Source organism: Rhipicephalus microplus, chromosome 3 (genome assembly GCF_043290135.1).
Source record: "Rhipicephalus microplus isolate Deutch F79 chromosome 3, USDA_Rmic, whole genome shotgun sequence".
Lineage (NCBI taxonomy): Eukaryota > Metazoa > Arthropoda > Arachnida > Ixodida > Ixodidae > Rhipicephalus > Rhipicephalus microplus.
In genome coordinates this window covers 187,725,692-187,797,780 of record NC_134702.1, presented here as the reverse complement: position 1 = coordinate 187,797,780, position 72,089 = coordinate 187,725,692, and the positions used below count along the sequence as shown (strand labels likewise).

Sequence of the window (72,089 nt, the reverse complement as noted above, 5' to 3'; positions counted from 1 at the left end):
TCATTATTTGGTTTTGTTGAACCATCTGTTCCTGTTGCAGCTGAAAAGCTTTTAAAACGAGGCTCACCTCTTCCGTCGAAGATCGTGATCCTGAGTGTTGTCGACGTACTGGTTCAAGAACTAGGTCGTTGAAGGTTGCCACACGCAAGTTCACTTTCACAGCACCTTTCCGTCGTAGTTCAGTAGTGTCTACGGCTGCCTTTTCCACAACCAGGTTCACGAGTTCTTCCGAGCTGAGCTCACGAGGTAGGTCTACCGCTGCTTCGTCTTGAACTTGGTACTTCGAAAAGATGATCTCCTCGGAGGTCTCGTCTATGAAGAACGTCACCCACATGATGGCTTCGATGTCGGCTGCGCCAAAATAATGTAGTGTTCCTACTTAAAATAACGGAACAGCATTAAAGCTTCAGTATGGAACTGGCGTCCATCTTAATCTGCTTTATTTTTCACTTCCTCCCTTTTTCTTTCCTGCCGCGGCTCTCGTGCTTCTTCATCTTCTGTCCAAAGGCTCATACCGCTTCATGCCTATGTCTAAGCGCTGTTTTCTTTCGAGGTTGTTGTACATTACTTTCATTTTCTGCAGAATAATTTTAAAACCTACCTTTGTGCTCCCCTGGACTCATTTAGTAATCATGAATTGCAGTTCGTATCCTGAGTTACTTAGCAATGCAAAGACAACGGCTATAGGCGCAGATTAATTACTAAGGTACTCTCCATTAACTCTCGTATCCCTAACTCTTCCAATCTAGGCTTCTGAAAGCCTCCTGTAGGCACGCGGTAAATAGCATTGGGTAGATCATATCTCTTTGTCTTACGCTCTTATGTATTGATATTCTGTCGCTTTCTTTATGGAGCACTATGGTGGCAGTTGATCCGCTCTAGATTTCTTTCAGGATATTTATATATGGTTCGTCGACACCCTGATTTCATAGTGCCTGCATAACTGCTTATATCTTTAACGAAATGCCTTCTCGTAATCTATCTAGTGTATAGCGATTTCTAGTGTATAGTGATTGGGTTGGGTATTCTGAGAATCTCTCTATTACCTGATTGATAGTCTGAATATGGTCGATTGTTGAGTAGCCTGTATGAAATCCTGCTTGATTCTGTGGTTGATTAAATTCTAATGCCTTAATTATATTAGCAATTACCTTCATAAATAGTTTGTAATACAACGAACAGCAAGCTGATCGGCCTGTAAATCTTCTAGTCATTGTCATCCCCTTTCTTATGCATCAAGATGATGTTAGCATTCTTCCAAAATTTTGATACCCTTCCCGTCAGGAGACACTTCAAATGAGGGTGGCCAGTTTTTCTACCACAATCTGTCCTGCGTCTTTCAGCAGATCTGATGTTACCTGATCCTCACCATCAGCTTGGCCTTTTTGCATTTCATCCAAGGCTTTTCTGACTTCTTCTGTCATTACTGGTGGGAGGTCATCTGGGGTACTGCTAGTTCTTATGTTATGATCGTGGTTGTCTCAGCTATTGTACAGATTTCTGCAAAACTTTTCCACTACTTTAACAATCCTATCCATATTGGTAGCTACTTTTCCTCCCTTGTATCTCAGTGGATACTTCTGGTTCTTGCCTAATCCAAGTTTCCTCTTCACTGCTTTGATGCTTCCTCCTTCCTTTAGAGCATATTCAATTCCCTCTATGTGATACCTTAAATCAAATACCCTACACTTATTAATCGATTTCGAAAGCTCTGCCAGTTTTATTTGGTCTGTTGTGTTTGAAGCTTTCATGCTTTGTTGTTTTTTAATGAGGTTCTCTGTATACTGGGACAGCTTGCTAGTGTTGTAAATACCATACCTCGTACTTGCACTGCAGACTGCGTAATACTCGTAAACTTATGATTTATTTTAACAATGCATAACACCGATTTTCTCGGTAAGAGCTGAGTATCTGTTCTGAAGCGAGACTCTGAACTGCTGTACTTTCCCTCTCAGTGCTAGCTCATTGATGGGCTTCTTGTTTATCAGTTTCTGTCATTCCTTCTTCAAGCCTGGGCGAATTAGAGACCTCACTATTTTATGGTCACAGCGTCGTATTTTGCCAAGCACTTCCACATCCTGCACGATGTCTGGTTGGGCACTCAGTATAAAGTCTATTTCATTCCTCCTTTCGTCATTAGAACACCTTCCTCCATGTGCACTTACGGTTTACTCATTTTTGGTAGAAAGTATTCAAGATATATAAAGTATAGTGTTCTGCAAATTCCACTAATAACTTCTCTCTGGCATTTCTAGTGCCACTGCCATGGTCCCCTCTGACTGGTGTCCAGCCTGCTTCTTCCCTACCTTGACATTGAAGTCGCCCATCAGTATAGTATACTGTGTTTTTACCTTACTCATTGCAGATTCTACATCTTCATAGAAGCTCTCACCTGATACGTCATCATGGCTGGATGTAGGCACGTGGGCCCGTCCCCCCTTCATCTTGTATCTCTTATTAAATTTAATTAGAATATCTGACACCCTTTCATTGATGCTATAATACTCCTCTATGTTACCAGCTATATTTTTGTGTATAAGGAACACCACCTCACCCCCATTCTCTTCTGTCAGCTAAGCCAGGATAGCAAAGGACATGCACATTCTGTAGCACTAGCACTGTATAGGCCTCATTTGTTCTAAACTCACTGAGCCTTATTATATCCAATTTAACACCATCTAGTTCATCAAATATCACAGCTGGACTTGCCTCAATAGATGAGATTCTAGCATTAAACGTTGCCAATTTGAGGTTCCAATGGCAGCCTGTCCGGACTCGAAGATTCCTAGCACCCTGTGCTGCATCGCAGATCTGACCGCTGTCATGGTCAGTTGCGCAGCCACTGTGAATTGAGGGCTGAGGGTTAATTGACATATCTGTGTGGAAGATAGCGGCCAGATACTGCACCAGGGTGGCCAGTCCTTCTCTGGTGAGGGAGTGCGTTACCGGTGGTGGTCACCGCAGTGAGCCCGCACCCCAGGCCTTTCTTTTAATGCAATTCCATCACCACGTGGATAACTTTTATTTAAATCTGGTGGGTAATTGCGCAGCACCAGGACGATGGCTCTAAAGACATCATTTAAGAAAGTGATTAATTTAAATAAATTAACTTTTTGATTAGTAAAGTAGGGCAGCTATGTCAAATGAGATAATTGAAGTTATTCACGCGAAGAACTCATTAGAGCTTTGAAATTTTGAAAATGTAGCTACTAGTAGGCTTGTTCAAATATTCAAAGGCTTCAAATATTCTAACGATAATTGATAATATTCGAACTAGCTTCGATGCAAATTTAAATTATTGAAAATTTTGAAGTACATTCGAAATAATTTGTGGACCCAAAGGCTGCACACCTAAAAATGATCAAAGTGGGTTGTTTAGAAAATACAATGAGAGGGATCCGACGTCCCGTACATAAGTGAAACAGGCAGGAAAAGATCAGCGAGGCTCAAAGAACACAAAGGAGAACACAAAGCCACCAATGCCACGTATTCCAATACATAGCTCGTTGAACACTGCTGGGTGACAGGGCATGCCTTTGACTTCAACAATGCAACAACGATGGCTCGGTAACAAAAGTGGATGAAAAGAAAAATCGTAGAACCTTTTGGCTCATCTGTCGCAACAAATTTGCATGCAACACCAACCACGGCCCCCTACCGGACAACAGAGGCATACGTGGCTAGCAGTGGACCGGGCAAACTCCGCTCATTTGAAGCCAGTGCATACTGAGGATGCCACCCGCATACGTGGCAAAACGTTTATTTGTTAAAGGGACCCTGCAACACTTTTTGAGCATGGTCAGAAAACACTGCGGATCGGTAGTAGAGGCTCCCGACAACACGCGAACCAAGTAATATAGCGTAGCACAAGGCCTAGAATTCACAATAAATTATCAAAGTCAGCTGAAAATTGCTTACTCTTCTCTCGACAAATCACGGAATAAGCTCAAAAATTACTCGTAGTAGGCCCATCTATCAGCCATTGACTGATCTGAACATGGCGCACTCAGTTGTTAGAGATCACCCAGAAAAGCCACTTGTTGTCCACGTGTGCACGTGCGATCACACTAAAAACCCGCGCATTGGAAGAAGAAAAGGGGGAGAGTGTTCAAGGTGAGGAGGTGCGCGTGACATTTTCGTTTGCCCCTCCCATCTCTGCCTACTTCCAGCTCTTTCGTCGAGACGAGAGAAGAGAGAATGCGATTGCAGCGTGTGAGAAATCTTTGAAGCTCTACTCATGCTAGACAGACTCTTAAAAATTTTGCGGCGTTGATTTTTTGAGGCAATACGCTTTTCGAGCGAACTAATTCCATGGTAACTCAAAAAAGTGTTTTAGAGCCCCTTTAAGCCTGAGTGAATCGTTTATAATCACAAATTTATATTCGTCCACATGTAAGTCCCTGTAAAGAAAGTTTCACTGCAGTAGAGGATGCTAAGCCCTGAAAGCACCTATCCAAATATAGATCGGCATGTAAAGATTTCACTACAAAACAAGGTGCTAAAAAACAAAAAAAAACACTCAGGGTAATTTCGCACTGCCGCAAAGTCCCAGTCTAAGGTGGTGGTTCTTCTTACTGATCTCCGCACATCACACACACCCTTGGAGGAGACAGGCCGAGTGGAAAGTGAATTCTGGCCAAAATTTCTGTATTATGTAATTATTAAATCCACTACATAAAAAATTGCAATTATTTTCTGATTTTACGTGCCAATTACTAGTCATGACATATGTAATGCATGCCAAATTTAGCTAGAGATTCTTTTAGTTGCAGTGATATAGTCCTGAAGGGCTAAGAAAACATCAATTTTTTTTCTGATTTTAAGTGTCAATTACTAGTAATGGCATATGTAATGCACGCCAAATTTAGCTATAAATTCTTTTTTGGTCGCAGTGATGTAGCCCTGAAGGGCAAAGAAAACACCCCTGTGGCTGTACTCCGGAGTAGTGGCCTCGAACGAAGGAAGAACATGTTCTGATAGTATCAAGCCCAGTTTTCGAAGAGGTGGTGTATTGGTAAGCTCTACCTAAATACATTGAAGCGGCGACAAGCTCAAATGAACACATTACCCTCACATCGATTTATCCTTTAAGTGTAAAAGCCTATTATAACGACTTAGTGCACATTCTGAAACACAACATGCAGGATTCCACCTTTAAGTTCTTATTTACACAGACCTGGCTTTGCTTCCCTCGACGTTACTATTGTACACAGGTAGAAACTATAGAGCACTTTTTGACAAAAAGCCGCAGGTATCGAAATGGAAGGTAAATATTTCTAACACCAGCTTTCCGAAAACATGGGCTTGAACTCTCTGAAATGATATTACTCTCCCTGGGGGCTTCGTCACTAGGTCATTGCACCAGGGACATATATGAAGTGGCATATAACTATACACAAGAATCAAAACGGCTACCATGCTAATCCAATGATGGAAGCGACATTTTGCTTTTTGGAGCAGAAAAAATGGTGCTTTGGAGCAGACTTAACTGCCTTCGGAGCAGAAAAGAATGCTATAGCTAAGGGTTGCTATTGGTGTATTTGGAGCAGATGCGTGTTCCCAACGATTCCTGAAGTCTGAAACATCACTTAAGCATCTAATAAGTATTCATATTTATTACTACACATGCCGTATGCTAGTATGCAGCTAGTATACAAGCCGTATAGTAGCATCACTGGCATAAATCGTGGGGGGGGGGGGGGGGTCAAAGGAGTCCGGACTTTTCTTGTGATCAAGCTAAGGAGGACAGCCTTTATAAGTGTCCCCTTTGATATTTAGCTTTAGTATGTGACACGATTAAGTTAATAGCTAGTTAAGTATAGCACAATCAACTTTTTAAAAGGCTTTTTATCTGTTACTGCATAGCTGTGTTAAATGCTCCTGAGCTATGTAAACTATGGAAATCGAAAAAAGGTGAATAAGAAGAGACTGAATAGAACAATGCAATCGCTCGAGCTCGGAACTGACGCTAGCTTTTTTTTAGTTCTATTTGAAAGAATGTATAAATTCTTATATAAATAAAATACAAAACCCATATTAAGAATATGAATTGGTCAGCGTGGCCTGATATGTGTCACCCCTTGTGATTTTCTCTGTATTTATGCCACTGAGTAGCATACTAGTATGATAGCATACAGCTTGCTTTTGGTTTCCCTTAGGCTCAAGAGATGGTTCCCATGGTTCAACTTCATTCTCTTTAGTTTGCCAACACCATTTCGGAGCAGGCTTGGAGCAGTTACTAGCAGATATTGCACTTTGGAGCAGCACTTCTTTTTTGGAGCAATTGCATGATTTTACATTCTTGTCCTAGCCTTGTACGAATGCTTTAGAATAAAGATATTACGTATGCAAACCATCTAGTACTTTCATTTCTGAATGCACGGTTCTTTACGTGTTGACAATAAACTTCTCGAAGTCGTTTACTATTCAAGTTAAGCCAATTCATTCAACACGTGCGTCGAGATACTTTAACCTCACGTCAAATACATTCAAAATACGGTTATAAACTAACGAGGATGGCAAAGTTCTGCTTAACAGGTTACATGATGCAATAATGACTTGTACCTGAATTCTATGGTTCGGTTCATCGGACCCGGAGCGTTCACGTGCAGTGCGTCACTTAGTTATTTAAAATACCCATGAAAATCTATTTGATTATCGTTTGGTCCCTATTTTTTGTTACATGATGAGTCACATTTAATAAACAACAATAAATGTTAGCTTATTCACAGGAGGCATACCTTTAATTGCTTTTAAATTACTCGCATGTTCCAATATGGTTGTTTTGGCTCAAGCTTTTCTAAAATTAGCCTACGTTTTGTGTATTTTCTATCTGTTCTCTGCCATGTTATAACCACGTTGTGCTGTTTTTGTGTTAAATTTTCTTTCTTGTAACATGAATTGACATAACACCGCAGTTTTCGTTTCAACTCACCAGTAAAAGTATTTGGTTTCCATACAGTCGAGGTTACAACAGGCACGCAGAGTTGCAATGTGTGTACTTGGGAATCTAATGCTTGGAGCAATGCAGAGAACGTTAGAAACCCAAATTAGTGCATTATTTTTGTCCCTGAATGGAGAAAGTACGAGGGGCGTCAAAATCACTCCTCTATTCAGGCTGTGAATTTATGCAGTTAAAAAACTGCCGGACATTCAAGTGTTTGAGATTTGACAATTCCTTCTTAAAGTGCAACAAAATGCATGTTTCAGTGCTCAGGGAATTGTCATCGCATATATTTGACCGTTGTAGGGAAATTTACTTCAATCTTTCTGCCCAGAATACCCATTCTTTTAATTTTCTTGCAGTTCCTGGCCTGCCAGAATGGATAAGTATCTCATAAAGCAACCTCGACTGTCTGCTGAATTTCCCGGAAATCCTCCCAGCCTCTGCGATGCAACCGATGACTATCCAACCCACCATGGCAGAACCTCTGCGCCCTCCAAAGACACTTTGGGTGCCATAAGTGCTGCTACTGCCGACACACCCAAGTCTGTGAGTTTGTTAGCTACGAATGAAGAAAAGGTTTTGGAATCAGCTTCGAAGAATTGGGGTGCCACAACTGGAAAACCAAGCACTCATGGGCGTCATGAACAAATTCAGCCGAGGCCCACTAACGGCAACGGTAGATGAGGGTTTCAAAAGAGTTGGCAATCAACCTACACCTGGTTTTCCTACAATGCACCAACCAGTAATGTGTATTGTGACATCTGCGTACGGCCTACTGACAAAAAGCTTCCACTACCGCTTACATCCCCAGACAAGGACTCGCTGATTGCTTTTGTTGAAACTGGTTTCCAGAACTGGAGAAAAGCTTTGCAAAGGTTTAAAAGCGACGAAAATTCGGCATTGCATTGCGCAGCTTCCACAGCTCTGACAGCTTTAAACGTGGGGCTGAATGTGGCAGCTGCTCTCTTGGAGTCTAAGCGAAACCAAATGAAGGAAAACCATAAACCTCTGACAGCTATATTGTCATCCATTCGCTTTTTGGCTATCCAAGGTCTGGGGCTGCGAGGACACGATGATGACAAGGGGAACTTGAAGCAACTGTCACTGCTGCGTGAAGCTGATGTGCCGGGACTAGCAGAATGGCTAAATAGAACAGGCTAGAATAGAATAACTCGTCTGTGACATCCAGAACGAGATGCTCGAGTGAATAACACACCACATGCTTCGCTCCCTGATGAAAGAAGTGCACAAGGCAGGGTTTTATGCGGTTATTGCTAATAAAACTTCAAACATAACTACGCAAAAGCAAGTACCTTTCTGCTTTCGGTATGCTAAGGAAAACTTGGAAGTGAAAGAGGTATTCGTTAGACTTTATGCAACTGCGGACACCGCAGCCCGTACTCTTTATTTTCTATTTTGAAATATGTGCTTTGTCGATTCAATCTTCGGATTGAGAGCTGCTGTGGGCAGTGTTATGATGGGGCTGCAAATATTTCTGGCAAGAACGGTGGGCTTTAGGCCCTTGTTCAAGAGATAGAACAAAGAGCTTTGTGTGTGCACTGCCTTGCGCATACACTGAATCTGTCTTTGCAAGATTTGTGCACGAAATTTGATGTCTGTCGGGATTTTCTTGGCTTGTTTCCGGACCTCGTCAATTTTGTTAGAACTTCCCCAAAGCGTATCAGCTGGTTCTAGCAGTTTCAGAAAGAGGAAAATCTTGCACTCAAACAGTTTTGCAAAACTGGGTGGACGTTAAAGGTGTGCTCTCTCCGATCAGTCTCGGCTAACTATTCCAAAATAACCAGATTCCTTTTTACTCTTTCTTTGGAAGAGAAAAATGACACGGGTGCCAAAGCAAGCGCTTATGCAAAAATGCTTCTAAAGTTAGACACCTATTTTCTACTGAGGCTCATGCTTCTTGTCTTTAAAAGGTTGGAAAGTGTCAATTTCGCTCTCCAAAAGAAAAGCCCACAGTTCACCCACGCATAGCATTTAGTTAAGGCTGTTGAAGAGAGCATCGGTCAACCACGCAATGACTTTTCCAGTTTTTGGGCAGATGTGTCTGATAAAGCGTGTAAAATAGACATCGGGACCCGAAGAGTTTCTAAAAGACTAATGCAGGCACCACGTGGGTAGGATAAGGGTAGCACGCACATTACTTTAATTCCCCCGAAGCTCTGCACCGGCAGTGTTTTTATCTAGTTATTAACATGTTGCATGCATCACTGCGCACGCGGTCTCCGTCAGAAATGTGGTATCGCATGAAGCAAGTCGAGCAGTTCATAACAGGCGATGCTGACTACACATATCTATGCGAGTGCTACAAAGGAGATTTCAATACTGTGCATCTTCAGCTTCACCGCAATATGTTACTTGACATAGCAAAGCAACGTGCATCGAGTCTTGTCACATTTCAAGATGTGGTCGACTTTCTCTTGACAAAAGCAAGTGAACCCTTGAGGGTGCTCCTTACAGAAGTTGTCAAGCTTCTACAAATCTCCATGACGATTCCTGTGACTTCCTGTTTGTTAGAAAGATCTTTCTCGTGTCTCCAGAGAGTTAAAGCCTACCTGTGCTAAACAATGGTACAGGCCAGACTTAACCATACCACCTTGTTCCACTGCCACAAAGAGCAGGTTAGACAAGTGGATCTGAATCTTGTGGCCAACGAGTTCGTTCATCTAACAGTAGTTGGAGAAAATACGTTTCATGTTGAAATCTAAGACTACCATTTTTACGAATACGCTCTAAAATGTCGTCTGTTGTCAAAGTTTGCTATTTTTTCAGCCATGTGCATCTGTTTTTATATTTATTTTTATATGATGACTAGTATATGAAAAAACTTTAACAGTTTTCTTATGTATACAGAATTACAGGTACACAAAAAACTGTAATAATTCTCTTATTTTTGTATTCTCAGAGTGTATACAACCACTGCGAAGACTGAATTGTAAAATGTTCTTGGATTGCTATCCCCAGTTCTCTGTTGTAGGCTACAAATTCAACTATTTATACGTACACAATATGTAATTTACATCTCTTTTTGCAGCATTGACATATTCGTAGGAATTCTTAGTTAAATATCTTCACGAAAGGCTGAAATTCTCTGTTGATATTATGCACGCGTTTGCATTGATAAGACATATTCATTGTTTCCTTCTCTTTTTTTGTGAATGATTTTGTGAGTGGTCATGTTAGGGAAATGTAAAAAAAAAGAAAAACAGCAGGGTACGATGAAATGACCGAGCAGATACGTCATGAGTGCTTGTATGTTCACTCTGCTTTTTCGTGTAAGCTTTTTGTAACAGTTGCATTGACAATTGCTGAAATTGCGATGCAATTGCATATCCAGTCCAGAAGTTTCGTAGTAAATAGAATACTTCAAGATACATTTTATTCGCTGAAATGGCCAGCAAAACTTGGCTCCTTCGCAAAACAAGTAGGAGTATTTCTTGAACATCCCTTGCTTTTAAATGTTTTACTGGTCACATTTATGCAACGAATTTTTACTTCCGAACTGCCTGTTAAAAAAATATCAAGTTGACTTTTTTTTTTGTGCTGATGATACAGTCATGCAATATTTTTGGAAAAATGCTACCATTGAAACACATATTCAAGGAAACTTCTACTGCATGAGTCAAACCGCAGAAGTTCACTGTTCATAGATTCGCGGGACGTCTTATTTGGAGACACCCCGTAGTTAGCCGACACAATGTAAAAGGCCTTCACTGGTGCAGGTGCCCCTTATGATGATGACGATTAGTGGTGTCCCCTTCATAGTGGGGTGGTGACGTGTCATCTCATAAGGACCCCCCCTCGATTTTTCCCCCTCTTTTTGCAGCTTCCTGCCGCACTCCAGGCCTGCCCCCCCCCCCCACGAAGTCTATGTCACTACACTGCGCCCCTTTAAGACTCGCCATAGAGAGAACGGGCTTTTGTATTGTGAAACTGGGATTTCGTCTATTTCCTTCTAGCTTAATTGTCACCGCAGGGTCCACACTTATGCTGCTGCTTGATGAGTAAATGTGCTACAAAGTGGAATAAGATGAAGAAAGATAACCAAGAAAATTATAGTAGATATGTACGTAATAAATGGCTAGCCAGTGCTAACATTTTTGCGCTCTACATATCTTTTCTTTTATTCCATGCGTTCAACTTATTATACAAGAACGCACCTCTGCCCACCTGACTACTGTTTTCCCATTAAGCCTAACCTTATATGGCTCATATGAGACGGGACGTGGTCGTGGTACGAAAGAAGTCACAGTTTCCCCGCAAGAGCGAAGCAATGAATGCGATAGCAATAGCCTAAAATGTAACGGTGAAAACGGCAAGCAGATCAAAACGTGCAGCGTGCTGCTCACGCACAAATAAAGCACAAAAACAACACACACGAGACGAGAGCTAACAAAGAATGTTTACAGCTCAACGCTTAATGCACTGTTTAAATAAAAACGATGCACGGAACGTAATCACAGGTACAGATGTGAGTGCGAACTAAAGAGCGTCCCAGAGGTTCCTTCGCTCTGTTTGAAAAGCGCACTCTTTTCACAAACGGGGCCTGCTCAGAGAGTGAAGTGACCTTTGTGGCCTAGAACTAACGCAATTGTTCCGGTGAAAGGTCAAGGCACACGATTCTCCCCACCGAAAAATAAGCGCCTGACCTCCCGCTTCCATCCGCAGGGCAAAGTACGTGTGGGAGCTAGATAAGGGCGCATTGGCGCATCACGAGCTGGGTGCCGAGCGCGGGCGGTTTTTTCTTTCTTCTGTTTTTATATGTGTGTGTGTGTGTGTGTGTGTGTGTGTGTGTGTGTGTGTATATATATATATATATATATATATATATATATATATATATATATATATATATATATATATATATATATATATATATATACATACATACATATACTGTGCGTGACGGCAAAAAGCAGCCAGCCGAGACAGTCCATAAAAATTGCAATAAAACAAAAATAAGCTCTTGTAACTCTCGCGTCTCATTTAGTTGATATATATCAAAAATGGCACGCAAGGGGACCCCTGCATGAATAACGTGACTGACAAATAGGTCAGCTGGGACATCGAAGTTATCCTTGGCTTGCAGCGACTGAACATTGTAAACACCAGTGAGGGTCACTGACATAACGGCGCGAAGGTTGAGAACATTATCACTAAAGTCACGTAACCAACGCTCGGCATTGGCTTGGCACGGCTGCATAGTGCCCCTCCCGTGCCAGACTCTGTCCTAGGTGCCGCTGCTCGTCTCCGCTTCAACACCTGCACGCATCCAACCTCCAACTAGCCAGCTTCCTCCCCTCGTCTCCACAATACAATGCTATTATACTCTTCCTTTTCCCTTGTGTTGCTAAACTTTGCCCTCTCGATTCATTTTCTAGTCCTTTCTTTCTTTCTGTCTCTTTATTTCCCAGAATAAAAAAAAACATTACATTCTGGATGGTCTCCTGGGCTAAAAGCTGTAATCACTTGCATCACTCCTCCTGACGTGACCGTCTCTTGCCGCCCACTCCTTTATGCTATCTGGGGGCCATGCCCGCTATTTTTGTATTATGTGAACCGGAGGTGAACAGCGGTGTTTGATCACATACAGGGCACATACCCACAGGTGTCAGCAGGGGGTTGCAAAGGGGGCATAGGGGGCACACCAGCTCACACCTTCACTCAAGCAGTGCTCTCACCATCCACGAAGCAACAGTGGTTACCACCTACCCCCCAAAAGAAGATACTGCCGATGACCATGCTCATAGCCACTTCGCTATGCTCCAAACAAAGAGAATAAAGGTTTATGTGCGGCTCACTCTAATGACCTTACATGCCTGCCAAGCAGTTGGATAGAACCTGCGGAAGATTCTCAGGAGAGGAAGACAGACACACCGCTGGACCCAGTGTTGAGTTGACGAGGTTGAGTTCCCATTGACATAACAAACAAAATTATATGTAAGGCTGAAAATTGTGTGACTTGTCACGCACACCTGCATTTTTCGGCTGGAAAGAACTGGTCGATTTGTGGGGTTTAACGTCCCAAAACCACCATATGATTATGAGAGACGCCGTAGTGAAGGGCTCCGGAAATTTCGACCATTTGGGTTCTTTAACGTACGCCCAAATCTGAGCACACGGGCCTATAACATTTCCGCCTTTATCGGAAATGCAGCCGCCGCAGCCGGGATTCGATCTTGCGACCTGCGGGTCAGCAGCCGAGTACCTTAGCCACTAGACCACCGCAACGGGGCGGCTGCAAAGAACTGAGCACACCGGTGAAAGTCATACGAGTGTCGCAAACTATGACTCATCACATAAGTGAAAGAAAGAGCAATGACATCATAGTCATAAAAAGAAATGAGGTCGTTTATTTACAAAAATACCAATTATATATTTACAGCACACAAAAAAAATAGCACAAGGGAAGACAGTACACACAACATAGAGGAAACAAGTCTACACATTGCTATAAAGTGCAACTTGACCCGGAATGCTATCGCAGTCTTTTGTATGTAAAGGTACAGAGGCTCATGTGTGGGTGACAACGGTGCACAATGCACTGCAAGGGTGGTTACAGTAGCCACTGAATGTGATGGAGGGCAATGGTCAAATGCCCTACGGGTGTTCACCAGCCAAAGTTCACATGTAGCTCCTTCACCTTCCTGGACACACCGGTTTCACCTGGGTTGCATGTTGTAGCTATAATACCAGGCTATGAAGAGAATCTTGACAAGGAATGTGCATCCAGGTGAAAGCCTGCAGTGACCTTGTGTCAGTAACTCAGTATGCCACTACTTTTGTGCCATAGACAGAGTCTCCTTCTTCTCACGTGTCTTCCTCACCCAGTCCCGCCTCTCAGTTTCTTCATTTGTTCTCGTGGGGAGTGCTCAGTAGACAAACATGTCTCTCGAGCTCTCGCATACCACAGGTGCCGCATGTTATCTTCGTAGCCATTTTATTTACAGTCCCCACACCACTCGCACGCGCCATCACAAAGACCCCCCTTCAAAAGTTTTTCAAGAGGAAAAAAAAAAACTATAGCAATCTGCACGACTGTCACTTATACAAAGTTCACATTCAATAGACATACAATGTTCACATGGAACACCCTTATATTATTGCATTTCTTTCTCCCTTCCCGATGATTATCTTGAGGATAAGTTGGACAGCCATTAATGCCCAGCTTCTCCAATCATCGTCACATGGAGCACCAATACACAGTCAAAATGGTGCACATGCTGGTATAGCCACCTAGCACTTCCCCTTTCCACAGAAACAGAGGTGCACTTGCCTATCGCTTTAACAGCACTATGAAAATTGTGATGAGTAAATGTGAGCTACGCCACTAGTGTTGCGAATACCACCAATGTGCGAACACCCCCATCACAACACAAAATAGCCGAAATGTCTTCACTATCATATTGCCACGTTCCTTTCCTCAAGTTTTGTTATCAACCCGTTACACTACATTCAGCACAAACCGCACCTACAATGTTCGAGAAGCTTCGAGGCTTCAGTAGATCGTTTTGTTAAGATTACGCCCTCTTTGGGAACGTCACAGATTATTCGGGAACCTACGTCGCCGCTAGCAATAATGCTAGAATATTCGATGGCAAGGGTTTAAATGTTGACACGATTCGCCGCTTGTGAGTTGATCGACAGCCAACGCTCTGTTTGCCGCTATCAGTGCCAGTGTCTTACTTTCTTTTTGCGTGGCCATAAGTTTGGCCCAAATAAACAGTTTCTTCTTCGACCTGGAGTCTCCTCCCTTCGTTCACCCCGTCACGACGCCGTAACAATATTTTATTCAACATTCTCCGGCATAAGACTTGCTTTTGTTTTCTCTTTTCACTTGCGGAAGGTATCTTCACCTTTTATTTAATTGTAGTAATGAACACTTATAAAGGCAGCATAAAGAAGGACAGGCCACTTGTGTATTGCACCTGCTCACCTTGCTTCACTGCACTGACATTGACCTGTAATGAGCACAGCTATGGTGAAGTGTTGAGAGGGCCTGCTTTCTGTTTTGTAGGTGTAGGTTACACTTCCCAGTGGCTGTGGCTGTGGCTGCTCATAATTTTTTCCAACAGATAGTCACCACCAAGATCTGGTGGACAATAGCGTTAAAACACAACTCTAGTAGTGCTTATGACTGAGAAAAAACGCACATTTGTGGAATACTGTGTTAGCACTAATGATTCTGGCCTGAAATCACTTCATTCACACTCATGAGTTGCCAAAGTAAGCATACTTTTTAACCCAATACTACACCTTCACTGTCGTTCTAATTAACCAAATCCACACTCCATGCCCCACCTTACACTTCTTTAACAGAAGCCTTTTGGCACCTCACATTTAGGGCATCGTATTTGCATGACGAAGAGACATATGATCTGTGAGGGGGCGTTTTTGTGAAAAAGATGCATCACAGTGAGAACAGGAGAAGGGACGTTCTCTAGTGTGCATGCGAGAGTGTTCCACAAGCTGCCTTTCTGAACCAAACGATGCACTGCAGTAGGCACAGGAGAAGGGACGCTCTCCTGTGTGAGTCCGCATGTGTATCACAAGGTTGCTTTTCATAGAAAAGGATGCGTTGCAGAGGACACAGGAGAAGGGACGCTCTCCTGTGTGAGTGCGCATGTGTATCGAAAGGTTGCTTTTCATTGAAAAGGATGCATTGCAGTGAATGCAGGAAAAAGACTCTCCAGAGTGCATGCGCATGTGTTTTACAAGGTGGTATTTCTGGGAAAAAGATGCATTGCAGTGGATACAGTTGAAAGGGCGCACTCCTGGATGAATGGCCATGTGCTTAACGAGCTGGCCTTTCATTAGAAATGATGCATTGCAGTGGACACAAGAGAAGGAACGCTCACCTGTGTGAGTGCGCATATGCATAACAAGGTGGGCCTTCATTGAAAAGGACGCATTGCAATGGAGGCAGGAAAAGGGGCGCTCTCCAGTGTGTACACACATATGGCTTACAAGGTGGTCTTTCTGAGAAAAGGATGCATTGCAGTGGCCACAGGGGAAAGGGCCCTCTCCTGTGTGAATGAGCATGTGCTTCACGAGGTGTCCTTTCATCACAAACGATGCATTGCAGTGGACACAGGAAAAGAGACCCTCTTTCTTGTGGCAGGAATGCAGTCGATCTTGCACAGACGCCAATGAAGCAGACTGCTCCAGGGACACGAAAGTCGAGGAACCTGCAATGCCATCGAGAGCACACAAAAGCAATGTTAATTATTATTTCTATACAGCATGGAACCGACTGCAGAGCAGCTGAGTGAAGTAGGTGACCAACTTGTCACACCCAAACCAAACCTACATTTATGGCAAGGGTGCGCCATCCAAGCTCTTACAATTCCCATCGTGCTGTATATGAACAGCAACTGCATGATAGGCACTGCAACACTTAAACATTGTCAGAAGGTCCTATGAATTGGTAATCAAGGCTCCTGAGAACATGTGAGCCAATTATAATAGTGCAGCACACAGCCTGGTAATTATTACTAATTATTAAACTCAGCTAAAAATCACTTGCTCTTCTTCTGACCAACAATGTCATAATCCAAATTGTTGATCTAATAAACACGACGCACATGGCCTTTCAGTTGATTTGAACATCATGATCTGCAGAGCTCTGCCATCGTAAGATGCCGCCACATGGCTGCACTGCCCACTGAAAGTTTGGAGACTGTTCGAAGAAAACAGCAGAAGGAAACGCTCAAGGTCATGGCATGTGCTCGAAGATATGAAAGGAGACTGAGGGTGTCTGTACGAGCTTGGTATTCCATATTAAACTTGCATACAGCGCTGAGTGAGACGAAGAGGCTATGAACTAATATGAGCACTGGTTTCCGACTGGTCTTTTATTTAAAAAACATGCAAATATATTTTTTGTGAGACTATGTAAATGAGAGAAAATATGCCCAAAACGACAACACGATAGCGAATGACCCAGGGAAAGATAGTACACAAAAAGATCTGGCATTTCTAATATCACACGTGCACGACTCCGGGTAAGAATGTATTATGTGCTTTCATGTAGATTTGTGCACTATCCTGGGCTGCTTCGTTTGCTAATGTGTTAGGGTTCAAACTATTCGGCACTTTGTTATTTGCTATTATAGGCATGTTATTGATGTCTTATTTTTATCTTTACCCTATATGGACTAGTGATACTTCTTTCATATATACTCCAGGCAACAGATTTATACTTTATCTTTTGTCTCAATACAATTCAAAATTTTCCCATTATATCATCTGCCTGTTCTGTGACCAATCACCTATAGTGGGTAGGAGCCAAGGTTCAATGCATGAGCCAGCAAACAGGCGTCGACAACAGATAGGCAGTCTTCACGTGAATGCATTATTAAACTTGTGAGGCCGACAATTCAGAGCCGGCATTGATGATGTAATTGAGTAAAATATGACAAGATAAAAAATAAGAATGATCCTCAAGCTAGAATAGAACCGAGGCATTCTGCATGGTAGCCATTTATTCTATTACAAAGCCATGTCAGTGCTGCAAACTTCCCGAGGAAAAGACCTTACACAAACGCCACGTCGGGGTAACACAACTTGTGGTTGCGATAGTGGCTTGCTTCGGCAGCAATAGAATAAACATTGATTACATAATCTATAGTATCTATAGTCAAGTGCTGCTCGAATACACCGAGAAAAGCTAGTTATCACATGCACATAATCCAACCGTTCACATTATAACTTTGATCTCTGCTCTTATATAAGTGCAAATGTTACATCAGCCAATAAGCTCTCCCCTTTGCATGCCAATATAGTCAACATGTCTGACAAGCCCACAATGTGCACACAACTACTGAACTTCAAAATTGCAACATCGATCCACCAAGCAGTACAAATTGCCTCACAGCAAAAAATCTGCCATAGGCTGCCATTTGTGGACCGCTTTGCACACAATCAACTGCCATAATTCATATAATCTGGAGGAGCGTTTTATGAGAGAATTTGCTAGTGGCTTTTCAGGGTGTTTATCAATTTGATTTTTCAAAAATTCCCCGACTTTTCCAGGTTTTTCATGATAACTTAAAGCAAATTCCATGACCGTTACATCTGCTAGGAAAACTATGTGCACTGGAAATAGACCCGCAAGTGGTAAAAAAATGAGGCAATTCTACAGAATAAGTAAATAAATGTACCGTACGTGCTCATAATGTCCTGAACACGTGCAGTAAATATGAAAAAATATGCATATCTGGTCAAAATGATACCTCTGAGCCAGAGAGTTAGCAAGTTGGCTGTTTGGCAGAATGCAAATACACGAGTTAAAAGGAGCCCACAATAGTCCTACAACGCAGCCAAAGGTGCTTGGAAATGTGGAAGTGGCACCATCTCATGGCATCTGTGTAAAAAAGGGGGACGCCTGCGCTCAGCTGGTTCGGCAATTGGAGTATATTCTAGTTCACTATAATGTTTAAGCCCAGGCCACTTAGGATGTGAATTGAATTAGATCAACCTGTATTTACTGACTTCACAATTTAGGACGTGGATTGGACCTGAAACGACCTGGATTACTGTATTTACTATATATTTGCATCCCCACATAAATTGTACACCTCTAATATATACTTTTTAGTAAAAAATAATAATACCTGTGTATTACTCCTGTATTCTGTGACCTTGCATTGAAAATGACTAATAATGCCGCAAGAATAGAACCACACTGCATAATTTTCTCTCTTTTTTTTAGTTGTATTGCAGTTTTATTGCCCAAATTAAGCTCGTGTTGCTTCAAATTTCCTCTTTTCTCGCTTTTTTTCTTTTTATATGACGAGCACATGCATGGTGATGTTTTATTTCTCTGGGCTCTGCTTAGAGTTCAACAAAGTCCTTAGATGCCTGCAATGAAAGCTAGGGATAGCGTTTAACTAAAGTGATGACATTCGAATATGTGCTGGCCAGAAGGAATCTGTTTGGTCGCAACAGCTACCTCGATTCCACAGATTTATCACAGATACGGGCGGGTTACCTTCGTTTGTGTACTCTTCTATGGACATAATGCTAATGACTAATCACAAATTTAATAATACCATCTCAAGAAACTGAAACGAGAAATTTAGATAAAGTTACCCAACTCTACACTTGAAACGCGAGCTACCAGTATTAAGTGCAAAGCTGAGGACGTTTGCTGTTGCTTTACCAATAATAATAATGATAGTAATAAGAATAATAAAAGGCATTAAATAGCCCAATAAGCCTCAGCTAATGGGAGTTTCATCCAAACCAAAAGGCCTCCAAGCCAAGTAGAAATCATGGTCAAGACAAACATGCACAAATTTACCTACGTGAGTAATGTGGTTCAAAAGTCAGATATGCTGTGCGATATGCGGAAGCAACAGGCATCAAAATAGTGAATGCACCAACATGGAAGCTAAGAAACGCCTTAAATAACGTGAAGCACAAGTTGCAGAGTGAAAATTTCCACGGTCCCAAGAGTCGTGTGTCCACGATGTATGTAGCACTAGTAGTCGTAGTAGTAGGTAGCCACCTCCATGGCCGAACTAGCGGAGTGGCACGCACGCACCCTCTTGAATTGAGGAGGAAACCCACGCACATTATTCATAAATAAAAAGATAGTTGTTTCTGATGAAATAACCTACAGAGATGAGTATCAGTGACTTAATCTCCAATAATATTTGCCTTGAATTTCATGCTTACTAAAAAAACTAGTAACAGAAGGTCGCACTTTGAGCACTATCTGACCAGAAAAGGTTGCCACGTTAAACTCGCTGGGCACAACCTCCTCGGTTTCAGCAAGGTTTAGCGAGGGCTGGGCCGCAGTGCCATGAACTAGCGGCGGTGAAAGGTGGGAACTAGACACGAAGCACAGGCCGTAAGAGAGTGCGCGCGTGCCGCTCCTCTAGTCCAGCCGTGCCACCTCTCGTTTAGTCCTTATAATGTCTGCTAGACGGCGGTACTTCATCATGAATAGATGATGAAAAGATGTGAGATGACGGTGCTGGGAGCATAGAGTTTCCTAATATACACTAGAGAGAACTCTGGCGCTAGTGTATATGACAGCGGCAACGCACGGCGCTTCAGCGAGCATGGGAATGATGGATAATATACACATTTGTCTAATATTCATACTTCTGGCCTGCTTTGGACTCAATGTGTGTTCGTGTGGCTTGAAGCTGTTTTCTTGCGAAACAAATATTAGCAAATGTTGAGCGGTCGCACTTCACCATTTTATTCTTTTAGACTTACCTTTCCAAATCAGGTCACGCAGTTCAAAAGGGTTGAATATTTCTTTCAAAACAAAACCGAAACACAGCCATAAATGAAACCGCAAGTACGGTTCGTTGCCCGCAAGTACGAACACCAGGCAAATGTGGGTACTACCCATCGTTCCTATGGTCGCTGAATGATCGCAGTGCCTGAGTCCCCTCTAGTTAATTTTAGGAAACTCTATGGCTTCAAGGGTTCACTAGATGGACGCATGGGTCGACAGATGCATGGACGGACGGACACACAGACAGACAGATGGATGGACACATGAATTGACGGATGGACGAACGAACGAATTAACGCAAAGACGAATGCACAGACGGACGGATCGACGAACAGATGGATGCATGGACGGACGGAAACAAGAACGAAAGGACGAACGGAAGCGTGACAGACTGACGGACGCTTCGCCCCACTCATCATCATGCACTCTGTGGATATGCTGTGATTTTTTTTACGTTTAGGCTGCCACAACCATGACAACCAGTACATCGGTGAAACCACTAACTTAAAGAAAAGTTAAACAACACGAATATGACGTCAGGAGGAAACAACGCGTGACCTCATATTCCCTCGCTAAACACGTGGAATATACAAGCTACCAAAGTGACTGGTCAAGCGTGGGTGTTCTGGCCAAAGAAAAGCTTGCATCTGCCTGCACCTAGAATACCAGCACATACAAACAACTGTACTTACAGTGAACAGGAATGATGGGATACTCCCAACAATGTGGTCCCGGTGCTTACGTCGCATACTTACGTGTACTTAAATACCCTGCACCTTTCTTATGGCTATTATTGTGAACATGGCTCCCGTAGCGGGTGCCGAAACATTAGTAACCTTTGCATTCATTTCGTAGGTGTATCCTTTCGCATCCACACTAGGACGCAACACTAACGCACTGATTTTTATTTTTTCCCCTCTTGACGTTCATCTTCTTGCTGTTCAGTGTAGTTGCAGCCAAAGGAGAGGATTTTTAAGCTTTGATCAATGATGATGTCTATTTTTGTGATAACTGCACAGACTTCTGTTAGTTTCCATGACCAGGCCAGGTTTTTCAGAAATTCCCTGACTTTTCTAGGTTTTCCTAGTTGGTTAACACCCTGCTTTTCAGTGATTGAGCTGGTAGTACAATCCTTCACTGACCAGTGGAGAGTGCAATGTGTCACATGATTTATTCACGTACAGACGAACTGGAAGGTTAAGGAACGTCAGCAGACCGAGGAGCGTCAGCAGTCCGAAATCCAAGTAGGTGCAAGCTCAGGTAGTGCGTGTATAACACTAATGATGTGGCTTTCCTTGCTTGCTGCTTCGTCATTATCTCGCATTGTTCCCTACATTGGCCCCCGGTGAAGAGCGTAGCAATCCTGGTGACTTAAGGGTAGTCACTACAGTGGTGTCATAATATGGCTTCAGGTGACTAACTTGTACAATTTCTCTGCCACGATGACGTAAATCATCAGACAATGTCAAACACTCAATCTGGCGATGTACGGGCAAAAATGCAGTAAGGCCCGTGGTATCGCGCCAGTAATTGCGACGAAAGGCCAGGAGTACTCAGCGGAATCCAGAGCGAAACAAGGGCACCAGTAGTGAAAGTAGGGAGAGGTCAGTCGGCATTGCCGTAGCTTCTGGTGGCTTTGGTCCTCAATCGCCAAAGAACGGGCCAATTGTCTGCAATCTTTGGCGTATCTGGCAACATCAGAAATTGCGGTGTACTCAGATGAGTCAGACAGGTAGGGGAGGATAGTGTCCAGCGGGCACGATGGTTCATGTCCGTACAACAGAAAGGGGAAAAACCCTGTGGTCGTGTGCGTAGCGGTATTATACGCATACGTGACGAATGGAAGGACAGTGTCCCAATCGGTCTGGTATGAAGCTGTGCACATTGTGAACACATCACCGAGAGTGTGAATAAATCGTTCTGCGAAGCCATTTGTCTGCGGGTGATATGCTGTCGTCATGCGATGAACCATGTTGCACTGAGCGAGCAAGGCTTGAATGGCATCAGACAGGAAAACATGCACCCTGTCACTCAAAAGTTCGCGGGGAGCACTGTGGCGAAGAACAAAGTTGTGCAAGATGAAAAACGCAACTTCTCTTGTGGTTGCTGAAAGGTAGTGCTGCTGTCTTCGCGTAACGTGTGAGGAGGTCCACGCCGACAATTATCCACCTATTTCCAGAAGACGACGAGGGAAGTGGTTCGTATAGGTTGATACCGACGCGGTCAAATGGGCGTGCTGGACAGGCACAGGCTGAAGTGTACCGGCCGGGCATTGAGGTAGGACTTTACGTCGCTGGGATACAGTACAAGCATGTATGTACTTGCGAACAAATGTGTACATGGCGCCCTAGTAGTACCGCTGAAGCAGACAGTTGTACGTTTTGAGAGCGCCAGCGTGAGCGCTTTGAGGGTCGTTGTGGAAAGCAGTACAGATTTTCGAGCGCATATGGTTGGGTATCACTAACAGCCACTTCCGACCTTCAGATGCGTATTTCCGCCAATAGAGGAGGTCGTCTCGAAGAGTGAAATGTGTGGCTTTACGGCGGATAGTTCTTGAGACCGGCTGAGCCAACAAATTAGTCAGAAGGCAAGGAGTTGGGAAATTCAAGCATGTTTTCATTGCGTCGATGCCATGTCTGCGAAGTCAACTGGTGTCATGACAGCTGAAGGTGATGAGGAGGTTGGGTCAGCTGGTAGCAATAAGCGGGATAGCACATCAGCGTCGAAGTGCTTGCGGCCGGATCAGTATACAACACGAATGTCGTATTCCTGTAGGCAAAGTGCCCAACAACCAAGGCGTCCCTACAGATCTTAGAGTGATGATAGCCAACATAGAGCGTGGTGGTCCGTGACGACTTCGAAAGGACGGCCATAAGGGTATGGGCGGAAATTTGCCAAAGCACAGATAATTGCGAGGCATTCTTTCTCAGTGACGGAATAATTGCACTCAGCTTTCTTGAGGGTTCGACTCGCGTAAGTGACAACGTATTCTTGGTATTCTGGTTTTCGTTGAGCCAATACTGCGCCAAGACCCACACCGCTGGCGTCGGTGTGGATCTCCGTAGGCGCATCAGGGTAAAAATGACGTAGTATTGGAGGCGTTGTTAATAACCGCCGATGCGTGGTAAAAGATTCGTCACACTCTTTTGACCAAGCAGAAATGCCTTTGGAGGTTGTCAGTGGATTTGTAAGAGGCGCTATAATGGAAGCGAAGTCGCTCACAAATCGACGAAAGTACGAGCACAGCCCAATAAAACTTCCAAGCGTCTTCATGTAGTTGGGCTTCAGATAGTCGGCCACGGCGTGAAGTTTCGCAGGATCCGGGAGAATACACCCCTTGCAGGTGACGTGACCCAGTATAGTGAGCTTGCATGCGGCAAAATGGCACTTCTTGATGTCAAGTCGACGGCCAGCAGAGGTGAGACACGTGGGAATAGCATGGAGACAAACAAGGTGAGTCGAGAATTCGTGAGAAAAAACAACGATATCGTCAAGGTAGCAGAGGCACGTGTTCCACTTGTAGCCGCGAAGGATGGGGTCCATCATCTGTTCTAAAGTAGCTGGGGCGTTGCAGTGTCCAAACGGCATGACATTAAGCTTGTACAACCCAATAGGTGCGACAAATGCAGTCTTGGACCAGTCAGGGTCAGCCATTGGAACTTGCCAAAAACCTGAGCGTTAATCCAAAAAGGAGAAATATTCTGCTACTTGCAAGCAATTGGGAGCATCATTGATGTGTGACGACGAGTACATGTCCTTCCGAGTTATCTTATTGAGCTAGCGGTAGTCGACACAGAATCAGATAGACCCATCCCTTTTGCGCACAAGTACAACAGGGGACGACCAAGGGCTCTGCGATGGCTGGATGACACCGTGCCTGAGCATACCATCGAGTTGTTCGTTGATGATACGCCGATCTCCCACTGAAACTCGATATTGTCGTTGGCGTAAGGGAGCATGAGAACTGGTGTCAATGTGGTGCGTGATGTTCGCTGTGTGACCCAAAGATGATTGTGCGCAATCGAAGGAAGAGCGGAACTCTCGAAGAAAGGACAAGAGTTCGCGTCGTTGTGTCGGCGAGATTTCAACGGCAACAGAAGGGTGGAATGAGTCTGGTGCAGGCAGTATTGCCACAGGTGGCATCATGGCATTGAGCTGAAGGTGCGGTTGGCTTTCGGCAAACTCCAGAGGGCGCAGGAGGTCAACGTCTTATATGCTGCCCAAACATTCTCTGCAATGTAAGGTGACTGGTAACGATATTGAATTCGCAATAAGCATTGCTGGTAGCACCGGATTTCACGGTGAGTACGGCAAAGAGCAGGTGTAGGCTATGGTGGCGGAGAAATAGGTCAGACAGAGTAAACAAAACAGTACCGGCAGGGGCGGCCGCACAGGTCAGGGGCTACAAGGGTGGATGTTCTCGGTGCTATGTCCATGTCTGGAGCAACGACAAGTTTGCAAGCTTTGGGAAAGGAATCCCGAAATGAGAAGTTGGCAGCGCTGTAAGGGCAACTTCTGCACGCGAGCAATTTTTGATGGCCTGGTGACGTGAAAGGAAGTCTCATCCAAAAATGACTTCGTGGGAGCATGATGCCAGCACAAAAATTCAATGACATAAAGTTCACCTTGGATAGTGACACGTGCAGTGCACACAGCTGAAGGTTCTATGCACTGCGAGTTGGCTGTGAGGAGCATCAGGCCCGAAAGCGACGTCGTCACTTTTTTCAACTTGCGGCTTGAGGTCTCACACAATATGGAAACGGCGGTACCTGTGTCAATAAGCACTTGTGCAGCGGTCCTTTCAACTTTGACGTTGATAACGTTTTGCGGCGAAAGAGATGGGGGCCTTGAGCAGTTAGAGTTGTGTGCAGCTGTTGCCTCCGGAGCTGCAGCAATCAGTTTCCCTCTTCCGCAGCAGGTCGGCGACACATAGGTGACGGGGAGCGTAGTCGAGGAGATGGTGACCAATGGTTCGTGTAAAGTCGTTGACGGTCAGGGGCTACCCAAGCAACCGCCTGATCACGGTGTCAAAAGAGCTTGGCGACAGTGGCGAGCGACATGTCCAGCGATACCACAGGTGCAACAGATGGGCCTATTGTCTGGCGTCCTCCAAGCATCTGAGTGACGGTAAAACGAAGCTGAAGATCACGCGAAGGGATACGACGCAACAATTGGGGTTGTAGGCACGACATGGGGCGCCATGGCAGGTTGAGCATGAGGCATACGCTGTTGCGTAGGCCGAGCAACGATAGCAACGTACGTGAGAGTCGGAGTGACAGGTGGTTGCTGATGCATCGGTGGGAGGGCCTCAGCGACTTGGGTCCGAATGGCGTGTTGGAGGTTCGGAGCCAAAGCATGCGTGGGCGCATGTGTCAGTGGCAGCAGTGACAGCTGGTGCGCTACCTCTTCGCGGACAGACTCCTTGATTTTTGAAAGCAGCGGCTGCTGATCGGCAGGACTGGCAGGTAAGCGCAAGCTCACGAGCGTGTCTGGCGTCGTGAGGACTTGACGAGCAAGTCAAGTCCTCACGACGCCAGACACGCTCGAGCGAAGTTCCAGGTGCAGACAGGAGTCCACACACCTCCACCAGATGTCACGTGATTTATTCACGTACAGATGAACTGAAAGGCCAAGGAACGTCAGCAGTCCAAAATCCAAGCAAGTGCAAGCTCGGGTCACACGTGTATAACACCAAAGCTGTGGCTTGCCTTGCTTGCTGCTTCGACATCATCTCGCATTGTTCCCTACACAAGCATCATCTTAGTTTCGTAACTTCTATCATCTCTTTCATCATTCTCAGCCTGTGCTTGTCCATTGCAGGACAAGAGCTTCTCCCAATGATCTCCATTTTATCCTATTGTATGCGAGCTGATTCCATTAACTCACTGTGAACTTCTTAATTTCATCACTATATCTAACTCGCTGCCTTCCCCGACTAAATTTTCCATCCCTTGTTACGATACTGTTCTTACTATCCACCGGTTGTCTGTTCTACGCATTATGTGATCAGCATAGGTGTATTTCCTTCGCCTGAGGCCTGCTAGAATGTCTGCAACACCTGTCAGTCCATTTAACCACGCTACCGTCTTCCGATCACTTAATATTATTCTTATCATTCTGAGTTCCATTTCATGCTGTGTGGTCATCAGCTTTTGCTTTGGTTTTTTTTTTTTGTTAATCCCCATATTTCAGTCCCATAAGGCAGAACTGGCAGTATGCAGTGGTTACATACTTTTCCCTTCAATAATATTGGCAGATTTCCTGACATTATTTATGAGCAGAGAAATAATGCTTTTGAGCATGAAAATCTCAATTTGTAGCAGGTGACGAGAACAAAATATGTAGTTTTTAGCCTGAAACTGTACATTTGGAGCAATGTAACAATCAGATTTACTTTCACAAAAGAAAAATATATGTACAAACCATTTAACATCAACTAACTCGTGCATAGTACGCATGAACACTGCTACTTCTATTAAAGCAGTCTGCTGAACCACCCCCAGTGCTAACAATGTTGAAGTCCACAATAGCATTTGCAGAGCCTGTCAAAACATTTCACAGGTGCTGCGTATGCTGTTGTCCTTCTACCGATTTGGTCATATTGAAATTCTGAAGGTTCATAAAGTTGAAGCAAAAAGGGGTAGCGAAAAAAAACTCGCTTACATTTTTTGTTTGTTTCATAAGGCAACAGAAATGTTGCACATCCCTCTGAATGATTACCAGTTATTTTTTAGATGTCAGTTGTCATAATTTTACTGATTATATGGCATGAGTATGCATGAGTAATTGAGGAAGAAAATTTGGTGCCTTGTCACAACATGTGCTATCATTAGCCCCCTGTAAATAAATGGGTGTGCTTTTCTGCATAACAACGGTATATTGCGACAAAAGTGGCTTGGAAAGCGTCGCACACATCATAGAATTAAGCCATGAAATTTGAGCATAATTGCCCTTTTTTCTTTTTCAGTGATGTTAGGGTATAGCAAACTAGTAGTTAGAGTTATGGTCTGCATGTATGTTATGGTCATCCATGAATTGGATGATGATGTGCAAACTGCAGGAGATTACCACACTCTCTATATACTAATAAAATTAGCAGTACTGAGAAAATTTTGAGACTGGTCGGCTATTCTAGCACAGCATAGCACAACAAATTTCATGGTTTTGGGCCAGCTTGAAGCAAAATTAAAATGAATCGAATTGGCACAGCTGTTACACACCTGCTGCTTGAGTGCCCTAGACTCTAAAATAATATCCTGATTAAACACCAGATTGAGTTGTTAATTGATTATTTAATAACAGCAAGGTATCTGTTTCTATTAAAAGCCTGACTTCTATTGTGCTGTCTTAAGCATTTGGAAAATGTTACCCCACAAACAAAGTGCCGAAAACTTTTTTTTATAATGTTCGGACATCATATTGCGGATGTTCCAGGCCATTTTACAAAAATTGTCATTTCACCACAGGGGTGCCGCCGCGTCCTCTTCATGTAGTGCCCATAGGGTGTTCTCAATTTACAGGGCCAGTACTAAGCACAAAGTAGATTTATTACCCCAAGTATCCATGCTGCGCAGTGAGAGAGTTTGCATTATTGAATACTGATACGTCAACTACAGCGATGACTGTGTTGAGCTGAGCAATAATCAAGGCTAGTCGTTAGACCAAGCCCTTATCTTAAGATACAAAATGCTAATATTATTAAAAAAAGGAAAAGCAATATCGTAGGCTTAAGCATGTTAATTCATGAGTGGCGCCTAAATGCCTTCCACTTGTGGACAGTGCCGTTTTCGACCATTTATATACGATTGTTCGAAAATATGGCCATATCCGATTGCCATATAGTTACATGAAGTACTGCGCATTTTGGAAATTTGTCACCAGTTGCCAATTTATAACTGGTGTAACCAGCGGTGTGCAAATATTCAAATTTATTGAAGAGTTGGAATGCATTTCATTTTATTCCACACTCGATCCAAATAGCACTTCCCTGAAATATTGAGTATTTTCTAAATTGTTTTCGAATATTCGGCACCGATGGAAAAATCCCCAAACTAACGAAACTTTGAAAGAGTTGAAAGCCATACCCTTTTTCTTTTTTTCACTAAATTACCAATGATAACGCAGCCCAAGTTTTTACAAGACTACTAATGCTACATTGATTACCAAACAAAGGTGTTTGATATGAAAGCTCTACTTTTACTCAGTTTTTACTGCAACAAAGCTGCATCGCATTAATCAGTGACTGTCTTCGCCTCGTAGTAACTGAACGGGGGTGCTACGGCTGCATCTAGCTTCATGAATAACAACACATGCAGGTGTTGTTTTTGCGTAAATTATTCATTTAGATATAGCGTTCAATACCTAAGTTCGCATGCTTTCAGGGCCAGGGCTCACTTGTGATGACACGTTTATCAGTTTCATTACATTTTCAGCTGTGGTCCTGGTGTGCGGTTCAATGAAGTTTAGCGCTTTTTATATCTTAATTCTATTTAAAAGCAGGAGACAAAGTATTAACCTGACACTGCGGTCACTGCTGAATTTCAATCTACAGGAAATATTTCAAAGGCTCTGATCGGTGCTTTACAAGTATTTCCCTTAGATTTCCCAACTGTGGAATTTTGAGACTGCTAGAAGTAACCTTAAGGTTTAGGTGAAAGCTTGTGAATATTGATTTAAAGTGAAAGGGACATAGTGGAGTTCCAGCAGACTTTTGAAAATGGCTATGATTCAAAAGCTATTAAAATATATTTGAATAGAATTCCTATTCAATTCAATGTCATCGCTATTCAATTTGCATTAAACCTGGTCCCATAATCCATGAATCAAAACCCTCAAAACATAACACATTCAATGTTGCTGGAAGAGCACAAAGCCGTAAGCACCTGAAGTCTGGTAATGCACAGTTTTTCAGACCTCAGTTTTCCTTTCCTTGTAGAACTTAGAACAACACAAGACTTACCCGTTGACCTTTTGCTGGCTGACACTACCACAAGGGGAATGAAAATCTGCAGAATGACCTAGGACACAACTTTTTCGATGACACACATCCAAGCACCAGCACACGCACTCCCAGCCGGCTCACACATTACAGAAAATAGAAAAGTGCGAGTACCCAGACCTGTACTCCTCGCTGGATCAATAGGGCTACCACATATTTTAGCAAGGCATTAGGAAAGTGAGGTGAGGAATTACTAACGTAATAGTGAGGAGAAAGGAAAGAAATATGTGAGAAAGCGGGTCAAGCAGCTCATGGTGAAATTCGTAGCACACACAGTTGAATGCAACAGAGAGACAAACCAGCAATACTTTGACTCCCTTCTTTGTGTAAGCAATACCACCCTAGTGTGTTGCTCACACGAGCAGTTGTTGCCTCTGATCTTTCGAGGCACCAGTTGAAGCAGCTGCTCACAAACCCCTATCCAGATGCCAGAGTAGCAAATGACAAGGGTGCGAAGCCTCTCCCTGACGGTGGCATCACTAAGTGGGAGCGTGCCACTATGCCTTGTTTGCACACGGGTGAACAGTGGCACGCTTGTACGCCAAGGGCCGCTCCCCTCACAAGCCTGTGAACCTTGCGGTGACTCTGAGACACTTGAACACCTTCTCTGCGATTGCTCAGCATTGACGCAGGAACCCTCCAGGCTCACCACGGCCTACAGGGCCTCCCTGCAACCACTCCCAACCACTTCCTGTTCCCTTCTCCTCCCAACCTTCGGGCTCTTCCCAGCCTGTTGGAGCTTCTGGGAGTGACTGGAATTGCTGCCTACCGTTAAGCGCCCGCAACTTGCTGGTCAATCACTTCCCCTTTGCTCTCTCCCATAAATGAACAAGACCTCGACTGCTTATCCTTCTAAGTTTCTACCATCTTTCTTCTGCTATTACTTTGATTCCTCACTTTCTTTTCTTCCCTGACGCTGCGCCGTGCTCACTATTGCGCACCATTAGGCACCATTCCTACAATAAGCACTACTACTACTACTGTCGACACCACAAATTTCACCATGATCTGCGTTCGCCAAGTAGTGGCGCTTGCTTAACAGCTCCACTGTTTACTACCATTTCACAGACGCTCCAGTGGCTAGCTTTTTTTGCTAATATTACAATGAATACGGACACTTACCTGAAGAAACAGCTTGAGGCTCTGTTTGCGTAGTGCTTGTTGAAAGAATTTTCTTTACATCTGCTTGTGATGCTTCGTGACAGGTAAGTAGTTGTACTTGAACAGATTTGTCTGCTGCATTGCCTAGCTCACATGGTGTCGCTGGTGATGTTTCTGCAGCTTTCCACGCCTTGCGATGCAGGCTCGTTTCTTCTTCATGTACTGGCTCTGCTGCGAGGTCCTCCTAAAATAATTGGGCTAGTGTTGCTGTGAGTGACAAGGCTACAAATCATTGCCGATAAAAGCAACGAAAACCCTCGTACATGATCTGTTTCGCTACAATGACTTGGCGTGTGCCTGACTGCCGAGTCTCCCGAGAGGAGCTGTTCAAGACAATGGGTTAGTGTATAGAAATCTGAGCTACTGGTACATACACCACAAAACAGGAACTAATGGCAATTACTAGGTTGAATATTTCTCGTTTTCTAAAAAAAAACATGTGAGACCACTGATTAACCCCATGATGCAATCTTTCGGCATTAGATTTCTCTGACACTGTACTTCATTCGTCTCGTAGTTCCAACAAGCTCTTTGCTTCTCTTTCAATCATATCCGGTAGACAACTTTCGAATTTTCAAATTTTGCTAAAAAGATTTAATGATGGAACTTCATAGTTCTGGTTCAAGTTAAAAGTCATATTGAATATCTATAGTACTAGCGCAGAACTTCACTTCATACAGGGGCCCAATACCTGTCGGCGTAGTTAAGGCCACCCGAGTTTCTTGAAACATTCTGAGCAGCTGCAGTAGTAAGCATAGTCAAGCAAGTTGCTATGAATGCATTGCCAAATAGCAAAAAAAAAAATAACGGTGATAAAGGCCAGAAAGATGCTACAAGCACTAAATTTCAAATGACATTTATTTTTTCAGAAAGACGACACATGAACGTGAGCAGTGACCGCATCCAAAAGCGAAAAATAATCTGTCTTCGCTCAGAGCCCTGAAACCAGCGAACCAAGCTTTTTTATGCGACAAGGATAAAGACAAGTGGCTTGCGCACTTACATCCCAACCTTGTGATAAAGAAGATTCGGCTGCCGCTCTAGCTGTTTGATTGTAGTGCAGAAAAGCTGAATTTTGTCACCAGAAGAACGAGCACATTTCTGCTCTGCACAATGAAGAAACGGATGGCTTTATATGGTCAACATTTTATAGGGACGCTAAAGAGGAACAATGACATAGTTTAGATTTACAAACTGCACTTTCAGAACTCTAACACCATATGTATCACTATCATTCATTAACTATTAGCAGAGAAAATTAAGGTTGAAGTGTCATTTTTAATTTTCATGCCAAAATCTCCATACGTTAATTATCAAATTTCAAAATGCATTTTCGGTATTTTCATGTCATTAGCTCCATGAAATTTTCTGAAACTCTGATTTCCATGTCTATGGCACCCACAGATTATATTGTACTTCATTTTTATCGATTGGAAGGTATGTAGGACCCAGTGCCATTGGCTCCATGAAATTTTTTGAAACTCTGATTGCTAGGTCTATGGCACCCACAGATTAAATTGTACTTCATTTTTATCTATTGGAAGGTATGTAGGACCCAGTAGACACCTTCAAAATTTGCTATATCATGGCGTTTGATGTTGGAATGTCAAGGTAGTGGTGCCACCCGTGTTTTCTTCTCATGCATTTTCTCGCTTACTCAGCATCGTGTCGTGGTAAGAGTGGTGTTTTTAAGATCGTGAACTTGTACTTCACTAATACGCAAAAAACAGTTGTGCTCTTTAGTGCCCCTTCAAGAAAGAATGGCGCTCTCGGAACACTTATGCACGTCCCAATTGTTTGATATACATGTGACGGCAAGATATTGGCAATAAATATCGAACTCCGCTCTGTTGCATTTCACAAATTGAATGGGGTGGTGCATCTCGCATGGTCTAGTCAGTATATTACTTTTGTTATAGTACCCGCCACGGTGGTCTAGTGGCTAAGGCTGCTGAACCCTAGGTTGCAGGATGGAATCCAGCACCGTAGGCGTGGGCCTACGGCACGACGTGCCCATGCTTCAAGCTATTAGCAAGAGCTATGCGAGCAATGAGGTAAAGACTATGATCATGATGAGCGATAATAACGCTGTGACAATTTTAAGCAAAGCACTTCGCGAGACTCTATGGCTGAAAATCGCTGTGGACGAAGCCGTAACAAACAAAGATGCCGCCGGCCACTCACCATGACATTATTTTCACAGCGAGCGGCCACGGAGCCACCGATATTTCTAAATGCTCCAAGTATATTGTAAGTGCATGGGTAGTGGGCATGCACCAATTATATTCTAAGTGTGAAAGAATGACAGCTTACGGCAACAGTTATGAACTAAGCATCTTTCATTATGCGCACCTGATGCACGCATTTAGTCGTCAGTACTGAGTACGGGCAGCAAGGCGCTCACTAACGTCAAAAATGTTGCCACTCACGTGCTGGTTTTCCCATTTATTCATTGTAGCTTCGTGGAAGAATGTGCCCCTAAGATACTTTTAAACCCTGCTCGCAGCGCGCACTAACGGGCCGGACATGGATGCTTGTTTCACCATAGCTTTTTGAGCAATGAAGTGCTTCTGTCTGCTAAGATTCTCAACGTTCCGTGCCCGCTGCACCACAAGTGGCACTGCGTGCGCCTTTCAAGGTGCCCCCTATAGGTCCTTAACGGAGTGTATAGCCAAATACAAGGCACCTAGACAACGAAAGTGTGGCAGCCAAGTGGTTCTGCTCATGCACGCGGCAGTACAGTGCACTAGAAGAGGGCAGTGGGCTTACTCCGCCCCACCTCTGACGCATTTGGCGTCACATAGGGGAGGTTGTCCCACAGGCATCTTCAATGGAAGATTCCCCTGCAGAAGCTGCTCGCCAACGCTCGCTCGTAAGAGTTGGGACGTGCATTTCTTTGATATTTGTAATAAACTTGCGTGTTTTAACTGCCCTATGACTATATTGAGGACGTATGTTGCTCTTGGTTCGTAGTGTTTCTCTTTTCTTTTGCGATACTGCTTCCTGAAAATCAGTTCGATGGCAGCCTGTACAGCCTGTTCTTTCTTTTTTCTAGTGCGATGCAGTTAATGCTTTTTCAGTGTGTGTGTGTTTTTTTGGGGGGTGGCGGGTGCACTTTTCTTCTTTTAATATTTCTCACAAGCACTAGATTTCTTCAGGCCCCATTGTGTTTTCCCGAATATAACACCTCATCGAGAAGGATGATGTATCCTTTAAAATATACGGTTTGATAGTGACCAAACCATGGTTCACGCTGTGTAGACCGAATGTAAAATGATTTTGTAACAAGATTATGCCCGTCATTCCATGACATAAGTAGAAAACATTGCACGCTCACTTCCTAGAAAGGTTTTAACATGCCGCCAGGGTTTGCATCATTGTTATGAAGTGAAATTGTAGCGATTAAATATTTTTTTGTCCTGCTTCAGTTGTAGAACGAGCTTGGTTGTGAAGAGAGCTTCGTCATATTCATTGCGTCTCAATTTACCCCCGCATAGCTGCAACCGGTCAGTCTTTTTCAGCTCGTTCTCGGCCTCCGTTTTGCTGTGCACTGGCCCTTTCTTTGTCAATACGCCTCTAGCAAGCACTTAGCAGAATGTGGCACATTGCGACTCTCAAAACATTACCACCTTTTCGAAGAGTACTTCTGCATTAGTGGTCAACACGGACTTGCAGTAATCGGTGCCAGCATGACCAGGGAAACTGTGTTTTCTCCCGTATACGGCAAAGGCACTTTAAACCGATTCATAAGATCAGATGATGAAGATGCAAATGCTCATGGATATTCTTCGCAGCCTGTATAAACAGCATCGTCGGTGTGAGCACACGGCCCAGACACCGCATTGTCGGTGAAACAGAATGCCGGCAATAATTTACCTTGCAAAGATTCCGATCGCTTCCTGTTCCTTTGGCGAACGATCCTCTATCGGGTTGCCTTTTTACTTAGGTAAGATGGCAGATTTCGAAGAAAAGTCAGCAGAGCATTGGCGCAGGAAATGGGTCTTCCACGAGGTACCGCACTTCCTTTCTATCGATAATATGCACATAGCCCCTCAGCACATAACGTGGTTTGAAGTGGAGTTCGCAAACTGCGCTGGTGTTTCTTAGGAGATTGTCCACGCCGTGCAGGTTCTTCTATCATTCTTTACGCCTGTTTTCATCCTTCCGGACACCAAACAACGACAGTTTTGGCGCACTCTTCGCGAACACGTAGCCTGTTTGGCACCCAGGCGCATAACAGTGGTTTTGCCACTGTCGCGGCATGGCACAGGCACTGAAAAGCGTACCGACGTCTAGCGTGATGTGTAAGGCTTAAAGCTGATGGCAAAAACTTGGCGCAAGAATGTCCACAGCAACACAACGTGGCTCAAACTCTGCTGCTTTGCAGAAGTTGACCGGCTCAGCTGCAACGTCGCTCCCAAACTTGTTTCATTGATAACGATGCCAGTGCCACCATTAGGGAAAACAGAGGAGCACAAACGTGCGCCGTTTGTGGGGCCACCCCTCTGCATACCTTTTGCTGGAGAGTGAGCCCACTGCCCCTTCTAGTACACCGTAGCGGCAGTGTTCTTCGAAGACGGACTGACTGGCTCGTGACATGTTTCTGGTGCGGGCGCCAGTTAGTGGAGGCTTGTGTGCATCCGCATTTGCGGTGGGAATGCCGCAACCTTCTAAAGTTGTATCCAACTATAGACACCTTCAGTGTCTTCCGGGGAGAAAGTTTTTAGCATAAGCTTAACAAGCTAGTCCAAAGTGCAGACAATGCAGTTGGAATAAGTTGGCAGACACATCCATGGGCTCATGGTTAAGGGCGGCCTACGCACCGTAAATGCAGGTCAACCTGCGTCTGGTGCTGTGCTCAAACACACCCATGCAGATACTCCACTGCCTTCATCTTGCAAAGGTCTTCAACACAGCGCTGTAGGATTAAGAAATTTTCCCCTCGCTAACAGCACAGCAAGTAATTCTGGTAAAAAAAGAGCGGACTGATTAGCGAATTGGTGTTTGGACATAAAAACCGTCCTGAGTAGCACAATGAGACAGGACAACAGAAAGGAACCAACAAGCTCTGCCGTGCGCACGTCTGTTCTTTTCAGTGGTCCTGTCTTAGTGCGCTACTCCCAATCGTCTTGAAATTTTTGTATATTTCTCGATTATGGCAAAATACTAGTATTTTACTATAATGGCAAAAGTCCTTTCATCGGTTAAACGTTTGAAGCAGCGACAAATCTACTTCTTAAACTAGTAATGTCAGCCAAACTTGGCACTGCTGCTGTTGAAGAACAGCGTCGACTTACAGTATGGCCCCTGAGCCAAGTACTTTGCAAGTGCGTAATGCACCCCCCTCTCCCCCACACCCACCGGCTCGCATAATGCACACGCTGCGCAACCAATGCTTCATGCAGGAACTAATTAGTAAATTACATGTTTATTTTTCATTGTTTTTGTGAGAATCTTACCTTATGAAAGTTTATAACTTTGAAAATGAAGTTGGTGCTTCTTGAACAAAGACCAGCTTAGGTAAATTCTCTTGGAGCAGACGAGTTTATAACGTAATCACGCGAAACATATGGGTGTTCTGTGGCGAAACCACTACAGGTGGAGAATCGTGAAGGTACAGTAAATAGGCGCTGGTGCTGCGAGCGGTCGATGCTTAAGACGCTAAGGTGTGTACCTTTTTGTGCCGCAAGCAAGAGCATCGCGAAGTATCCCGTTTCACAGAGTCGAATCATAATACGCTCAAACATTCATCTCTTCTAGAGTGCTGCTGTCGATTCCTGCTATTCGTTTCGTTCGTAAGAGAAGATGGACGGCCACACATCTGGCCTCAGTCGAGTAGATTCCACCGGAATTCTCTTTGTACACATTAGCAATAAACTTTGGCAGCAGTCACTATTATTAAAATAGTTCAAGCATAGAACAGTGCTTGAAATACCGTACTCCCTTTCGTAGCAGCGATCCACTGAGCAGCATTTTTCTATCTAGGGACGCTGTGAAATGCTACTTACAACGTCTGGTTCGTCAGTGCTCATACAGTCGTACGCAGAGCGAAAGGCAGGCATGGTGATACAAGGAGATTCTCTCACGCCGAACAGAACCATGCCGTTCGGCGTAAACTAACTACACCCATTCGCACACTATGGGCGCCGCCATGTTGATTTCAAAACGAAAGAAAAGCAAGACACAAAAAATAATCTCCGGAGAAATCACGCCAAGGCCATGTGTCTGCAAACGGCCAATGACCGCAAATAAGCAGTTTTTTTGCTTGCTTACTTCTAGCTTATTTTACTGTACGCTTGCTTACCGCAAGTAATAAAATTATTCCCAAGTAACCAGAGCCTGTCGGATGAGCGGAACATGATGGACACCACGGACGAAGGATGGACACCAGTGATGGCACGGAGGAAGGAAAAAGGAAAACCTTTTTTCTTCCTCCGTGAGTGATGGACACCAACGATAATAAAATAAAACAGATGAATAAAACAGATATTGACGTACATTTATTAAGAGAACTGCTTCCATTGCTGCAATAAACACATCCACATGTGTTCGTTTAGATCGATAAAACATACAGGGTTGAATTTCAGCAAATGACATATGTCGACCCTTGACTTTCTCGTGTGGTCGGACACAGTCCCATGCGCCGGCATGGCCTCTTTCTCGGTCATCGCTCAGGTCTCTCCTCAATTTCTTCGCACTAATCTTTCGCCTTTTACTAAAGATTACCGTGGGGAGGGACACTCCAATGAGCCTATAGGCCAATTTTTGGGAGGCCTTACCCGTTTGGGTGAGGCCTAATTTTGAAATCCAAAATTAGAGATACGATCATGCTTCCACTTCTGCTTGGTGGGCTCCCGGGCCATGGTGCGGATCGGACGCACCATGGCCCGCTCACCAAGAGATGCTTTCGGTCATTTCCTTCCTCCGTGCGTTGTGACGTCTATGATGGCGTCATCTCGTGATAATTTTTTTTTTTTGTGTCACTCGTCGCCAATGACGGGTGATGCGAGACGCCACTGACGCTGAACGCCCATGGTTTTAATTTCGCGTTTGCTGATAATTTTGAGAAACTCCATGGCTGAGAGATCTCAAGTTCTCGCCTTAGTAATAGCTGCAAGCACGCCCACGATAATGCAGAGCGCCAGCTAGGATTTCGTTGCGGCTTCATTTAATTCTTTAATTTTTTTTTTTCGGCCACCTAGACACCACCATCATAATCGACAGAGGGTGGGAAGAGACAGGAGTTCATCGCCCTCTTCGAAGGAAACTGCCGGACTTCAAATAAAGTTTATTCATTCAGTTCAACAATTCATGCATGACTATGAGATGAGTATTATTAGGTTTTTCTCGCAGATAAAGACGGTGTGCATGGGGTGTTGAAATGATCGCACTTGAGCAAATCCTTGGTGTGATGGCGAGTGTTTTATAAGCGCGTTTTTTTGCGGTTTCAGGAGCTCTTTAAATTGGTGTAACACGATCCGACATTATAGAATGGATCTGTTTTTACCACGAAGATTTCGCAGTCAATTACGAGCATGATTGCGACGTAGTAATTCAGGGAATCTCTGTAAAACGAAATTGTAGTGCCTCGACGATAAGCTGTTTTTTGAACGTTACATTTCACTGAAGACTGATTTGAGCCGCATATTTTACAACTATATAAGTGAAGGAAAATTTTGAAGCCCATTGCAGTTCGAATAGTATTTTCCCACAAATCTCCCGCGAGGCACAGGAAGCAGCCCCCTGACAGAGACATGAACCTCGAATAGTGAGTGTTGCTGCTGCCTGCTTTTTGTCCCATCTATTGTAGTTGCCACAAGCGAAAGTATATCGGCTGCAAACATGAAGAATGTTAGGCTGCAGAAAAAAACGTCTGCATCATAAAAGTAGAAAACACCTTTTAAATTAGCATGCCTCGTTTACACGGCTTTGATTTGGAAGAACCAGAGTCCTTGAATGGAAGAACCTTATGTTCTGATGATCATTCACTGCTGTGTTCTCCATCTTGTTTATCACCCGTTTTCAAAATTTTCTACACTGGCGCGCAAGCGGTCCTAGATACGTACCCGCAGCGAAAAATGGTATCGCGAGCCGCACGCACCGAAGGCGGGCGAGGAGAATCGAGGAGAGAAGGAGCGCGCAGAGGAGTGTCATTACTTTCCTAGCATTAAGGGGCATTATGTTCCCCAGATTGAACATACCGTAATCCTAGGGCAGCCCGGAGCACGCTTGTGACGCCACAGAATACCTAGGTGACGCTTAGCGGTACCTAGCGAAATGAAACCGCAGTGCCGATCGTTAAAAATAATCGGGAACCGGCCGCCATTGTCCTCTCGGACGGTCACGGGAAGCAACAGATGTTTGCCTGTCATCCGCTCCCTTCCGGACCGCGCGTCACCGCGCCGTGACCTTCAGCCCGAGCCTGCCTCGAGGAAGCAGTAGCAAGGTCACGTAACCACAACTACGGATAGCTGTCGGCTGGCCGCCCCCGGAACGAGCCATTCGAGGGCAGCCCTTCGCCCTCCAGAGATAAGCGCAGAGACCGCGCGGAGAGAGAGCCGAAAAAATAGTTGCATAACATACAGTGCCGCTTGTCTATTCTGCACACCTGACATACGAGTGGCAGAACGCAACAATGATCAAGGTCACGAGGCGCGCATGATGTTTTTCTTTAGTTTCCAGCGCTTTCGTCGGAACAGGAGAAGAGAGAATAAATCTTTGTAACTCCTTTCACTGGACGGAGTCTTGCGGCAATAAGCTCTTCCAGTAGATTGATTCCATGGTTACTTCAAAAAGTGTTTCAGGGCCCCAAGTACGGCCTCGTTGTCTAACGAGACCAAGGGTCGAACGTATTTACTGCACTCTGCTTGCAGAGCAGGTGCAACGTTGTTTCTCTCTCTCTCTTTGATCGTTGCAAGTGCTTTATGCCTCCTGAATTATGCCTAATTGGCTGATTGTTCCACATTTTTTGCCAGTTTCAGCTTGTGTTCTCCACAAGCACATGCATAGGAAGAGCCAGACAATATACATAATATACATATTGTCTTTGCGACAATATATTCCTGAAAAGATATGCCAAATGGTTAGCCAAATACCTATGATTAATTTTTAAATCATTATTAATCTGTAGATTACCACAAGACTCGAAAGTAACAAAAATCATTCCAGTACACAAGTCCGCTGACAAAGCTAAAGACAGGCCCATCTCCCTAACCAGCTCAGTCAATAAACTCCTTGAACAGATAGTGCTTAAAATCATAACCACATACCTTGAAGAAAGCATCCTTTCATCTTACCAACACGGCTTCCAAAAAGGTCTATTCACTGTCACCCAGCTTGTTGAGCTAATCCACGACATATCACTTTTCATCAATAACCAAAAACAAATGGACCTTCTTTTACTAGATTTTTCAACAGCTTTCGATCGGGTCTCACACAGTAAACCCATTGTCTAAAATTGAATCAATTTTGAATGACGAACCTATAATCACTTGGATACAAAGAATACCTTAACAAACGTTTGCAGTTTGTAGAAATTCACCATCAAGCATCCACTCTTTCATGCGTCACATCTGAAGTACCTCAGGAATGTGTACTGGCTCCAGTTCTTTTCATAATTTTTATTAATCATCTACCATCCAACATAGGTGTTAAAATTAGATTGTTCACTGACGATTATATACTTTATAAAAAATTGGTGTAAGGACTGTAAATGGTGTAAGGACTGGCAAATGACCCTTAACGTTATTAAATCAGCTGCCCTGACAATTACTAGAAACAGACACATGTCTGAGTTCGCATACACCGCAAGTAACATACAGCTAGGTCGAGTTCAAGGACACAAGTACCTCGTTTTATTACTTACACACAATCTTAGATGAGACTCTCACATTAACACCATTACATCAACTGCCTTAAAAAAGCTCTTTTTCGTCAGAGGACACCTCCGTCTTGCCCCCTTGACATCAAGCTTTTAGCATACAAAACTTTTATCCGATCAGTTCTCGAATATGATAACATTGCATGGTTCCTGTGCACTCAACATAACATTAATAAACTTGAACGGATCCAAAGAAAGGTCATCAGGTTTATATTTAACAAATATAAAACTTCAGATTCACCGACTGAATCACTAAAGAAGGCAGGTCTTTTTAGCCTTGAAAATAGATCCAAACTAACAAGGTTAAAATTCGTGCATCAACTGCTACACAGCCAGGTAAACATTGACACCTCTATGTTTATTTCAGTAACCTCATGTAGACCTACACGCAACACTTACTCCATGACACTAACTGAATATACACTCCATTCTAACTTCTTTTAATACTCTTACTTCCAGAGAACCTCAAGAGACTCAAATGGACTAGATCCATCAACTGCAAACACTCACTCACTAGACAGCTTCACTTTGGCTGCCCTGAGATAGCTTTACTCGAGGTAGCTTCACTAACCCAGAACGGTTGAGTCAAGTTATTACCCGATTTCTTTGTGAACATAACTATTTTCATGTACGGTTTTCTTTTCTCTTACTCCTACTTTCTAGTGGAATGATGTTTATATTGTATAACTTGTAGTTAACTTATGTCTGCATTTATGTATTTTAGTGCATTGTAGTACAACTTAATGTAATTTGTTTACTCTTTTTTATGTATTCTACGGTAACCCCCCCCCCTTTTCTTGCCTTGATCTCGTTTGAAATTTGCAGTATTTGTAAATAAATACCTACAATTGGCGGTGAGCCGTCCGATGAAATTACTTTTTTTTTAAGAGCAGACGTTCATCCCTCTATCCCCAAATTCTTGAATAATCTCCCTCTTCCCTATCCGCCAAGAACCCTCATTCCGCAGTTTCACGTCGATCAACACTCTTGTGCCGTGTGCGCGGCGCAAGGTCAGGGTTGCAGCACCCTTACCATCGACGGGTTACGAAATATACTCAGAAACTCTCTCATTGCTTTAGTGATGGGTGAGAAGGTTAAGAAAAGAAGTGCTCCGGTTCCATAAACGTTGGTCAAGGCTGTCAGTTGTATAGTTAATATGCGCACCTCTCCAGTCCTGCCGTGTGTAGTTCTGGGAGTGTCTAGCTACAGCCGTCTTGACATTCTTTTTACGTAGTGTGTTGCATCGTTCAGCCGGGTGTTTTGTGGTTCAATAGAGTGAATGTTTCTAGCCAGATACGTCTTGATTTGAGTCCATTTGACTTCTAACTTTTGCATTCTAAGGGATATGTCTTGCAATGCAAAGCAGTGAATCGGTTGCTGCAGACCGGCCAGTCAGACCGTGATGAACTGTTGCATACGACCAAAAGTGTTTCCTTTCACCAATTCCCAAGTAAAACAGAACTGGTTGCTAAGTGGCTGAAAAACATTGTAAGGGAAAATTTTATTGTCGACTGTCGTTTGTAGCCGACATTTCTTCTCTACTGACTACGTGCCTGTGTGGTGATTCAGGTAACTTCACATGGTAGTGCCCCGACAGCATTCGACGAGTACCCAACTTACCCAGTGCCAAGAGCCAAAAAGACTTGTCAGTGTTACGAAAACTTCGATTAAAATTAGAACAAGAAGTTTATTTTACAAAATTTACAACCGTCTTGAGATGTGATTCTTGGTTAGTGGCACAAAAGTCTCTGCCCCTGGGCTTCGAGTTTTTCCCCGTGGGAGACCGTGCTGCTCAGCTCTTACCCAGAGGAACAGCTTTGGGTAACTCGACGGGCCGAGGACGCCGCCAGGGCCCAAGGGCTCTTGGCTGACACCTAGGCGTGGGATCCGCACCACCAAGGCCGTCGCATTTTCAAAATAAAGTTTTTCCCCGTCTTCCCTGCACCAACCACTGTCTCACTCTCGTGGTGTCTCTGTTCTGTTTCCATTTGCACTTGTTGAACATCATATGCGCAGTCCAGAGGCTTTTCTAGGCAGGCCCCACAACTCCGTTGCGCTGTTTGTGCCATGACCGTGAGGGCGCAGTGCTGTGTACAGTTGCGTCGACAGGAGGGGAAGGCTGTGTGCCCACGTGGAGCAGAGAGAGCCTTCATTAAGATCGTGTAGAAAGTGGATGTTTGTCCGAACTCTGGGATGGTTTGTGTTTGGCTATGGGTGATTTATTATAGCAAAGAGCCCGAATCTGGATGTTCTGTCCCTGTTCCGAAACCAAGCATGCGAAAAGCGGAGCCAGAAGGTACGGTCGACCTTTCTGAATCGCAGGATGACTTCGCTGACAAGAAACATAGTGTTTGCACTCAAAAGGCAAATAAAGAGGCCCAACGAGTAAGTTTATAGGTTTTGTCTATCGGCAGGCGCCGTAAACAAGCTGTGACCAGCGTTTGAAGTGTAGCAAACTCCAACAACAGCTTGGCACTGTAAGGAAAGCACACACTTTTTGTCGGGAGAATAACAGGCAGCTTCTGTCAAAGAAATTGTGGCCGATTGTGCAACGGTGAAAAGAAGGCCATCTTTCTCCTTCATCAACTATACAGTTAAGGGCAAAAGTGACCGTCCTACCCAGAGAAGATAATCAGAGAGTGTGTCGTGCGGCACTTTTTTTCGCCTAAGCGTTACGGACGCCCTCGGACAGCCCAGCTGCTCACACTTCCAGCAAAGTGCATGCTGCAGCGGTGCACGGGACCAAGCCTGACAATGACAGAGATGAAAGAAAGAGGTTTTTGAAGCTTCCTTACTCAACTCTAAGCAGCATATGGCAATGCTAATCATTTACGAGGCTACCATCACAACAAAATGCATATACGATGAAAAATTGGACGCAGTCTTTAGCTTTAGAGACAAGCCTATCTGGGACACACCAGCTGGCTCGAAGAAAACCCTTGCAAACAGGGTCTTGTGTTTTATGCTTTATGGCATCACTAGCTCCTACAGAATTCTTCTCTCATACTATTTCACTAAGCAGCTTTGCGGGAGAGACCTGTTTGCACGAACTAAGGAAGTGATCAATGCTGCCGAGTCGTGCAGATTCTTGATTGTGGGTATCATGACGAATAATAATTCCACCAATACTACAGTGTTTAAACTGATGGGATGTGCCAGCCTATCGATGGTAGTGAAGCTTCCATATGATATTAATCTTCCTAAGCTTAACCTATGCCACGTACTAAAAAAATGTTTAGAGTCAATTTCTCAAACGAGATCTCCCAGACGACATAGGAGAAATCTGTGACATACTTGTCCAAATGCTATATGGGCACCAGAAGGACATGACCATCAAGCTGGCAAGAAACTTAACCAAGAAACATGTCCACCCTAGAAACCCGGAAAAGATGAATGTCCTTCGATCAGTGTAAATAATCTCTCAAGTAATTGCAGCTATTGAGCACCTCCAAGAAAACACAGGCGGTGACACTACCCTGTACATGTTCAGCTAAGCAAGTTCAACTATTCACTTTATGAAGACAATGGTTCAACATCCATGATGCCACGCATGCTAGCAGCAGCCGGAAGAGCCCAATATCAAATACAGACAACTTCCGGCAGCTGTGACTTGCGAAAGAGTTTACCAGCTACACAGAAGACATCCAGGAAAGCTTGAAAGCACGAGGAAAGAATGGTTTCACTAGTGAGACATTTGAATCCTTGCGCTTTACGACAAAGTCTACAGCTGAAACTGCACGTTTTCTTCTGTGAAATGGTATTAACTGCATCTTTTCGAGGAAGCTGAACAGTGACCCTATTTGAGGTCAACGTTGGAAGAATAAGATTCATGTGCAAAGGGAATGACATGCTTGATGCAAGGGCAGTGACCACTGTGCTTTATCGCATTATCAAGTCTGAGGCCTCGATTGGCAAGGAGCTCACAATACCTTGTGTTGGTGCCGAAGAGCTGGCTACAGCGCTACCACATTTTCTGACTGAGGATTTGAATGACCATGCAGAATAACCAGACACCCCATCACCCTCTATCATACACTCTCATTTGGTTACGTCACTGGATACATCGCCAAACTAATAAGTGACTTTCAGAGTGACGCGTGTTCAATGCTCCTCGAAACGTACAGGAGAAGTGATCCTTTGTATATGCCTCAGCAAAGCCAAGATTTTAGCAGGCTGCAAAAGCAGTGTGTGTGGCTCTATTTTGTGCTTTTTTTGAGAAAGCTGTCAAGCACCTTCCACGCGTAAATGTTCTGGAAGTACTACAAATCCTCATTCAGTTACATCTTGAAAACTCGCCACTGCTACGTTGTCCGAAAGGCGTTAACAACAGCCACGCAATAAGGCCTGCCGGCTTGACTTCCGAGAAGTTTGTCGGAATACTTCTGATCAACTACACCAAGAAGATAACCAACAGGAATAAGACGTCAATAACTTATGCGCACAAGCCATCCAAAAAAACACTTTAGGCTTTGATTTTTTATCCCAGGTGGGAGTTATTTGAGCAAGAAGTGATGTGTTACACATGACAGTTTTCAAACAATGTGTTATTAATGAAGAAAATTCTGTTTGTTTTTAATTTCATTGTCAATAAATAATTGGTTTCACAAAGTATGTATCACCATCAGTAAAGTTCGTGATGGTTCTTTGTCGATCACGTAGATCTTGGACGATCATCAGCAGTGATGATGAACTCAAGCGCAAGCAGTGGAGGTTAAATGGACGAATTCGTTTATCAGAAGGGGAAATAATATATACAGCTGAGCTTAAGAGATACACAGATAAACACAAGAGAAACGTGCAGTCTCACTCTACTACTTATAAAGTTAGAACCCAAACTGTTTTCAATCGTATTTGCCTCTAGCTTCAATGATCTACAAACATCCTGATTGCAGCAGGCTAGATCTATGTAGGTACGGAGATTCACCGATCTATCGGAAACACTGATTACAGCCCAGACTGTCCAGTCACAATCATGCACATATATGGTGCCTCAAAAAAATAAAATGGGCAGTGGCCGTGCTTTAGCCCTCCCTTGACTGCGGCGACCAATTAGAGCCAATATATTCGAAGGCCACAGCCCACCGGGCAGGGCCGAAACGGAAAACCAAACTACCAAGAAAAACAACTGCCTTTCTCCTTCCCCATCCGCAAGTGATCGCAAACAGTGTCAGTAGCGGATGTCACATGTACGCAATTTATTGCTCACACATTCTGCTCTTCACATTCTGCTCTTCAACGGCATCGTTAGCCACCCAAAGAGACAAGACAATGCCTCTGCAGCATGTACCATCGCTGGCAAATGCCCTCAAACAGCTTCACTTGGACCCATCAAGGGTGGTCTGTCTCTTTACCGGACGCCGCGTCTTCCCGGAGCTTGAAAACAAGACTGCCACGGCCGTGGCCCAGACACCACGCTAGAAGGGGGTGGCACGCGACTGCCAGCGTAGCGCCATCGCATACAGCCAATACAACTGCCCATGTTGCACACATACGCAGTGGGAGGCGCATGACACCGGCTTCTGCCCAAAAATATGATCCCTCTCGGCATTCCACGACCTCGCAGTTCCTCCCTTGATATGAAACCGCTCTCACCTTGAGCGCGCGGCGAAGAAGAAAAGCCGGGCAGCCGCCGTCTGAGAGCGAAATGACACTGCCATCTTTCCCTGAAAAAAGAACATGCCAACCTCCTTAGGGAGCAAAACCTCCTTAGGGAGCATATGCGGCCTTACACCATCCTTTGTTTTTAATGCCAGTGGTGCTCAAATAAAAAGACCAGCACTTTGGCTCCAGAGCTATGACGCAAATTGAAGCCTGATGTTTCATTCTGTGCAAACACTGCATGTTGCGCAGAAATTCATTTGCCGACACGGACACATAACTAGGCAAGACAAAACTGTGCAGTGGTAGTATAGGAATAAGGGTCAAGAAGTTTTTATCAGTGCATGGCAGTTATAAATAATGCGAGCATACACTGTGAGAGGGGAGCGAGTGCACGCTCGTTATCCGCTTGGGCTGGAGGCAGTGGTAGCTGTAGGGTCGCAGCGACAACATAGGTGTGCAGCGTGAGGGGTAAACAGTGACAATGAGAAGGTTGTAAGAAGGAAAGTGCGTGCACCTCTCCAATCCGGCCACGGTATGACAGAGTAAACTCGACTTCAAAAAAAGGCGTCAATAGCCCTAAATCCACAGGGCCTTTCAGGAAAACATCGCATCATGTTTCCTTGTGTGTCAGCATGTCTCCAGAACAGGCATAATGCAATTGCCAGACACATGGTAAGACAGAGTAGCTGTTAGTTTGAGATGTCGGGGCTCGCCCTTCCTGTGTACCCTATACTGATTATCTCCAAGACAAGATGTGAAGACCACCGTTGTTCTAAGTTGCTGCAAGCATCGCCAGGTGGAATGGGCATGCACAGTCAAACTGGCGCGCATGTTTGTAGAGCCATGCCTATTGCTCATTGAGCCCATTGATTGCATGCCCGCCTATAGGCCTTGTCCTTCGCATGGCAGCCAAGGCACATTCATTCCAGACTTTGTCAGCACCATGAGAGCTTTCATCAATAAATAGTCCTTTCAATACTTCTTCTGTAAAGGAGACATATGTACGAACACTTCCACCACAAATGGTGCAAATCTATTCCCTGTTCAGTTACTTTATCCTTCATTCTCTTCAATGTTAGCGTCTTTCTCTAACAGGCTGCAAAAAGTATTTTTACCATGCACTTCGACAGCCACTTCGACAGCCAGAAGAGGAGATGCACCCTTTTCTGAATCATACAAGCGTACGTTCCTGCACTGCATTCAGCTCTAAGAATCACAAATATAGCAAAGTGTTCAGACGGTCTGCTTCCAATACAGGATAAGTAGGTTGCAATGCCCAGTGCCTGTGGCTGCTCACTAGTTTTCCTGCTGAAGATCACCTGGACTTTGTGCTCACTGGTGGGAACACAGAACTAGCGGTGGTTTAGGAGAAATACTTATACTTTTTCAACTGATAAGAGAGCTTGTGGCTCAGTGTTGTTCTACCTCATAAGTTCCTTTATCCTTTGTCACTTTCTCTGAGTAGTGAAAGAGGAAAAATAAAGAGGCCACGCCCATGAGAAATCATCACCTACATTACCAAGCACCTGGCTCGGCTACCATGTCGGCCCATTTCAAAAATTGGTGGGCGTCAAGCACCACAAGTTATTCAACTCAGTAGCTCTGAGAAGTCGGCCTTTCTGTTATACTATCTTCTGCTTCTTCCCTACCTCAAACTGAAATCATCGTTCCTGATCAGTTGCTGAAGTTTCTTTTCAAACCTCAAACCACATTTTCAATGTCACCTGAAGTAAACAAACTCTGCCCTCCCTGCCACGTCTAAAGTCTGAAAGCCTCTCACTTTTGTAGCTTTGTATTTGCATGACGACGCGACATGTGAACCCTAAGTCGGCATTTGTGTGGAAAAGAAGCATTGCAGTGAATACAGGCGAAGGGATGTACTTGTGCATGAATGCGCATGTGCTCATTGAGGTTAGCTTTCGACAAAAACGATTCATTGCAGTGGAGACAGGAAAACGGGCGTTCTTCTGAGTGCTTTTGCATATGTCTAACCAGCTGGGTTTTATGCACAAAAGATTCATTGCATTGTACACAGGAAAAAGGACGTTCTCCAGTGTGAAGGCGCATGTGGTCAACGAGGTGGTTTTTCAGCCCAAACGAAGCATTACAATGGACACAGGAATACGGACGCTCTCCCGTGTGCTTGCGTATGTGCCGCACAAGGCAGCCCTTCGTTGAAAAGGATGCACTGCAATGGACACAAGAAAAGGGGCGCTCTCCTGTGTGAGAGCGTATGTGTTCAGACAGGGTGTACATCCGCGAAAATGTTGCATTGCAGTAGACACAAGAAAATGGACGTTCTCCTGTGTGCTGGCGGATGTGTCTCACCAGGTGATTTTTCTGCACAAAAGACGCATCGCACTGCCCACAGGAAAAAGGACGTTCTCCGGTGTGAAGGCGCATGTGTTCAACGAGGTGGCATTTCATCACAAACGATGCACTGCAGTGGACACAGGTGAAAAGACGCACTCCTGTATGAGTGTGCATGTGCTTAACGAGGTGAGTTTTCTTAACAAACGATGCATTGCAGTGAACACAGGAAAAGGGACGCTCCTTTGTATGTGTTCGGAAGTGTTTCATCAGGTCATTTTTCTGCAAAAAAGATGCACTGCAGTGATTGCAGGAGAAGGGAAGTTTTCCCGCGTGGGTGTTCAAGTGAGCCATCAGATTGAAGTTCTGAGAAAATGCAGCTGGGCACAAGTGGCACTGTAAGGGAAGCTCGCCCACATGTTTCTGATGGTGTCTGTTCATATTCGTGTTGTCCTGTGTCACATAGGTGCACTGCTGGCAGGAATTCAGTCGATCTCGTACAGACGCCGATGAAAAAGACTGCTCCAGGGACAGAAAAGATGAGCAACCTGCAAAGCCACCGTGAGCACGCAAGGGCAATGTAAATTTTTTCTGCACTATGTGGAACATGCTACAACACCAGCCAATACATCTTATTTGCTCTGAACGTAAGTGAAGCAGTGATCACCTTGCTGCACCAAAACCAAGGCAACAGTGGACTATCTCAGCGCAACTCTCATGCTAATTCACTTTTATTTCTTAGACACAATACTATTGAGAACTAACAGACCATATGGACAAAGAGAGAATAGAGAATGTGATTTGTGGTAATTACTTGATAAATGTCAAAGAGATAAAGCAGACAAGAAGATAACTTAGAGCCATCACGAACTGAGCCGGCAACATTTGAATAAAGTGACCAGTGCTTTACTCAATGTGCTGGGGGTGGCCACCTCCCAGTCTACTTTGTTGTGTACCTATATCTGTGCATTTAGACCTGGGAGTTTTAGCACCAATTGTAGCTATGCCTGCGAGTGTGGAAAACTTTTGCTCCCTGCTGGCATCATATGGCATGTGATCTTTCTATGAGCTGGCGCTTTACCAGTAACTCGTAGCATTCATGACAAAGTTCTCCTTCTGGCAGACTTCAAGCCTTCAAGTAGTATGCAAGAGATTATTGGTCACCTGCAAGCTCGCAGAAAGACAATGTGCTGTGTAATGGCTGCAGGCAAAAAAGAGGGTTCCACACTGGCCAGCATGGCTGCACTCAGCATTCTCTAATACTCCCAGGTATAGACGCACAGTTCTATCCAATTAAGTGGATGGGGTGATTACTACTGCCGTAGCTGCAGTGTTGTAATAAGATGACTGTTTGGGTTTGAAGTCCCAAAACCGCCCTATAATTATGAGAGGCACCGTAGTAGAGGTCTCTAGAAATTTCTACCACCAGGGGTTCTTCAATGTGCACCTAAATTTAGGCGCACGGTCCTCGAGCACTTTCGCCTCCATTGAAAATGTGGCTGCCGCGACCTGGATTCGATTCCACAACCAGCGGGTCAGCATCCTTAGCCACTAGACCACGCTGACGGGTGCCATAGCTCAGTTGGTAGAGCACCAGATGCATCCTTTGAAGGTTGCAGGTCTGACGACAGTACTTTATACTTTCGTTCACATCGCTTTATTAGCATTTATATCCCGACTACTACAAATAACATTCCCTATACTTTCCTTCGTACTACTGTCCATAGGTTCTCATAAAAACGTGCTTGAGATATAGAAACACCAGGGTTCGAATAAAAAAAAAAACAATTTATATGTCATTCCAATGTGATGACCAAAAAGCCATATTGCTTTGAATATGTGCCAATGTGCACTAACTAACCCATTGAATTACTTACTTACAGCAAGTTTTTCTTGCACAGAAGCATCCACAGAACACTCTGCAGCAAGACAACTAGTTTATATTCCAAAATAAGAAGCATAGGAACGAAAATACGAGTGCAAGAGGTTGATAAGAAGCAAACTAGACAATGTGAATAAAGCAAAACTAACATTTACATGAGTTAGAAAAGGCATCTTTGTTTTGGTGGTCCAGACTGCAAGCACACTTATTAACATTAAAGGAAGAACTGTTTTTTTACATTACAAGCCATTGCATAAATCCAGTAAATCTGAACGTGGAGGCCATTTCATGGTTTTAAATAAAGTTAAAAAGAAAAATGAGGTTCGAGCTCGAGAAATTGGCTTAGCATTATTGTGCCAGTCCTATCTTCTCTGTCTGTCCTTGTATTGTTCTGTACTATAACTTTTCTTCAGGAGTCGAGTGAGTCTTTCTTGGACCGGTCAAGCGGCTTTTGCGATTTTCATAGCCTTACACAGCTGAAGGAACTGAATGGAGCTAAACCAAGAAGTATTTAGCCTTCAAAAAAGTTGAATGCGCTAGGGCTTAACTGTCAGTTACCTCAAACATACAGGGTGTTCTTTTTAAGCTATATGTACAGATTCCTTCAATAAAAATTCTATGGCATTGAAGCACCTGTCGCTCTTGCATACAAACTCAACGTTAAGGCAGAAATATTTTGCTGCAGTTAACATGGCACTGTTGCAACTGATGAACAAAAATTCTTAGATCAACCTTTTTGTTATTGACTTGAGGGCAGGCGTTTATATTACAAAGTTCTAGTGCATGCCAGTTTATGGCAAACCTGGTTTTTAGAAATAAAAAGTTGCGCATAGTTTGAGGTATTCATTGGCGCATACAGAGCACGGCAGAACACAAACATGACGTGAGACAGCGAAGCGACGAAATTAGCACGAAGGCATGCCAAAGCACCATATGGTCAGAAAAATCGGTGAACATTGTGAAATGCTCTAGCAGACAGGTTAATGTTTACGTGCGATGAGTTATCAGTTTCTTTCTTAAGCTATAAAGAGATGCGAAAATAAACAAAAAACTTATGCTGTGTGCAAGAAGAAGCGCTGCAGTGGCCGCCCCAGGGTTTTATGCTTTCCAGACAAAGAAAAGATTGCTATTCTGGTTTTGCTGTGCACAGTTCCAAGCAAACAAATAAGCACGAAACACTATGTGCAAAGTAAGGTGATATGCTGACCCAAGCAAAGTGATGATAATATTTTGTTTAACAAAAAAAAGGGCCCCTAAATATTTACTTCTTTCCTTCATTCATAGTGAGGGTATCGTTCTGACAAACGTGTCGCCTTTAGGTAGCATACGAGGAATTATTAGTCAGCTGCCAGGTAGTATTAGGAGCACGTGCTACGTGGCGTTACGTGACATTGCAGTTACTATGTAGTTCTGCTTGTTGACCAGCTTCATTAGCTCAGAGAACTTTATTTTAGATCTCAAGGAAAGATCAGAATCAAAAGATGCAAGTGTTTTCCAAAATTACATAGTTTTCAATTTTATTTGCTTTCAGAAAGTGTTTCTCAACATTTACTACAAAAAATTGAGCCTTGTAATTAAACTTGTCATAGGTAAAATCACCCTTAAAAAGCACAAGGTGGCCACCAAAAACTAAGAAGACCTATCTAGAGTTCCCTGGAAGTTGCCACCTGTGCTGCTTGCCATTGCATTTCGCATGAGAAGTTCACTAAAGTCGCATGCTTAAAATAACCATGTTTTCCAAGCTCTCATTACTGAATAAATCAATTTAAAATAACATAGTTTTGCCCAAAAGATGAGCTTTCCTTTATACTTTTCAAATATGTTTTTTGCAAGATCCATTTTCAAATAATGTTTTGAATTTGGACACCCTGTTTTCGGTACTTCTGGTAGCCAGAGCAAAATAAAATTTGGCCACATATTCCTTGACATAAGAAGAATGCAGGTACGTATCGTCCTAGAACTTGACATCACCAATATAATTATTGTAGAGCTGAAGTAAGCAATTAGTATGGGCAGAGCATCTTAAGACTTCTCACAATGCAACTTTTCTTGCCGCTTAAACGTTTATATGCACTTTCTTGATAGCTATTTGTATCCTACAGTTATTCAGAAGCAATATGAGTCATTAATAGCTTAGAACCATAAAATTTTAATGTGAATAAACAACTATATTTTACTTATTGTCATGGTACAAAACAAAAACCATGCAACTTCTTTGAAACTGGTTAAATTATTGAAATCAGCATAAAAAGCTATATATACAGCAAAAATTTGGCTGCCCTTGACTACAGACAATTTTTTTTTTTTTTTAGTGGTGTGTTTCTTTAACTGACTCCTTCATGTGTTGCCGTTTTCATTCTTTCGTGATTTAAGAAAGCTTGCTAGTGTGTGCCTCGATCTTTTACATCCAACTACGATCGCTGCTTCAGGGATCAGTGTATCTACTGTTTTGTTCATTCCTTCGATGACAGCATTTTCTTATTGTACTTAAGCATCTGTTTGTATCTGTTTTTGATCGTAATCCTTAAGTGGTCAGATTTGTTCTAAGTAAGTCTAAGTTACGTGGTGTTTTGGTAATTAGCCTTGCTGAAGGTTGGAGCACTATTGCTGCCCTTACTAACCTATGGTCAGTTCACTTTACTTTCCTCGTGATATCAACATCTTGTATGCATTATGGTGGCCCATATAGAATGAAATCTATTTCCTTGTTTGTACATAGAGCTTTCCCATATGCACTTGTTATTTCTACCTTTATGGAAAAAGGTGTTCATAATGCAGAGCCTACCTTGCTTTTTTAATTCTATTGACATTTCTCGTCTGTTATTTCCATGATAAATATCCCAGTCACAAAGTGCTTCTTCGACGTTTTCTTCCTACCCGACTACATACATGACGCAATACAAACTTCAGCATTTTTATTTGGCTGACTACAACAGCTGTGACAATGTGATTAGGCATTAAACAGCATGCGCATGTCCATAGAACCAGACCAATGCACTCAATATACTAGATTTTAGTACACTGTATGAGGGCACTATAGAGTAGATCTTTGATTATACAAATTTTGTGTGGTCATGAAACATATTTGTATGACTGAACAGGGTTCGTACAGGTTTCCAAGGCGAAAACTCAAGGATATTCAAGGACTCTCCAGAACCTGTTGCAAGTTTTTAAAGGACTCAAAGCGGCACGCTAAGTTGGAATTCTTCACTCTAAAAATTTTCAAAAATGACCAATTTCATTACACTTACAATATCTATGGATATCACAATTATAAAAAAAAGAGCACTGTATTAATAACTTCTCACACCCTCTCCATACGAATAGGGCACGATGTCATGTCAGAAAGTTATGCGCTGATGGGGTTCAATGCGCATGTGTAGTCGGGTCATAAAGGGGTCGTGCTACAATATTTGTGGCTTGTGTGCTCTTTGCTGCAAGCTTTAACTATAGCTCCAATAAGCACGATACAGGCACCAAGATTAATTTATTCTTGCTATATAATTTGTCGCCTTTTTGGTATGGACAATTTTCAGTTTCTGTTTGTGGGGATTGGGTTGTGCAGGTACATAGCAGTGTTTCTGACTTAGTCACGTGATCACAAAGCTTTGCACGCGTCATGCTGAGTATTGTCAGCTCTCGCACAAATGTGCCACACAAGTACCTGTAAAACAATCTCGCCGCTACCTGCAGCAGCCCCGATGCTTTGCCGATATGTAAGGGATATTCAAGGTCACTCAGCTAACTACAGATCTGGTGTGACGTCACTAGAGCCCTTGTTGCCCTTCCGGTAGAGCTACGTTAGCGTTGGACGCGCTCGCGATGGGCCTCGATTAGGGGAATGAGCATTTAGGTATACCTAAAAAGTGACTTAAAATATATTCTTAAACCCACAAGGTGTTTGCTATAGCCTTGAAATTTGATGGCACCACCCCATCAAGAGTGCCGGCTTGTGCACAGTTGACATTCGCAGCTCATTGCTCAACAACCAAGAAGTAACAACTGTGACAGTGTTTAATTTACACTCATCCTGTGGATACATGTGTGTTCTTTTCTAGCAACATTCTTGGTTTGTTTAAGCAGCACGCTTCCAGTGTTGAGCTATGACAGTCATTTATCAGCACTTGTCCTGTGCGCTTTCAGTGTGTGTCCTTCGTTATTGAGCGGCGCGTTGCATGTATGGGCTTGCTCGCCCTTCTTCGTGTGACATTCTAATTTATTGCTATCACATTCACTGCTTCACCCTCGCCACAAACTAACTTTTTTTTTCGCATGCACTTTTGCAGAATGAGATCATGTGCACCCACGCCCCATCGCTGCTTCAGAAATGGGGAGTTTAACAGGTTCTTACACCGATGTACCGCATTTAGGAGGTCGCAATGTCGATATGAGAATGCACTGCTCAGGAAATTCAAGGATTTTCAAGAATTGGGAAAAATTCCAGGACTTTCGAGTGCCTTGAAAATGCATTTTTCAAATTCAAGAGTTTTCATGGATTTCAAGGACCTGTCCTGCTGAAGACACGTAACTTCTGCACCACTAGCATGTTTACTGCATGAAAAAAAAAGAAAAAGAAAAAGAAGAAAATTAATAGAAAGACAGAAATCGGCACACGATAATATTTATAGTTTTTCAGGGCATCACCAATTTTAATAGATCCCTCTCAGTGATTAGAAGTAGTTCTAAACTGTCATCAACCATACTTGCACTATACGGCATGTACACATGTTAAAAAGAATAGTCATGGACAAAAAACTACTGTTCCAAGTGACAGTGTTTAGCCCCTTCACAATTTTGCTACGATTATCTGCACGACTAATGTACCGCAGTGGAAGTGACTCAAGGGGAACTTGGTAACATATTTCCGCTGGACTTCTAAGCAGGTCGAAAAGATTCCCGTGGGTAGACATCTAATAAGTTACAAGTCTTTTTATTGGCAGCCAAGTTTGTGTGAAACTACTCAAAGACTCACTCTGTCATACATTTCTATTATCAGATGTAATGTTGTTTAAAACCAAGAGATAACGCTACACGATTCAAGACTTGTTAGCTTGTCAAAGCTGAAACAGGCACCTTGGTTGTTCAACCAGACAACATACTTTGCACATAAAAATCCAATGAAACGGTATTCTGCACTGAGTGCTTGGCCTATCACTGGCTCCATACTGAAATTTTAAAAGCATTAAAACAAGTGGGAGTAAACAGAACCTCCTGAAATAGCTGCCAGACAGAATGCTGTGAGAAAAAAAATTGCCCGCAGCTTCCCTCGGGGGAACACTGAGGAGGATGCGGAGCATATAATTGGTTAACGGGGTGTTAAAGTGCGACTTACTTGGGTCGATGGCTAAATTGGTTAACGTGGTTGTGAAATAGGGTGTTAAATTGCGACTTACTTGGGTCGATGGCTAAATTGGTTAACGTGGTTGTAGGAGGGGGTGTTAAATGAGTGAACACGTACACACGTATGCGAAAGGACGGCGCTGGTCGAAGGGACGTCGATCATTGTGTTTGTGGATTCGTTGGAATTCATTTTACCGCGACCTTGGACGTCGACGCGCCGTACAAACCAACCGACGAGCGGCAACTGAGCGAGCGAGCGCCGACCTTGAGTATATACAGCGCGACGGCGCATGCACTGTCAGCTGTTGAATGTTCTCGAAGGAGAAGCGCGCGCGCGGCACAGATGGCGACGGCGCGACGGCGCATGCGCTGTCAGCTGTCGAATGTTCTCGAAGGAGAAGCGCGCGCGGCACAGATGGTGGGCGACGGCGCATGCGCGCGCGTCAGCTGTCGAATGTTTGAGAAGCGGTGCGGACGGCGCACTACAAGGCGCGAGTATAAGATGCTTCCGCATCTAAAATATGCTGGGCTGGCTTCATAGAGACAGAGGTGGAACAGGGGGGGGGGGGGGAGCTCTGTTAAATTTAGTTGAGGTTTATTTACTCTGCTTATACCCTCTGGAGCTTTTTAACACCCTCGACAAAAAAATTTGACAATGCTAAATGATATAAACATGAAAAAAAAAACACTATCACTGATTCGCGGCAAGGGCAAACTAATCTGAGCGGCACCCATAACAGGTGGAGTGTGCCGTCGCGCCACAGCCGGGACCTGCCCACAAAAGCTGCATAGCTTGTGCTGAAACTGAGAACTCAATAAAGTGGGTGCGGCAGACATGAGTTCACGGTTCATACATTTGTACCGTTTGTGCTGCACTCACACCGCTTACTTAGCATCGAAGAGACAGAAAGCACGAAAGTCACTTCACTAGCTGGAGCGGCCATATTCCTTTACATCAGCAGATTGAGAATACTGTCAGATCAAATCCTAAAGGAGGCAACTGTTAGCCTTACTTCTTATAACATCCCCAATGTGTTGTTACAGCATACCTGCCAACCTGGCAACAGAGAAATTCGTAAAACTTACGAGCGGGGAAGGGGGGGGGGGGGGGTCACAGATTTTTTTTTAATTTGTAGCTGTGATGGATTTGGCTTTAGCGACAAGCATAATTATGTTTTGCCACCATAAGTCAAATCGACGTGCTGAATTACTTTCCCCCATTTTCGGCACAAAAAGGAAAAAAACAATATAAAACATCGTGAAAAAACAAGAGGAGGGGGGTCCCAAACACAAGCGCAAACATTGCCGTTGCAGTCTCATAATGGCTTAGAGTGGCCGAACATTCGAGGGTAGGGATTCCCACTAAAGTGAGTGTCTCAAAGGGGGAGCGCAAATGCTCCCGAAATTTCGTGTCATCAAAACAACTAACAAAAGAATCGATTTCCGTCAAAACAACTCGCATATGTCTTTATACGTGAACGGATGGGACGGCACAGCTGGCTGCCACGAAAACCTGGGTAAAAACTTTGGCTTTGCTCGTTTCTAGATTCTATGGACAGGAAAACCAAAACGCCTTTAGACTTTCTTACGTATTGCCTTTAATCTACCGCTGTGTCAGCCACGTGCCTTCGGAGCTCGTAGATCGCTATCGCATCGCCGCGATCGCGGTTTTGTGCGCGGCGATTGCGGCAAGTGGTAGTTTTGTTTTCAATTCACGTGCCTTCAATACTAAATCATTTCATGCTATCTATGATCACAAGTGCCTCGGTTTTGTCCACAGAGTTCGCTGAAAGCAGCATTGCTTTGACTGGTTGAGCATTGGCCGCGCGCACACTTTCAAAGTTCTGTTGGTAACGTCGTCGCCATACATGATTGTGCCGAACGACTACGGTTTCGTCCATAGCGGTTGTGGTAACGACAACCACACGCATTGTAGAAGACGGCGCCTGTGCTGTTTGCACGCGTACTTCCGAAGCTTCGAGCACGCTGCTCTTGATCAGAACTGTTTCGGTACTGAAGTTCATTCACACGCCTTGTTCAAGAAAAGTGTTTGGAAAATTCGAGTTTCGGCCCAATAGACACATGAATTTGACTGGGAATTTCACGAATTCGTATCTGTCGCAGTTTCGCATCACTGAGACTCAATTGTATGTTTAGATGAACGCCTCTCAAGTTCGTTCATAATGAAATACGGTTGGTTCGCAAAAAGCCTGGAACAGACTGACCTGCATTTTTGTCAATGCAGCCACATCTCGCACACAAATTTCGATTTCCGAGAGATTTTCATGGCAACCTTAAAAATGGGAGGAACAATCGAAATCCGGGAGTCTCCCGGACAATACGGGGGGAATCTTGGCAGGTATGTGATAATGATAACATCAATCAATATTGTTTTATCCTGGTGGCGAAATATAACACAACGGCAATTGTCCCACCTCCGCGACTAGCTATGGCAATGCACCGTAGCCAATCGCGGGGGCCACCCTTTTTCATTTTTTTTTTATCAGAAATGAAATATTTTTTCTAAAATTTCCATCAGGATTTTCAGAATCGTAAGCGCAGTCGAAATTAGTACATTTTACGGAAAAATCTGAGAAGTTAGCAGGTATGCTATAAGACTCCCCGCTTCACTCTTTTAGTTTTTTATTTTTATGTTAAGCCAAATGAGACAACATACCTGTAGAAACAGCTTGAGGTTCTGTTTGCATAGCAATTGATGACATAATTTGTTTTACATCTGCTTGTGATGCTGCGGGGCAGGTTAGTAGTTGTACTTGAACAGATTTCTCTGTGATGTGACCCAGTTTACACACTGGCTCTGGTGATGCTTTTACAGGTTGTGCCGACTCGCAAGACGGACCCGTCGCAGGCACTGGTTCTACTGCGATGTCATCCTGAAACGAATTGGCTAGTATTGCTGCGTTTGCCAACGCTAAAGATTATTGGCGAAAAAATAAATGCAAAACTTTCTTACATGGTCCGTTTCACTACAATGGTTTGGTCTTGGCATGTGCCCAATGGTTCCATCTCCAGCGAGAATCTGTACAAGAATATGAAACAGTGTATGAAAAGATTACTGTATGGATGGTTAATGACACATACAGAAGAAAACCGTAACATGGAAGTACTTTTTGCTGACCTAGCTGGTACATCATTAAGAGGGGAACTTTCATAGGCCTAAAACACCGCAATGAGAATGCAGGAGCACAAGAAAGGAGTGTCCTTGAGCTCTTACGTTCTTCTTGCAGTGTTTTAGGCATCCAAAATTTTTGCTAATTAAAAAAACACTGACCTAAAGGGATACTAAACAAAATTTTTGCTGGCAATATTTTCAGCCAAATATATAGGTTGGATCTTGAAATCGATACAGACAACCTTCATTCGAAGCAGAAACTACGGGAAGATAATTAATTTTATGAGTTTTTCGCAAACTGTCGCGTCTAGGGGCTGCATCGTAAACTAGAAGATGTGACGTTTGGCGACGTCAAACTCACTCGAAACTGCCTTTTGACTCGCTCATCTCCCACTTGGGTTCCTAGAACCAGTATGAACAGCAAAAGCAGTGAACAATGCTTCCGGCTGGGGCAAAGCACCAGCGCTTTTGTGGAAGAGAAAGAGTGGAGTGAAAAAATAGGTGGAGCAAAGGGAGAGGAGGACAAGAACATGTGCATCCTGCATATGCCTCAATGAGTTCGCCATCACTGCTCGCACTCGCGAGCAGCCGCCATGTGCTCACAAGCCATCAAAAATACAACCAACTGTTTAAAAATACGAGAAATAAACTCAGTTTATCGAAACAGTGCCATCTTCTGAGTGTAATTTTGAAATTTCATCACTTTTTCCAATTTTTGTTCAGTATCTCTTTGAATTAAGTAAATGACTAAAATAAGAAATATAAAACTAACCATATAAAAATTTATTCGTGTATAAAAAGGATTAAGACCACTGAATCATATTGTAGTATACCTGCCTGCTCTTGTGTTGTTCTGATGCTATAAATAGCTTAATCTTTTAGTGGCAGGAGTACTGAAGAGAAAGAGTAGAGTGAAAAAATAGGTGGAGTACTTTGTCCGTCCGGAGTACTGAGTGACACCCAAGTCGAACCGGTCAGGCACTCTCGATTTTTTTATTTTTCATAAAGAGTCGTCTCAATAAAGATATGGAGGGTTCTGGTTAAAGTTAAAAGTAGTAAACTAGGTGTGTGTGTGTGTGTATATACATATACATAGAACTGCAGGATAACTTTACTTCACATAAGGGCCATTAACCCTCAGCATAATTAAAAAAAACTGATGGAGTTCACTTAAATATTTTGAACTGTGATGTGGCACATGGCCTAAGCCTATTTCTATGTGCATATTTCTACTTGGTCTCGCAAATTCTCTTCGTCAAATTAGTACAAAATGGATGGTTTGGTGTAAGCTGAGAGTTGTATTAAGGTAAAAACCTTGGACACCTCATCAGGTAAGAAAAGTGACCTTCGGCTTCAACAGGAACGGCGCACAGTCATGTGAGCAGAGATTACACCTTTATGAGAGCTTCATGATAGCACGGATTGTCAAAACTTACAAAGTCATTATGAAGTCAAAGCAGTGCTTCCAATCCTAGTAGCAGTGCAAAAACACGTCAGGTGTGGAACATTTTCAAGGGAAAGAGGGAACTTTGGAGCACCCCTGCAAGTTGATGTTGAACACTAAATGTGGGATGTCATCTTTCCATTTGTGATCTTCACATACAACACAGCCAAGCAAGAGACCACGCAGATTACGCCATGCCAGTTGGCCCATTGAATTAACCCGGCAACGAAGTTTGACGTTATGCAGCTGAGCATCACTGGCAAACAAAATGTTCATGTTGCTATATACTTGGAGTGCTCTAAATATTGGCAGCTCACCCACCAGCCTGTCGAGAACCAGCAAAAGATTGGCAGCTATCCCTACCCTACCATCATTGCAATCTCAGATGACACAACATGGAGTATCAACCTGGTGACCATGTCTGAGTCTGCGCATGAATTTGACAACGTGGACCGAGTTTGAAGCTTCTACAGAAATCGGCAAGCGCATGAAGACAGGGACAAGAAGGTAACACACAGAGTGCTACTTCCAACTAATATATTTACCGTGACACAAGCACACCATATATGTAGTTTCTTCACTCATGAAATGGTAACGGCGCATGCTTAACAACTACAGTTTTTATCATCTTATTCTTACGCTCTCCCGCTTTTTTTGCTGTGACAATTACAGGCTTTGCTAGCGTGCGCAGGAACTGGGCAAAAAAGCAAAGGCAGCCGATACCATGCAAGCTTTTGACAGAATTCATAAATTCTTTCAAAGGCAAAATCGACTGGGAGAGGAAGGTAGCATGAAATGAACAAGGGTACAACAAAATCTGGCCAGCATAAAATTTAAATGAACAGGAATAAAAAACCACAAATGAGGCGTAACAACGGAGGTCGTCAAAAGGTATAACTGTATTTGTGATTCCAACTGAGCACTCGCCACCTAGCGGCCGCAACAGAAAACAGCACAAACGGTGTCGACCTTGAAAGGAAATATGTTATTATGTTGCTCGCATTGAGAAACGGCTGCATACTTCCTTTATTTTCGCCATGCCGCATGTGCGAGTCTGAAAAAAAAAAGAAAGCAACATGCTAGCTGGCCAGATGGGGCATTGTTCAAGCAGCAGATTATTAGATCATACAGCTTCTCTAAGGGGAACACCCTGTTCGAACTTGTCACATTGTAGAGAGTGTGATTGCATGCCTTTGCTGTTAGATTCCAGGGTTCTAAAAGAAAATGTTGCGCGAGAAATTGAAGAATTTATTAGATCTGGTGAGAGAAGCGTAGAGAGGCTCTACGTCATGCTGCATGCCACTGAAATAGATTTCTTGAGCACCAGCCAATAAATCAAATCCTGTTTGGCCCCATTTAGATTTTGACCATGTGACAATTTGCAGGAACATATAGGTGTGTTTTTAAATAAATTCCTACAAGTGCCTATGAATTCCTATTTTCAAAATCAGTGCCTACATGAATGCTATTTAACTTCAACTTTTGCTTTCAAGTACAGATGGAGACTGGTATTCATGTTACCAGGCAAAATTGAGCTTTCAGAAGGTGCAACCTATACTCCATCTCATAAGTTCCTTTTAGCACTGTCAAGGCTAAAAAGCCTCTTAGCCAATAGGAAGGCAGATTAGCCTCTTCACATGTATTCATTCATGTCGCATCGTCTGCTCGGCTTCTCCCTAGCGTGTTTTCGCATGCGTAGGGAACAGGATGTGCTTCTGTGCAGCCGCAGGCAGTCATCAGAGAAAAGTAGAGTAAATAAAAAAAATGATGCCCGTGAAGTCTTTGTTTTCTTTGCATTTACTTATTACACAGCTTTTCACTAAAGGTCACATGAGAAATTTTACTTAGACACTGGGAGCTGTGTGCCCAATTAAATGAAAAGATTTGCACCACTAGAATATTTTGATTGGCTCATTACAAGCCGTGATAGCATAATGCGAGGAGTTGAGCTTCCAACCTTTGCCAATTGCTCAGTGTAGACTTCGCAAGCCGAATTATTTCCCTGCCGTCTTCGATATCGAAGCAAGTCAGAGCCGGAAGATCACACGCAAGGTTACATTCCCATGACATGCGCATGCCAGGTCATGCACGCAAGCGGTTTTGTATCGTTTCAATGTTTTATGTACTGTACTGCCTGTTTCTGTGGGATGGATCCCTGTATGAGTGCACGTTTAGAGAGGATGGCATCCATCATGCATTCTACCACGATACACAGCGTCGCGTTGCTGACATTGCTCTAAGGGACGATGCACCAGAAACACGCCAGGCGTTGTAAGGGCTGGCATCGCGGCACGATGCGAGAACACAAACGCAAACGAAATGGAGCTAGCTTAGTCTCGCATCTCGCTCAATACGAAGTTAAAAAAAATGACGTGACATAGAGTCCGCTTGTATGTTTTAATATTTCTGTTAACCTTCACACTTCTATTCAGGCAACAGGTTGCACAAATTGCACACACTGCCTTGAATAATTCTCGCACAGTCGCGTACCACTTCGACGTACGCAGAACCATTTCTTATTTTATACGTCACCAGCACCATGTTGGGGCGTGCGCCCATGAGATAGAAGGCCAAGTGGTGTTCTGTCTGATATTTCGCCTATTTCTGGTGTGCGCAACATTGCAAATCTTGGCAGACGAGATCGTGAGTGCCCAGTGCATACATAGCTTGTGCCTGCTCGAAATTCTAAAACCTGGTGCAGGGCCCTTTAAGGTGTTACAGACTTAGGATATGTTGACCCTGTGCAGTTAGACCAAGTTATTATGAGGCAAAAAGATCCTTATGGCGTATTAGTGCTCTGGCTATTGCTCCTGTGTTGCTCTTCTCAGCCATGCCAAAAAGGGACCAAGGAGTGTGTTTATTCGACGGTGGACACTTGACTCGCAATGCTGGACAAAAAAAGTATTATGCAAAACTCATCAGAAACAAATTGCATGGCAATTCTAAATCATTACCATCATCAACTAAAACATTGCTATTTGCTTTCTTATCATAGACACAGCTCCCACACAGCTCCGAAACAGAAATTTTTCCAAACTTTTAGTCATAAATATTAACAATATCACTAGTAATAACATGCTCCGCCATTTCCTTGTCTTCTTCATATATCATCATCATCATCATCATCAGCCTGTCTACGTCCACTGCAGGACAAAGGCCTCTCCCATGTTCCGCCAGTTAACCCGGTCCTGTGCTTGCTGTTGCCAATTTATACCCGCAAACTTCTTAATCTCATCTGCCCACCTAACCTTCTGTCTCCCCCTACCCCGCTTCCCTTCTCTGGGAATCCAGTTGGTGACCCTTAATGACCAGCGGTTATCCTGTCTACGTGCTACATGCCCGGCCCATGTCCATTTCCTCTTCTTTATTGCAGCTATGATATCCTTAACTCCCATTTGTCTCCTAATCCACTCTGCTCTCTTCTTGTCTCTTAAGGTTACACCTACCATTTTTCTTTCCATTGCTCGCTGCGTCGTCCTCAATTTAAGTTGAACCCTCTTTGTGAGTCTCCAGGTTTCTGCTCCGTAGCTAAGTACCGGCAAGATACAGCTGTTATATACCTTCCTCTTGAGGGACGGTGGCAATCTACTTGTCATAATTTGAGAGTGCCTGCCGAATGTGCTCCACCCCATTCTTATTCTTCTAGTTACTTCAATCTCGTGGTTAGGCTCTGCGGTTATTACCTGCCCTAAGTAGACATAGTCTTTTACAACTTCAAGTGCACTATTACCTATCGCAAAGCGCTGCTCCTTTCCGAGGTTGTTGTACATTACTTTCGTTTTCTGCAGATTAATTTTAAGACCCACCTTTCTGCTCTCCTTGTCTAACTCCGTAATCATGAGTTGCAATTCGTCCCCTGAGTTACTCAGCAATGCAATGTCATCGGCGAAGCGCAGGTTACTGAGGTACTCTCCATTAACTCTTATCCCTAACTGTTCCCATTCTAGGCTTCTGAAAACGTCCTGTAAGCACGCAGTGAATAGCATTGGGGAGATTGTGTCCCCCTGCCTTACACCCTTCTTTATTGGTATTCTGTTGCTTTCTTTATGAAGCACTATGGTAGCAGTTGATCCCCTGTAGATTTCCTCCAGAATGTTTATATATATTTCATCTACGCCCTGATTCCGCAGTGTCTGCATGACGGCTGATATTTCTACTGAATCAAACGCCTTCTCATAATCTATGAAGGCTATGTATAGTGGTTGGTTATACTCTGAGCATTTCTCTATTACCTGATTGATAGTATGAATGTGGTCAATTGTTGAGTAGCCTGTTCTAAATCCTGCTTGTTCCTTTGGTTGATTGAATTCTAATGTTTTCTTTACTCTGCTAGCAATTACCTTTGTAAATAGCTTGTATACTACAGAGAGCAAGCTGATCGGCCTGTAATTCTTCAAGTCCTTGTCATCTCCTTTCTTATGTATTAAGATGATGTTAGCGTTCTTCCAAGACTCTGGTACTTTTCCCGTCAGGAGACACCTCGTAAATAGAGTGGCTAGTTTTTCTAACACAATCTGTCCTCCATCTTTCAGCAGATCTGATGTTACCCAATCCTCACCAGCAGCTTTGCCTCTGTGCATGCTCTCCAAAGCTTTTCTGACTTCTTCTATCATTACCGGTGGGGTGTCGTCTGGGTTACTGCTAGTTCTTATAGTATTAAGGTCGTGGTTGTCTCGGATACTGTACAGATCTCTGTAAAACTCCTCCGCTATTTTAACTATCCTATCCATATTGGTAGTTATTTTGCCTTCTTTGTCCCTTAGTGCATACATCCGCCTTTTGCCTATCCCAAGTTTCCTCTTCACTGCTTTGACGCTTCCTCCGTTTTTCAGAGCGTGCTCAATTCTCTCCATGTTATACCTTCTTACATCGCATACTTTACGTCTATTAATCAACTTCGAAAGCTCTGCCAGTTCTATTTTGTCTGTTGTACTTGACACTTTCATGATTTGACGCTTCTTAATTAGGTTCTTCGTTTCCTGGGAAAGCTTGCCGGTGTCCTGTCTAGCTACCCTGCCTCCAACTTCCACTGCACACTCCGTGATGATACTCGTCAGATTATCATTCATTGTATCTACGCTAAGGTTGGTTTCCTCGCTAAGAGCCGAGTACCTGTTCTGCAGTGACACTCTGAATTCCTGTACTTTCCCTCTCAGTGCTAGCTCATTGATTGGCTTCTTGCGTATCAGTTTCTGTCGTTCCTTCTTCAAGTCTAGGCGGATTCGAGCCCGTACCATTCTATGGTCACTGCATCTTACCTTGCCAACCACTTCCACATCCTGCACGACTCCTGGGTGTGCAGTCATTATAAAGTCTATTTCGTTCTTATTTACGCCATTAGGGCTCCTCCATGTCCACTTGCGGTTTTCTCGTTTTCGGTAGAAGGTATTCAAAATACGCAGATTATTGCGTTCTGCGAATTCTACTAGTAGCTCTCCTCTGGCGTTTCTAGTGCCGATGCCATAATCTCCTACTGCCTGGTCTCCAGCCTGCTTCTTCCCTACCTTTGCATTAAAGTCGCCCATTACTATAGTATACTGTGTTTTCACCTTACTCATTGCCGATTCCACGTCTTCATAGAAGCTTTCAACTGAAGCGTCATCATGGCTGGATGTAGGCGCGTAAACCTGTACTACCTTCATTTTGTATCTTTTATTCAGTTTAATTACAATGCCTACCACCCTTTCATTAATGCTATAGTAATCCTCTATGTTGCCAGCTATGTTTCTGTGAATTAGGAACCCTACTCCCAGTTCTCTTCTGTCTGCCAAGCCCCGATAGCAAATGACGTGCCCATTCTGTAAGACAGTATAGGCCTCATCTGTCCTCCTAACCTCACTCAGCCCTATTATATCTCATTTAATGCCTTCTAGCTCCTCGAATAATACAGCTGGACTTCCCTCACTAGATAACGTTCTAACGTTAAATGTTGCTAAGTTCAAGTTCCAATGGTGGCCTGTCCGTATCCAGAGATTTCTAGCACCCTCTGCTGCTTTGCAGATCTGACCGCCGCCGTGGTCAGTTGCTCCGCAGCTGGTGGGGACTGAGGGCCGTGAGTTAATTGACGAATGCCTACGGGAGGGGGTGGCCAGATACTGCACCAGGGTGGCCAATCCTTCTCTGGTGAGATCATCGGTGCGTACCGGCTTTACTACTTGCGAGCAGGCTACCGATCGCAGCGCCGCAAACAGCTTTGACCCTGTTTGGGTTTCGTTTTTAGAAGCTCATCGCGGGCAAGGTTCCTTTTGGCGTTGCATAAGTAAATGGTGGCCAGACTGGGAGAGTCAATGTTGCCAGATTGCCGCTAAATTTGACTGCAAAAAAATTTTCAAGGTTCTTATTTGCAAAAGGAACCTTGCCCTCATTGCGAACACTCATCTGTTCTAGTGAACTCTACCTTCAAGATGAGACGTCACACCAGATGTTTTCATGCCTTTGATAATTCTCCTCAATCGTTCCGCTCAGAAACTACAATCAACGTCTTAGAGCCTGGCTTAAGTCGTGCACATTTAGCCGAGCGATAAACTCCAACGAGAAGTACCCCGATCACGAAAACTTCTCAAGTTGAGGACGGTACTTCTCAAAGGCTTGAAATCACTTCGCCGACCAGCAGCGATACACTGAGCAGCTTGTTTTTTCTCACGTGACAAGTTTTGAAACACTGCTTACATCGTATCGTCCGTCGGTGCTCATAACGTCGTACGTAGAGCTAAAGGACAGCATGATGATGGGACGAAGTTCTCCGTTTTGCAATGTCTTTCTCAAGCGCTAGCCTAAACGTAGTGCGGGAAGATCGAAAAGACGACTGGCGCGGAAAATCTTCGCACGGTGATGCTGCGAGCGCCTGCGCCACGTCTTTTCTAGGGCGGCTTGGCGTACAAAGATTCACGCACGGAGGATCCTTCCTCCGTGGATTCACGTATTGCAGGCGCTGCCATATTGGTAAACAGCGTTGCCAACTTGTAAAAAAAATTATGAATTTCGTGTTCAAAATATTCAAAAATGACTATAAACGTCTTGGTCTCGGAGAAGACCCAAAATTGATATTGTGATGAGATTGGTTTGGCCTTTGTAATTTACAGGTGTTGTAAGACTTTCGACTTGAATTGAAGCGACTATATTGTCATAGATCCCTTATGTAAAAACAAGTTCATGCCTTCTACTTCAAGACGTTATTTGGATGTTTTATACAAACGCGCGGGAGCGACCTTACCGGCACCTGAAGGGAAGCGTTGGAAATGTTTACCCGCGAATCTTACCGCCAGGGGAGAAACGAGCGCTAGTTTTCAAGGCAAAACTTTACCAGCTGACATGTATCGTCACTACTAAGGTTTTCGTTTTTCGCATTCGTCACTGCCCGAACTTTGCTGATCGCGTGGCTTCCCACCAATGCGAAGTCACCGCTTTGAAATATGCTGCCTAAACGTATTGCCTGGCAGTTCTTGTTTTGAGTCAAGCAGCACCTTTCTTATGAAACTCGATGGCCGCACCGAAACGCCAACTGTAAGGCAGGGGCGGCACCAGGGGGGGGGGGCAAGGGTGGGCTGGAGCCCCCCCGAAATTCTCGCCTGCCCCCCCTATGCCCACCCAAGTGCCCGCCCCAAGTGCCCGCCCAAAGTACCCAAGTACCACTTGCTTGCCCCCCCGGAGGAACTCACTTTTCGTGGTGGCCCCCCCCCCGGTAAAAACATCCTGGCGCCGCCCCTGCTGTAAGGTAACGTTCGACGATTAATTATTTCTCGAAAGGCGACGCTGCTCCCAGTGCGCACTCGACAACTGACGAAAAAACAACCGCAGCCGAAGAAAAGTGGCAAACAGATGTAAATGAAGAACAGATAAAGCGAATCTATATATATATATATATATATATATATAAAGGAAAGAGGTATGTGTATACCTAAGGGCTCGTTTTTCCGTGTTTTGACACAATATTAATGAGATCTAACAGACAGTAATGCCAAGGAATGTGTAGGGGAAGTTATTAGAACCAATGGAATGTAAATAAGAAAGAAAAGTGGGTGAAAGAATAACCAGCCGTGAGCAGGAAGCTGGCTACTAACCTGCTCACGGCTGGCTATTCTTTCATCCTTTCTTTTTTCAGTAGGTTCGAGTCCTGCTCACGGCTGGTTATTTTTTCATCCACTTTTCTTTCTTCTTATTTACATTCCATTGGTTCTAATAACTTCCCCTGTACATTCCTTGGCATTACTGTCTGTTAGATCTCATTAATATTGTGTTAAAACACGGAAAAACGAGCCCTTAGGTATACATTTCTTTCCCTTATTTCATTGAACGAGGGTCTCGTAATGGCAGACTTGGTGTGTTTAGGTTGTATAAGAGGGACAATTAATCAGCTGCCCGCTCATAAGTTCACGTGCTACGTGATGCCAAACATGCGCGTAAGAGTGTTTTCACACTCGTCGTTTGGCTTATAGATGGCGCTGACTGTCACTCCTACTTCTAAATTCACATATAAACCCAAAAAAGTGGATGGAGGGAAAGCCGCTGTGGTAGCTCAGTGGTTGGAGCATCAAACGCGTTATTCGAAGGTCGTAGGTTCGAGCTCTGCCAACGGCTGGTTATTGTTTCATCCACTTTTCTTTCTTCTTATTTACATTCCATTGGTTCTAATAACTTCCCCTGTACATTCCTTGGCATTACTGTCTGTTAGATCTCATTAATATTGTGTTAAAACACGGAAAAACGAGCCCTTAGGTATACACTTTTTTTCCCTTACTTTAATATATATATATATAGTATACAGTTCTTTCCTTTATTCATTAATGAGGGACTATTGGTCAGCTGCCCACTCGTAATAAGTTCACGTGCTACATGACGCCAAACAGGCTCAAAAGAGTGTGCCACACTCACCGCCATGGCTACTGGTGGCGCTGACGGACACTCCCACGTTTAATTCACATATAAACCCAATAAAGTGGCTGGGGGGATAGCTGTCGTGGTAGCTCAGTAGTAGAGCATCGAACGCGTCATTTGAAGGTCGCACGTTAGGATCCTGCTCACGGCAATTTAAGTTATCTTTTCATCCACTTTTCTTCAGATTTACATTACAATTCGGTCTAATATCTTCCCCTATACTCTCCTTGGCATTATTGTCTGTTAGATGTCATTAATATTGTGTAAAAACACAGAAAAACGAGCCCTTAAGTATACATTTCTTTCCTTATATATATATATATATATATATATATATATATATATTACAATTTATCGTATACTTTTCCAGCTTTATATGTTCCTTCTTGGGCTGTTTGTCACACTGCTAATAAAACTTCCCCAACTCTCCTTTGGCTACGCCACTGTTTGCGAGAGAGCGCCCAAACGTGAAGTTCGTAGAGATACTTTCCCACCCACTTTCCTCCCAAGTTGACTTCGGCGCCGAAGTTTCAGTTGTACCCAGTACGTTTTCAGGCATCCCCTCGAAGCTTCAAAACACCAAGAGCGAGTTGAAAGGCCCGGGCAACAACATACTGCCGGTCAAATGCACTTACTTCGCTACCCTGTCGTGGCATGGCAAGTCAACCAAGCAGCTTCTCTACTCCTGGCAATCCAAGCCCTCGGTGTCTGAATGTTGGTCGACGAAGTCGCGAGGACTTCACAGCCCTCCGAGGACTTAGGACACTCCCAGAAGCCTACACTATATCAGACTGCAACCCAATAATGCTACGCCTTTCTCCAAGTTGAGCAAACCTCGGCGCATTCCACTCTCTCTCCGTAATGTCGTCAAGACTGAGCTAGACAAGCTGAAAGCGGAGGGCGTGATTCATCGAGTAGAAGCATCCACTGACTGGTGAGCTGGACTAGTTGTCGTCCCCAAGGTTATCGACTGTGTGGACATACCTCAACAAGGTGATGCTTCGAGGGGGTGACGTGCTCTCAACAGTGAAACAATGCCTTTGATTGCTTGGAGAGGCAACAGTTATCTCCAAGTTAGATGCCATTCCAAGCTTCCACGAGGTCAAGCAGTCCCTCTAGCTCCAAGAATTGACCACATTCATCACCCCGTTTGGACACTATTGTTTTTCCCGGGCTGCCGTTTAGCATCACGTCTGCACGGGAATACTTCCAGCGGCAGATGTCTTGGATCGTGGAAGGCCAAGAGGGTGTGGTGAACAAGATCGACAACATCCTCGTTTCTGAGAAGACACGCTCCGAGCATGACTGCTGTCTCCGATAAGTCATGGACCGGCTAGCAAAAACAGGAGTCGCGTTCAACTGTGCGAAGTGTTCGTTTGCCACTTCTAGTGTGAAGTTTCTGGCCGTCGTGGTCAGCGCGGAAGACATTTCTCCTGACCCAGACAAGGTTGCGGCCATCCAAGCCATGAATCCACCTGAAGATGTTGCAGGATTTCGTCGTCTCTTAGGTTTTAATAAATTGTGAATACCGCCACACGTTTCACACAATTGTGAACACCGCCACACGTTTCAGTGGTGACAGCGCAGATCAGAGCACTGCTGCTCAAAAACTTTGCCTGGATGCGGGGCCCGGCGCAGCAGTATGCCTTCTCCAAACTAAAGAAGCTGATGTGCTCAGATCTCTGCGTGGCTTGGTACAACAGCACATACAATACAACGATCTTGGCTGACGCCAGCTTCTACGGTCTCTGGGCAGTACTTCTCCAAGAACAACCGTTCGGTGACCGAAAAAGAAGCTTTGAGCCCCCTGCGTGGTGCAAAGGTTCAAGGAATGCGTCTGTAGACTTAACTTCGTCCTTATGACGGACCATCAACTGCTAGTGGCACTCCTGGGGTCCATGGGTGTAGATGTATTGCGACCTTGTATACAGAGGTTTCGCTTAAAGCTCATGAGCTTCCAGTACCAAGTACTCTACGTACCGGGGAAGCTGTTATCAACTGCGGATACGCTTTCACCCGCACCACTAAATTCTCCTTCATCCAAGTGGCTGAATCAAGTCGAGCTCTTTGCCCAAGAAGTCATCCGCTCCTTCCATGACATCGTCTCTTCACAACTCAAGCACCTACGCCAGGTCTAAGCCAATGACCGCGAGTACAGTCTGCTGCTTCAGTACTGCTCCTCCATGACGGGCATCAAATAATCAACCGATACAAAGATTTAACTCTGGGGTCAGTCTGATGACTGGGCATCAATGACCATATAGAAACACTGCTGTTGAACTGCTCCGCATGCCCCGAAACCAGACTGCAGCGCTCGTAACTTATGTTGGCGTCAACCACTCTAACTCTGCCTTGAGAAGGGGTCGGCATCGATCTTTTCACCTGAACGACTAAGACTTTGTCCTTTTGGTGGATTACCGGTTGGGCTTCTTGGAAGTTATCAGCCTGCGTTCAACCGCAGCACCTGCGGTCATCAATGCGATGAAGAGTGTTTTTGCACGACAATGGATTCTGAGGCTTGTGCACAGTAACAATGGTCCTCAGCATGCTGCAAAAAAATTATCTGCCTTTGCAGAGTTTTACTGCTTCTGCCACGTCACTAGAAGCCCCCTCTTTTCCGCAGTCAACGGGGAGGTGGAACGGATGGTGCGGAGAGTCAAGGACCTGCTGCGGAAGGCGGATGATCCCTACCTGGCACCTCTAGCATATCGATACACCCCAGGTGTAAATGGAGCGAGCCCTGCTCGGCTGCTCATAGGTAGACACCTACAGACACGGCTGCCGAAGATGTTGCAACTGCTGGAGTTAGCTCGGCCTCTTTCAGTCCCATTCAATCAACGTGACTAAGACAACCGAAGGCACCAAACGTCATATTTCAATCGAAGGCACGCCGCTCACACCTTGTGGCCTCTTCAGGCAGGAGAGCGGGTCTGGGTTCAAGACGTCAACTCCCCTGCGACAGTGTTGGAACCAGCTCAACGCCGCTTTCCCACGTGGTGGAGACTCGGTCAAGGATACTCCAGTGCAACTGGAAGCACCTGGTTCCAATGACGGGACATCCTGGGGAACTCACGGCCAGCCCGCCTGCAACACCCGTGGCAGCCCAGACCCAGACTACACTGTCAAGACCTGAGGCGACCAGGGGCTGACCAAGCAACCCAAGACGAGCTCACGAAAACACCTCCACTACAGAGGAACCTCAGGGTTGTGCTGCTATGCCACGCATGTCGCGGTCCGGCAGGAGAATCTG

The 72,089-nt window shown here is 44.1% G+C and overlaps 2 protein-coding genes and 1 non-coding gene across 4 annotated transcripts; 1 reads left to right on the top strand and 2 right to left on the bottom strand.

The window, feature by feature from the left end:
• Window positions 1–13,294: 13,294 nt before the first annotated feature.
• Window positions 13,295–36,518, bottom strand: LOC119167533 (uncharacterized). Its single transcript, XM_037419024.2, has 3 exons — window positions 36,384–36,518; window positions 30,337–30,559; window positions 13,295–16,149 (listed from the first exon to the last, which is right to left on the bottom strand). The coding sequence occupies exons 1-3, from the start codon at window positions 36,474–36,476 to the stop codon at window positions 15,302–15,304; spliced, it is 1,164 nt and encodes a 387-aa protein (XP_037274921.2). The 5' UTR covers window positions 36,477–36,518; the 3' UTR covers window positions 13,295–15,301.
• A 524-nt stretch (window positions 36,519–37,042) lies between these two features.
• Window positions 37,043–37,168, top strand: LOC142804333 (U5 spliceosomal RNA). The gene has a single exon (XR_012894599.1). It is a non-coding gene; the product is annotated as a U5 spliceosomal RNA (small nuclear RNA).
• A 4,773-nt stretch (window positions 37,169–41,941) lies between these two features.
• LOC142804077 (uncharacterized) lies at window positions 41,942–66,879 on the bottom strand. Of its 2 annotated transcripts, none has more exons than XM_075890638.1 (4): window positions 66,635–66,879; window positions 58,363–58,428; window positions 58,066–58,282; window positions 41,942–48,714 (listed from the first exon to the last, which is right to left on the bottom strand). In XM_075890638.1, the coding sequence occupies exons 1-4, from the start codon at window positions 66,686–66,688 to the stop codon at window positions 47,633–47,635; spliced, it is 1,419 nt and encodes a 472-aa protein (XP_075746753.1). In that variant the 5' UTR covers window positions 66,689–66,879; the 3' UTR covers window positions 41,942–47,632. The 2 variants fall into 2 exon arrangements, with proteins under 2 accessions (XP_075746753.1, XP_075746754.1); XM_075890639.1 differs by lacking the exon at window positions 41,942–48,714 and adding an exon at window positions 52,949–54,599.
• Window positions 66,880–72,089: the final 5,210 nt, after the last annotated feature.

Bases quoted from the DNA above. Each gene is read 5' to 3' on its own strand.
- LOC119167533 (XM_037419024.2), bottom strand. From the start codon at position 36,476: ATGGTTCTGTTCGGCGTGAGAGAATCTCCTTGTATCACCATGCCTGCC. The intron at 30,560-36,383 runs GTAAGTAGCATT...CAATTATTTTAG, and splicing joins GCACTGACGAACCAGACGTT to GAGGACCTCGCAGCAGAGCC. The intron at 16,150-30,336 runs GTAAGTGTCCGT...ATGGCATTGCAG, and splicing joins GCCTCAAGCTGTTTCTTCAG to GTTCCTCGACTTTCGTGTCC.
- LOC142804077 (XM_075890638.1), bottom strand. From the start codon at position 66,688: ATGCTGTCCTTTAGCTCTACGTACGACGTTATGAGCACCGACGGACGA. The intron at 58,429-66,634 runs GTAAGCAGTGTT...ATTCTTGTACAG, and splicing joins GCACCGACGGACGATACGAT to ATTCTCGCTGGAGATGGAAC. The intron at 48,715-58,065 runs GTATGTTGTCTC...GTGGCTTTGCAG, and splicing joins ACCTCAAGCTGTTTCTACAG to GTTGCTCATCTTTTCTGTCC.